Consider the following 60,948-nt stretch of genomic DNA (forward strand, 5'->3'; position numbering starts at 1 on the left):
TAACCAACATAACTGACCTAAATCTAAAGTGAACAATTATGGAAGCAATCAATAAGGTTCAAGTATGCTCCCAAAACTACTTAGCTAACGACTTTCATAATCTTACAGCATGCATTTAGTACAACCATGGCTCCACTTACCTTTTCCAGTTCATTAAAAAACATCCAACTAGAAAGGAAAGTGTAAATACTTATTGTCCTACCTCCCCACAACACTTAGAGGTTTAGAAAGTCATTTTCAATCTAGATAATAAAATACATACATACATACATACATACATACATACATACATACATACATACATATATATATATATATATATATATATATATAACAAAATAATGAAGTAGTCACTAAGAAAAATAATGTTGGGAGTTTTTTTCTACTCAAAAATTGAATTCTTATTAATTGATCCAAGAAAAAAAAAACAATCAAACACTGGTCAATTTCTTTTAAAGAAAAATAAAGAATTATTAACACTCTCCTAAACCACTTTTCCTCATACTTGCACATATTTATATGCATTCCCCTACTCGCCTTCTTTCTCATACATAGCTTCGAACTTTTTCCTATTCCTTTCCAGTTATTGTCACATCATAGTCATCTTTTCCTTCTAATTAATTTCCTTTTCTCATGCTTGTAAAGCCTTTTATGTCTACTCACTTGTTCATACAACTCTCAATTTCAATCATTATTGTCCTCATCATTGTTTGGTTATGTTAGATAGGTGAGAGAGAAGGGTTGGTGGTGGCTTCTTTTTCCTCCAATTAATGTAACGTCAACTCCTATTCTCTGAATTATGGTTCCACTTTCCTCATGATTAGCATGCTTCATCAAAGTGTGGGATGGAGGGAAGGTATGGTGAGTGTCAAAGTGTAACGATGACTTCAATGGTGTTGAGGTTTGGCATACAGTTTAAAGTTCAAAAGTAGTGTGCTAATCATGGGAGTGGTAAGGGAATTGCTCTAAGTGTACTTCTTGAGTAGATAGGAGAAAGGGCAGTGGGTTAGTGCACTTATTCTTTTCATTTTCATGGTATGCCACTTAAAGTGTTCTAATTAGGGGTATGTTGATTACTACTCAAAAAGTGCTATTTTATAGCTTGTAATTAACTCTTTTAAACACTTTTGAGTAGTATTTATTACCTTTTAACTCAATTGGCATGTTAAGGACCCTTGCAATCGCTTCTAATCAAATTCTGTTAGGTTTTGGTGTTTTTGATAGCTTTTTTATCACCAAAGCAATCCAAGAATGAGGGAGATCTTTGTATAGTTCATGGCAAACCAAGTTGAAGCTCAAATTCATGAAGAAACTAAGCTTTGGAGCTTCATAACCCTTTGCCAAATCCAAACGAGGATGCAAGGAAGAAAAGCACAGAAGAAATCAACCATCCAGCAATTTCTCAAGTTGTGGAATCCAACTTGCGAAATTTTCGCAACTTGCAAAGTAGGAAAGGGAAAGGAATCGCTGTAGGACAGAGAGCTGATGAGTTGCAAGACAATTTCGCAACTTGTGAAATGGATAATTTCAACTTGTGAAATTTTCGCAAGTTGCATTTGAATTTGCGAAATCCACCTGTAATTTGAGATATTTGCGCACCGACTCCATTTGATATTTATCTTCAGATATTTGCGTGTAAATCCCTATTTTCTCCTTGTGACCCACCAATGACAAGTTTTCTTGGTTGGGAAGTTAGCAGGAGGGGTGAATAGCCTCTCTATATAATATCTATTGTAATTTTCTTTTAAAAGATCGCTCGGGAGTTTTCTCGGGGACAACACTTTGTATAGTTTTTCATAAAGTAATACACAAAGTTTTGCTCTGTCTTACCTTCTCATTTTCTTTTCAAACATGCTTATGTTTTCTTTTAAAGCTAACCTTAAGAAGAAAAAACACCAATTCAATTTTTGAACTAATATCACTTGTAATTTGAAAACCCATCCATGTGGACGATCCTAGAGCCACTATGTTATGCTAGCTAATGTCACCCTAGTATATGGTGAAATAGTTTTATAAATTTTGTTGATTACTCCCGTCTGAGGACTTAAATCATAGTACACCAGTTGATTGAACACCAATCAACATAGCATACACCAGCTGGGCACGAATCAAATGGCGTCGTTGTCGGGGATGGTGCCAACTTTACAGTGATATAACCTTTTCCAAAACACTTATGATCCTCATCACAAGTTTGGTGATTTTTCTTTTCTTTTACTAACTCTTTTTAATTGTTTATTTTACTTGTTTATATTTTATCCTATCTTTTAATTTAGTTTTTAGTTAATCTTAGTTTTTTTTAGTATTGTTTTCTTTTGTTTCTTTGTTTTTGTTACAGTTGTTACTAGTTGTGTATGCCATATTGGATACGAGACAGTGGAGGAAGACTTGTGAAAATTGAAACACCTCACAAAACAGAGTTGGAATTGTGCTTGAACATCATGGAAGCTACACCTGAAGATCAACATAGTCACCATGGTCAGCAGGACAATCCCAATGCATTTAGATCAATGAGGGACTGCATGCATCCACCTCGTATGAGTGCACCATCATGCATAGTGCCTCCTACAGAGCAACTAGTAATCAGACCGCATATTGTGTCACTTCTACCTACTTTCCATGGGATGGAAAGTGAGAATCCCTATGCGCATATTAAAGAATTTGAAGATGTTTGTAATACATTCCAAGAGGGAGGAGCTTCAATCGACTTGATGAGGCTAAAGCTATTTCCCTTCACCCTGAAGGATAAGGCCAAGATTTGGCTTAATTCTTTAAGGCCGAGGAGTATCCGAACTTGGACTAATTTGCAAGCTAAATTTCTCAAGAAATTTTTCCCTACTCATAGGACCAATGACTTGAAAAGTCAAATTTCAAACTTCTCAGCTAAGGAGAATGAGAAATTCTATGAGTGTTGGGAGAGATACATGGAAGCTATCAATGCTTGTCCTCACCATGGCTTTGATACATGGCTATTGGTGAGCTACTTTTATGACGGTATGTCTTCCTCAATGAAACAACTCCTAGAGACTATGTGTGGAGGAGATTTCATGAGTAAGAATCCGGAGGAAGCCATGGATTTCTTGAATTATGTTGCTGAAGTTTCAAGAGGATGGGATGAACCGAACAAAGAAGAAGTGGGAAAAATGAAGTCTTAACCAAATGCTCTTAATGCTAAGGCTGGGATGTATACCTTGAACGAAGATATTGACATGAGAGCAAAAGTTGCAGCTATGACAAGAAGATTGGAGGAGCTAGAACTGAAAAAGATACGTGAAGTGCAAGCTATTTCTAAAACACCAGTGCAAGTTATGCCATGTTCCATTTGTCAATCTTATGAGCACTTGGTGGAGGAGTGTCCTACAATTCCAATTGTTAGAGAAATGTTTGGAGATCAAGCGAATGTTATTAGACAACTCAAGCCCAATAACAATGCTTCATATGAAAATACCTACAATTCAAGTTGGAGGAACCATCCAAATTTCTCCTGGAAACCAAGAGCACTTCAGTTCACGCAACCAAGCCAAGCATCTCAACAAGCTTCAAATCTTGAGCAAGCAATAGTGAATCTAAGCAAGGTCGTGGGAGATTTTGTTGGAGACCAGAAATCCATCAATGCTCAACTCAGTCAAAGAATTGACAGTGTAGAGAATACATTGAATAAAATGATGGATGGAATGCAAAACGATTTATCTCAGAAGATAGATAATCTCCAATACTCAATCTCAAGGCTCACCAACCTTAACACAGTGCAAGAGAAGGGAAGGTTTCCTTCTCAACCTCACCAAAACCCCAAGGGTATCCATGAAGTGGAGGCTCATGTGGGAGAATCTTCACAGTTGAGGGATGTCAAAGCCATGATCACTCTGAGGAGTGGTAAAGAGGTTGAGCTGCCAACACCCAAGCCACATGATGAAACAGAGAGTGAAAAAGAGACAGAGAAGAGGGAGAAAATCAAAGAAAATAAGAAAGGGAGCAGTGGAAGGAAAGAGGACCATGATTCAATAGTGAAGGAAGATCTAGAGAAGATAGTTATCAATGGAGATGTGATGAAGAAACACATGCCTCCACTTTTTCCTCAAGCTTTGCATGGGAAAAAGAGAATCAGCAATGCATTAAAAATTCTTGAAGTATTGAGACAAGTGAAGGTCAACATCCCATTGCTAGACATGATCAAACAAGTGTCGACTTATGCAAAGTTCCTGAAGGACTTGTGCATTATCAAAAAAGGGTTGAATGTGAATAAGAAAGCCTTCTTGACTGAGCAAGTAAGTGCCATCATACAGTACAAGTCTCCAGTGAAGTACAAAGATCTGGGTTGCCCTGCCATCTCAGTGATGATTGGAGGAACTTAAGTGGAGAAAGCTTTGTTGGATTTGGGAGCAAGTCTGAATTTGCTACCATACTCTGTCTACAAGCAATTGGGACTTGGTGAATTGAAGCCAACATCAATCACTCTATCTCTAGTAGATAGATCAGTGAAGATTCCAAGAGGGATGATTGAAGATGTCTTAGTTCAAGTTGACAATTTCTACTATCCAGTGGATTTTTTTGTTCTTGATACGAACTCAATTGTCAAGGAAACTAATTATGTTCCTATCATACTTGGAAGACCATTCCTAACTACATCAAATGCAATCATCAATTGTAGGAATGGACTCATGCAACTCACGTTTAGCAACATGACATTGGAGCTCAATATCTTCTATATGTGCAAGAAGCCAATCGATCCGGAAGAAGAAGAAGGCCTAGAAGAGGTGTACATCATTGACACTTTAGTGAATGAGCATTGTAATAAAAAAAATACAAGATAAGTTGAATGAAAGTCTTGGGGATCTTGATGAAGGGTTGCCTGAACCCTCAGATTTGCTTGCTACTCTACCACCTTGGAGAAGGATAGAAGAAATTCTACATTTGTTCAAAGAGGAGATGGCACAAGAAGCGGTTAAAGAGGAAGCCCCAAAGCTTAGTGTGAAGCCATTACCCATGGAGTTGAAGTATGCATACCTAGAAGAGAATAAGAAGTGCATTGTTGTTATATCTTCATCTCTTACCACTCCTCAGGAGGAGTGTTTACTTGAAGTTCTCAGGAGATGTAAGAAAGTAATAAGATGGCAAATATCTTACTTGAAAGGTATCAACCCTTTAGTCTGTACACATCATATATACATGGAAAAAAAAGCTAAGTCAGTTCGTCAACCTCAAAGAAGATTAAATCCTCATATGCAAGAGGTGGTGTGAGCTGAGGTTCTTAAGCTACTTCAGGCCGGTATTATCTACCCCATATCAGATAGCCCATGGGTGAGTCCTACTCAAGTAGTGCCAAAGAAATCAAGGATCACAGTGGTGCAAAATGATAAGAGAGAAGAAGTTGCTACACGCCTCACTTCAGGTTGGAAGGTGTGTACTGCTTATAGAAAATTGAATGTTGTGACAAGGAATGATCATTTTCCATTTCCATTTATTGATCAAGTGTTGGAGAGAGTCTCAGGCCATCCTTTCTATTATTTCTTGAACGGCTACTCCAAGTATTTTCAAATAGAAATTGATGTTGAAGACCAGGAGAAAACCACTTTCACATGTCCATTTGGAACATATGCTTACAGAAGAATGCCTTTTGGTTTATGCAATGCACCTACAACATTCCAACGATGTATGTTAAGCATTTTCAGTGATATGGTGGAGCATATTATGGAAGTTTTTATGGATGATATCACCATATATGGAAGCACATTTGAGGAATGCTTAGTCAACTTGGAAGTTGTTTTGAACCAATGCATTGAAAAGAACTTAGTGCTTAACTGGGATAAATGCCATTTTATGGTACAGCAAGGAATTGTCCTTGGCCACATCATCTCCAAGAAAGGCATTGAAGTTGATAAAGCAAAGGTGGAACTTATTGTCAAATTGCCATCCCCAACAACTGTAAAAGGAGTAAGGCAAGTCCTTATCCATGTTGGGTTCTATAGGAGGTTTATTAAAGATTTCTTTAAACTTTCAAAGCCTCTTTCTTAACTATTGGTGAAGGATGCTAAATTTTTATGGGATGAGAGATGTCAAAAGATTTTTGAGCAACTGAAGCAATTCTTGACAACCGCTCTAATAGTGAGGGCTCCTAACTAGCAATTACCTTTTGAAGTGATGTGTGATGCCAGTGACTTTGCTATAGGAGCTATTCTTGGTCAAAGAGATGATGGAAAGCCCTATGTGATCTACTATGCAAGCAAAACATTGAACGAAGCACAAAAAAACTACACAACCACAGAGAAATAATTGTTGGCTGTAGTTTTGCCTTGAACAAATTTCGTGCTTATCTGGTAGGGTCTTTCATTGTGGTTTTCACTGACCACTCGGCTTTGAAGTACTTATTGAAAAAGCAAGATGCAAAAGCAAGGCTGATTAGATGGATTCTTTTACTACAAGAGTTCAATCTCCAAATCAAAGACAATAAATGAGTGGAGAATGTGGTAGCTGACCACCTTTCTAGCTATATAGCATAATTCCCATGGTTTGCCTATTAATGATGATTTTTCGGAGGAGTCACTCATGTTGTTAGAAGATACTCCTTGGTATGCTCATATTGCTAACTATCTAGTTACTGGTGAAGTTCCAAGTGAGTGGAAAGCACAAGATAAGAAGCACTTCTTTACAAAAATCCATGCCTACTATTGGGAAGAACCTTTTCTTTTCAAGTATTATGCAGATCAAATAATAAGGAAGCGTGTCCCTGAACAAGAGCAACAGGGGATCCTCAGTCACTGCTACAAAAGCGCATGTGGAAGCCACTCTGCCTCTCAGAAAACAGCCATGAAGATGTTGCAATCAGGTTTCAGTTAGCCATCACTTTTCAAATATACTCATCCCATGTGCAAGAGCTGTGATAGATACCAAAGGCTTAGGAAGTTAACACGTAGGAACCAAATGCCTATGAACCCCATTTTAATAGTTGATCTTTTCGATGTTTAGGGCATTGACTTCATGGGACCTTTCCCTATGTCTTTTGGTAACTCTTACATTTTGGTGGGGGTAGACTATGTTTTTAAATGGGTTGAGGCAATCCTGTGTAAACACAATGACCACAGAGTTGCTCTCAAGTTTCTCAAAGAGAACATCTTCTCAAGATTTGGGGTGCCCAAGGCCATAATCAGTGATGGAGGTACTCATTTTTGCAACAAGCCTTTTGAAACTCTCTTAGCCAAGTATGAGGTGAAGCACAAGGCAGCTACACCTTACCACCCTCAGACTTCTAGGCAAGTGAGTTAGCAAACAGGGAAATCAAGAATATATTGATGAAAGTGGTGAACACGAGCAGAAGAGATTGGTCTATTAAGCTCCATGACTCACTATGGGCATACAGAACAGCTTATAAGACTATTCTTAGCATGTCTCCTTATCGCCTAGTCTATGTCAAAGCATGTCATCTCCTTGTGGAAGTTGAATACAAGGCTTGGTGGGCAATTAAGAAAGTAAACATGGACCTGAACAGAGCCGGGATGAAGAGGTTCTTAGACCCTAATGAGATGGAGGAATTGAGAAATGATGCCTACATCAATTCCAAAATTTCAAAATAGAGGATGAAAATGTTGCATGATCAGTTAATCTTCAACAAAGAATTTCAAAATGGACAAAGAGTCTTACTCTATGACTCTAGGCTCCATATTTTTCCAGGAAAACTAAAATCAAGGTGAATAGGCCCTTTCATTATTCACCAAGTGCATTCCAATGGAGTAGTGGAACTACTCAACTCCAACAACACAGACACTTTCAAAGTCAATGGCCATCGTCTTAAGCCATTCATGGAGCCTTTCAATCAAGACAAGGAAGAAGTCAATCTCCTTGAGTCATAGCAATATTAACCAAAAAGGGGTAGGTGGACTTAGTCTTTCAGAAGACTAACCAAAGTCCATGTTTTTTGTTTCAATTTTGTTGATTTAAAAGCTTTATTATTTGTTTTAATTTTAATTATAGATTTATTTTATTTTATTTTAATCTAACTTAGACTTTTTGGATGATCAAAATTAGGAGGAACTTCAAAGGAATTGAAGGAATGCCTTAAACAACCAAAGAATGAGAAAAAGCCTAAAAAACATAGCAATATTTCAACTTGCGAAAATTTCACCAATTGTGAAATTCCAACTTGCGAAAATAGGGTCCAACTTGCAAAATCGTCAAAGCTCAAATTCGCAAGTCCACTATTCAACTTGCGAAAGCACCTCTAAGCACACGTGTGCCATTTTGCAAGTTCAATTTCAAGTTTCGCAGCCTGTGAATCAAGTTGCAATAAAGGGCAACTTGCGAACCAATTTGCGAATTTAGGCCAACTTGCGAAAATGCCAACCGACGTTTAAAGTCATATTTAAACCTTTGATTTTTTCCATTTTCATTTCACACAGCCTTTTCAAGTTGCGAAATAACCCTATAAGTTACGAAGCCCCCAAAATTCCAGAGTTGGAAGCCCAGAGGTCTTGCGTCTGAAGAAGAACCACTCTGCGCGCCCAACACCCACCCTGTGGAACACAAGCCTCTCCATTTCAGCCATGGCCAAGACAAGAGGAGCCCACGCCGCGTCTCCATCAACTTGCAATCCAAGGCCAAGAGCTTCACCTGTGCAGGATTCCACATCTGAGGCTCCACATGCCTCTCCCATTCCACCTTATGATGGTAGAGTGCCATCTAGCCCTCCTCGGCGCAGGTATGAGACGAGAAGACCACCCACTACACTTGGGGCAAGCACTTTGGGCCCCAAGAAATCAGTTCGTCGCCCTCCTGCAAAGAAAACCTGAGTTTCAGGCCTAGGAGAGTCATCTGCACCTCCACAGCCTCAGCCGCCTACTACAAAGTCTTAGATTCCTTCTGGGATGACTCCAGAAGTGATTATCAAGCGACCTATGGTTACACAGCCACCTATTGAGGGAAATTTGGATTGCCGATCCAGGCCATTCCACTCTGAGCTATGTTTTGATATAGACACTTTCAGACAGCAGTTGGAGCTTACAGATTCATTCCACCTACTACAGAAATACCATTTGGATCACCTGATGACTCCTAGGGACTTCTTTTATCCCAGAGTAGCACTAGACTTCTATCAGTCTATGACTACATGTCGCATCCAGGATCCTACTGTCATCCACTTCACTATTGATGGACGCCATGGTATCCTTGGAGCTAGAACCATTGCAGAGGCACTGCATATTCCATATGAGCCTGCGAGTCCAGCGGATTTCAGAGAGTGGCCCCAATTTTCTCAGAGGGACATGGTCCGTATATTGTCCAAGGGGACCTCTACACGTTCATTTCTTCTTAGGAATGAGCTTCCACCTGGGATGCTCCTTCTAGATGTGGTGTTGTGCTCCAACATATTTCAACTTCAGCATATGGTGTAGAGAAGATGAGCTATATTGGAGGCTTTATTCCGGATATCAGAGGGTTTCTACTTTGGCCCTCATCATTTGATTATGACCTCTCTTCTCTACTTTGAAGAGAAGGTCCACAGGAAGAATCTCTAGAGAGTAGATGTCATTCCATTACTTTTTCCTAGGCTGCTCTGTCAGATATTAGAGCATTTGGGCTATCCTTCTGAGCCTCAGCTTGAGCGTCGACGCATTTGCTGAGAGTTATTCACTCTCGACAAATGGAATCATTTGACGGCCTATGTTGCACCTCCAGGAGCCTCATATATGCCAGCACCTCCAGAGTTACCACAGAATGAGCAGCCACCACAGGCACAGCAGGCTAAGATACCTATAGAGATCATACTACCTACGCCTACAGCACCTTCTATAGTGCCCACACCTGAGGCTACATCTTCTGCTCCTCCTACCACTCCTGAAGCTCCACCATTGTACCAGCTACATTAACACCTCATCCATCTGAGTCTTCTATCACCATATCCAATTTAGAGTTTAGAGGCCTATGTCATACATTGCAGACATTAAGCACCACTCAAGGTGCTCTCTTCCAACAGATGGTAGTCATACGTCAGGATCAGCTCATTACCACGCAGACCCAGCATACTGCCATCCTTAGGTAGATACAGCAGCATTTGGGTATTTTGCCACTACCTGAGCATGATATGTCTGGCCCATCAGAGCCTACAGCTCCATCTGAGGAGGCTACTCTAGCTGAGCAAGCTATTCCATCTGAGAAGGCTACCACAGCATAGTAGACTATGCCTCATGAGGCTACCACAGTAGAGCCATCATCTCCACATGATCCTCCCACCACTACCTGATCATCTATCTACTCTTTGTATTTACTTATTATAGTAGAACTCTTAATCTCATGTTTTTGATGTTTTATATACTGGGATTGGATGTATTACTTATGCATATTTCATATTGTACTTCCTTAAAGTAATACATATCCATCATTTTTTTAGTATACTTGGCATATTTTATTTCCTCTACTCATTTTTTTTGTTGTTTTTTTTAATCATGTGGTCTCTCCTATACAATTCAGAATCTATTCCACTTAGGAGGTACCACTTCCTCCCTTTATTTTCAATTGCTCTTCAAACATTGAGGACAATGTTCAACATGGTTGGGGGAAGTTGAGGAAGGAAGTATTGTTTATAATGCTAACTTATAAATGGCAATTTAGTTACTTTTTGTTTAACTTTAAAAAAAAAAAAATTGAATACTCTTCATGGTTATCAAGGAAAAATTCTCAAAATGAAATAAGAGAAATTGAATTTTTTATCTTTTTACTTGACCTAGAGTTTGTATTATGCTTATTAAAGTTGATGAATTGTTGAAACTTCTATTGAATTCAACTTTATTTGGTCCACTTTAAGCTTACCACACAATGTGCACACTAGGTTCCAATTATAAGATGAAAAACTATTTCACCCCTTGACTTAGGAAATTTTAGACTTGGTACCTTTGACCTCATTTTAATAGTGTTGGGACACCTTAGAAAAGGCTAATGAGCCTTTGAAAAATGTTTTACTTGCCTTGAAACCCGAGCAAGGTCTAAGGGGTATAAGGTGAAAATCTTTAAAACCTAGTGCCTTAAGCCTTCATTGGTTGGGAGTCACCGACCTCAATGCTCATTACAAGGGTGAATAGGTGAAGTTTAACATACTGTAGGTACTTAGGTATTGAATTCCAATCTTAAAAGTCCAGGGTAAAATCCGAGAAGTTAGTGGTCGAAAGATCCTTAAAACTTGATGCCCTAAACCTTAATTGGTTGGGAGTCATCGATGGACCCCCGTTACATAGACAATTTAGAAAAGAATACCTTTAAGCTTTGTACTCCTACAAGAAAAAAAAAAGTGTGAAATATATGAGGTGCGTTCTTAGCCTATTGGAGGTTGATCAGTTTGCTAAGATTTGAAAAAGAACTAGGTTGGGGGAAGAGATTAGTTCAGCATACTATATTCGGAAACTAATAAGTAACACTTAGATTTTTGTGGAAGAGTAAGGATTGACCCTTTAGGAGTGGAAATTCTTTTAAAGCTTAAATTTGCATAATGCCTTCTCTTTATGAATTGTGATTAGACAAGTTATTTGATAACTCTTGTTGAAGGTTGAGTTTTATATCTTTAATGGTCCATGTGAGAGTTTGATCATCATGCCACTTGAAATTTTTTTAGAGTGATCAGCATGATTTTGTAAATTATAGTACTGTTTATTTTTATTTTTCTCTCATTCACTGCTAAGGGACTAGCAATGTGTCGATTGGAGGGAGTGATTACTACTCAAAAAGTGTTATTTTATAACTTATAATTAACTCTTTTAAACACTTTTGAGTAATAGTTATTACCTTTTAACTCAATTGGCATGTTAAGGACCCTTGTAATCGTTTCTAATCAAATTGTGTTAAGTTTTGGTGTTTTTGATAGCTTTTTGATCACCAAAGCAATCTAAGAATGAGGGAGATCTTTGTATAGTTCATGGCAAACCAAGTTGAAGCTCAAATTCATGAAGAAACTAAGCTTTGGAGCTTCATAACCCTTTGCTAAATCCAAACGAGGATGCAAGGAAGAAAAGCACAGAAGAAATCAACCATCCAGCAATTTTGCAAGTTGTGGAATCCAACTTGCGAAATTTTCGCAACTTGCAAAGTAGGAAGGGGAAAGGAATAGCTACAGGACAAAGAGCTGATGAGTTGCAGGACAATTTCGCAACTTGTGAAATGGATAATTTCAACTTGCGAAATTTTCACAAATTGCATTTGAACTTGCGAAATCCACCTGTAATTTGAGATATTTGTGCACCGACTCCGTTTGATATTTATCTTCAGATATTTTTGTGTAAATCCCTATTTTCTCCATGTAACCCACCAATGACAAGTTTTCTTGGTTGGGAAGTTAGCAGGAGGGGTGAATAGTCTCTCTATATAATAACTATTGTAATTTTCTTTTAAAAGATCGCTTAGGAGTTTTTCTCGGGGACGACACTTTGTATAGTTTTTCAGAAAGTAATACACAGAGCTTTGCTCTGTCTTACCTTCTCATTTTCTTTTCTCGTTATTTTTATTTCTAGCAAATCAAACTCTGAGAATGTTTTCCCAAAGGATGAGTGGCTAGGCTTTTTGTTGCTTGGAGTGAAAGAAGCTAGGTAAGGTTCCAAATACAAAAGTGGAAGTTTCGTTGTTTCAATTTTTAATGAAGAGAAAGTGTGACCCGTTAATGGTTTTTATCTTTTTAGTTAACTTAAAATCCCTTAAAATCACCTGGGCTAACACTTGGTAAGGCAAGTGGTCTCCGTCCATTGAGATTCACTAGTTTATCTCTTGCGAGCCTTTGGGAGGTGATTTAAAGGTAGGATTATCTAGAATAGCCAATACTTGGTAAGCTTTTAGACTCCCAGGAGACATCCATTAGTTATCTCTTGCCAACTTTTGACTGGTAGTCCAAGGTTAAGGATCGCCTTGAATGGCCAATACTAGGTGAGAGGTATGAACCATTACAAGATGATTCGGTGACAGGGATTTACTGTTTGAAACCATTAAGGGGAAGCATCTGTACCACACCGGTTCGGGAAATAACTATATGTTAAATCCCCAATGCGAGGAAAAGATCCAAGTGACCGGAATCTCCCTTTTTGTATGACAAACCTAAGCCTAGTGATCTAAAACTCCAAGAAGCACTTTTCTTTGTAAGTAATTTCAATTACTTTTTTTTTCACTTAAAACCAACCTTTTCAAACATTCTTATGTTTTCTTTTAAAGCTAACCTTGAGAAGAAAAAGCACCAATTCAGTTTTTGAACTAATATCAATTGTAATTTGAAAACTCATCCCTGTGAACGATCCTAGAGCCACTATGCTATGCTACCTAATGCTACCCTAGTATATGGTGAAATAGGTTTATAAATTTTGTTGATTACTCTCGTTTGAGGACTTAAATCATAGTACATCAGTTGATTGAACACCAATCAACAGAGCATACACCAGCTGGGCACGAATCATGTGCCACTTTATTTGAGGGAGAGTTATGTAACTTAAGTGGTGCACTACTTCATTCTCCAATTTAGGTGCTCCACCTTTCCTTTGCCCTTGAATTAGGTGTGACACTTTTCCTTGAGTTTGGGGCAACTTTCTCTTACTTATTAGGTGCACAACTAAGTGACACGCAACCTTTTATGGTCCTCTAAGGTGTGTAACTTCCTTCTTTGATAGGTGTGTAACTTATGCCTTCTAAGTAGGTGCACGACCTTTAGACTTTGGTGTGCAACCTTTGAGTTAATGATGCGAAATCTTTCAATTTCTCCCTTGCCTTTTCTTCAAATCTTCACTTTTTTTACCTAAAATAATTCAAAAACTTATCAAATTCAAAACCCAAGGTTCTAATAGCAAACTTTTGAGAGTTAGTTTTGAATCCTTTATTCATCTAAATAGGCTCATATAACTCCATAAAGAGATCAAGTTTGAGGTTTCATCAACATGTCACATATATATATATAGTTATTTTGTTTGAGTTTTAGAGGGTGAAAGTGAATGATACATTCTTTGAGAAGTATGTAGAAAAAAGAAGACAATAGATTTTTTTTCTTTTTCTTTTTTTAATTTGGTTTGATTTCTTCGTCAATACATATGCCTTGGTTTTTCTTATGGATTGTGCATATGACAACCAACCCAAGATATATTTGCCTAAGGTTTTTTAATGGAAGCATTTGCATATAAAACCATGTAGAGTGGGATTACCACTACCACTAAACCTAAGTTATCCATCCATTCACTTTATTCTTTACCCATTGTGTTTTTCCCACTCATTTATTTGGGCATTCACATTTGTGTTTATTTATTTTATCTACCATGTCAATTATCACGAGAAAAGAGGATTACTTTTTCTTTTTTTTTTTTTTTGGAACATATCCATTAACCAATTAATTAACTGACCAAGTCACATTCAGTTACTTAGTAGAGATTGATTTGTTCTGAGCTTGGTGGGTACGTAATACCTTCCCATTGAATAACTTGACCCGTTTGAGTTTCTACAAGATTTCAACCATAAATGTCTTGGTTCCTTCTAAGTTTTCCCTTAAAAAAATTAAAATAAGAAATAGTAACAAATCAACAAATAAATAAAAACCAATTTTCTAAATAAATAAGTTATTTTTCCCGCATTAAAAAAAATCAATTTCTCAAATAAAATAATAAATAATTTTTTTCAAATAAATTCAAACAAAATCAAAACCCAATGGAAGCTATGTGAGGTAAAATAAATTGTGCTTAAAATTTGTTGTCTTATAAAATTCCCATTCTAAGTACAGTAAGAAAAAACATATATTTTTAAATATATGCTAAATAATTAAAATAATATAAATTAAACTTGATTCCCTCTTCTTCTTACTCAATTTAGGTAAAATTCACAAGAATATTAAAATTAATTTTGGCTTTTTTTTATTATGATTTGTCATTGCAGCTGGAGTGGTCAAAATTAACCTTGTCACCTCCTGAGTCGACCCGCTCGGAGGAGGAGGAATAATAAGGGAAGTTAACCTTGTCACCCCCCAAGTCAACCCGCTTTATGGAGAGGAACAAAAGGTGAAACTGCTTTTGTTTCCCTTGCAGGTAAAAATAAATAAATGAAGACATATTTGGGATCAAAGAGGGACACTCAAAAATAGGGACCATCACAAAAAGAAACAACAGGCCAAATACATACAGTACAGGGACCCATCAGCCAAAATGTTTAATGAGAGATGAGTTTCCTCAACTGCTTGACACAGAGTAATTCGTTCCCTAGTTTGAATACTCCATTGCTACCAATAATATATCTGTGATCCTGTGTTGCTGAGAGGGAGACGTTTGTATGAGTCGTTTCTTCTGCAACTACTGTTTGCTTGTACAATTTCTACCACCTAATGCAAAAATTAACATGAGACACACCAGATAGAAATGACAGAAGTAAAGGAGATTGAATTCAGTCAAATCTAGGAAGCACTTCCACTTCCAAGTTACAACTGCAAAATCCTCTCCACCCTGATGTGATTCAAGTGCTAAGTTGATATGCCTGAGCTTCATCCGTCTGTTCTTTAGATCCTAATCCTGGAAATTGCCCAATATCATGCCCTTCAAGTGGATGAAATTCATTGTGTAAACCAACAGCAAACTCATCTGGCCGGGCTCCACCACTTTGGAAATAGTCAGCAATCTGCATTGAAAACCTCTGTTCAACTTCAAAATGTCTAATGGTAATTAATACATCTTTTAGTTATATTTTCAACCTTTCAATTGACAAAATACAAGCAAAATTGCAGTGTTGGATTGTTAGAACTTTTGACATCAATTAGAGTAGATGTGATACATCGACCAAAAGGGGTTTTGTGCTTATAGTCCTGCATACAATCCAATCTATCTACAAACCTGAATGTGTGCGCACACACACACATATATATATGATCCATTTGTATGCACAAGTGTCATTATATACATTGTACAAACACAAATTACGGACACACAAACACAAAAAAAAAAGGTTGTGCGAACATAAATTGTGTATATGATCAATTTGCATGCACAAGTGTGTACATAATTTTACCAACACAAATCATGGACACAAGAAAAAAAGAAAAAAAAAAAAAAAAAAAGTTTGTACAAACATAAATCATAGATGTACACATACAATAAAAAAGGCAAAAGTCGCTATTCCTCGTTATATCATCTTCAATGATCAAAATCCATTTCACTGTAATCCTTATCATCTTTTAGGATATCATCATTATCATATTCTTCTTATCTCCAACTTCAACATGTCTTTAATATTATCCTCCTCAGTTTAATAACTTTTTTTCCTATTGCCTATAACATTTAAGTTTCTTGGCCTTAAAAGGAATGATATCATCTTTGGGTAGACATAGGTCTTCTTGTAGGCATCATTGAATTCCATATGATCAAATTGGATCATATCTACCCATTTTCTCACCTCTTTAATGGCCTTAGTTCCAAACTGATATTGTACTCCACAAAAACTAATGCATTCACTCTTTATCGCTCTAAAACAGTTTATTTTCTTAGAATCATATAATAAAAAATAAATAAATAAATACTACCATTTTTTTCACATCCCATGGCACTACAAGTAAACGTGTAATGCATACAGCTAATCTTTGGAACTCCTTAAATTCACTTTCATAACTTTCCTACATAATCCTATATAACACAATACAATAATATGTAATCACAAATTTATAAGTTATAGTAAGAAAGCAAAAGGAACTCATGAACTATAAATCTTTAGTTTGTTACATATACTGGTTATTTCTCATCCCTTGTTAGAATAGGCATATACTTGCAGCAAACATGCTCTTTACTTTATGGAACTTCTCATTTGTGCATCTATCTTAACCTTATTTCATTAGCTATCCTTACATTGTATTTTACAATCCCAATTAGACTTTAATATGTGGTTTGAAATTGACATCATAACAAAACATAAAAAATGAAGCAAATTAAATCAAGTTTTAACGTAAGAGTTTAAACTTCAAACAATTAAAAAAAGGCAAGAGAAGCAACAAATACAACAGAACATAGTTTTTCTACTTACATAAAATGAAGAGAATATGTTGTTTATGAAGAGAATATCAATAATGTTCCCAATAAGGTCATATCTTATTCTTTACAAAATTAAAATTCTTTTCAATTTTTTCTTCTACTCTACCCACAAGTTCATGGATGTATCTTATTGGTGACTTTGCATTGTCATCTACAAGCTTTAAAACTTTTTTTCATTTTTTTGGTCATATCAGGTACAATCAAAGGAGGACACATTTCAAGCAAAATCTAATTATTTGCTAAAACTTTGTATCACCCAACACAATTTCTTAGATTGCCATGCATCACTCTTCTTGGCATATAAACTCTCACCCACACTTCAAATGCAAATGTAGCCAAAGTTCAATCCTTTGGCTCAAAATACCTACCAAGTAAGTCAGGTGTTTGTATTTCGTGTTACTCTGGATCATGTCAATTCCTGGTTTTGCTTTGTTTTTTTTTTTTTTTATTATTATTATTATTATTATATATATATAAAATTAAGCACCAAAGAATGACAATAAATATACATGGTAAGTTTTTGCGCTTTCACTATTATGTTCTTATGCACTGATAAGTCACCTACATCACTAAGCATCAAATCTATGCAATGAGCAGCATAAACAAAGGTAAGGTAGTCAGTAAGATTATAAAGAGGGGGCATGGATTCTCAGAGTGGAATAGACTTGGAGGGAAGGGTCTATGCATGCATTTGGAAGGGGTGGAGGCCTCTCATCAAAGTGAAAATCTAAAGGGTTTTACAAAGGATTGGATGCAGGGAGGGAGATGCTACAAGTTGCAGCTTCATATGAATAGGGCTAGAAGATTTCTTATGTGCTCAATGCTTTCAGTGGAAACAAAAATGTTCACCTTGGTATTTCCAGAAGGAAAGGGACTATCAGGGGGTGGCGTGTGTTAGCTAAGAAGCTGAGAAGCTGTGTAGTGGTGCCTCCTCTTGAATCCACAGAGTTGTAGCAAGCTGGCAAATCTTCTTCATAGGGCAGTGAGGCTATGGGCCTTAATGAGGGAGTCTCCTTAGCAAATGTGGTAAGCAAGAAATGAAAGGGAAAAGGAAAATCACTGTGGGGGTTTGGACTCCTTCAACAAAATGCAGTTCCTCAGTTGTTTTTTAGTAGGATAGTGGGTAGATTTCTAATATGAGGCCCCATTATTACCTTATTTAAAGGCTTGGGCTAGGTATCATTGGAGGTTGAAAGGGAACATCCATTTAATCTTTGATAGGAGGTTCTATTATCATCTTATTTGAGTTTGAGTTTGCGACCGAAGCAAAGAGGGTTCTACAAGAAAGTTTACAATAAGTAGAAGAGGTTTATGCTAGACAGGTGGGCTCCAAAGACTGGCTGTTTTAGAGAAGGAGCATACAATAAGGAAGCCTGGGTGAGAATATTGAGACTCCCATTGTTCTTTTGGTATAGGCGTTTCTTCAAGCAACTAGGCAATGCATGGGGCGTTTTTTGGGGGTGGATGACAATGGGAGGAACTTGCAATGGGCAAGAGTATTGATCAAAACAGTGTCAGGGAGTCTATAATTAGTGGTAGGGCAGCTTTGATATGGCATTCAACTATGGTGGGAGCCTCCACCATGGGTGTTGCAGGTGATAACAAGCGAGGCTGGAGGTTAGGGAAGGTATGGAAGGGGTTTCATGCACAGATAGGATCCTTGGATCTGCAGCTAAATTCACAACCAGCTAACATGTTGACTCAATATGGTGAAATGGTTGTTCATGGTAAGGCAAAGGCAACCTTTTCTGAAGGTGAGATGCAGACATGGGCCCAAGTGCTGAAGGGGAATGTTTTGGTAAAGGGAGCATTTTGAGGATAGATAAATTCTAACTACAATTTTAGTAGCCAATGAAGTGGTAGATGTGAAGGGACGCTCAAGAGAAGGTTTTAAGGAGAAATGGAGATCATGGATTGATGGGTTCGTATCAACAACTAATTTTGTTATGTTAATAAATGGGCATACTAGTGGATGGGTGGGTTAAGACATCTCGGGGCTTAAGACAAGGTGATCCACTCTCTCCCTTTCTTTTCACCATAGTGGCTAATGTTTTTAGTAGCACTGAGGCATCCTAAAGGGCTTTTTGGTGGACAGATCTAGAATGAGAGTAACTCATTTACATTTTGCAAATGACACCATTTTTTTCTCATGAGCTAAGCCACATGACTAGTAAAACCTTAAACTAACTTTGATGATGTTTGAACGCATCTATGGGCTTAAGGTAAATGTAGAAAAAAGCACTTTGTTGTGTATCAATGTGAATCAAGACCAAGTTTTGGCTTTAGCTTCCCTCTTAAATTCTAAGCCCTTTGATTAGCCCATGTCCTATTTGGGTCTACCTTAAAGAGGAAACAGAAGATCTATTTCCTTTTAGGATTCAATCTCAGAAAGGATTTCCAAATGCTTAGATGGTTGGAAGGTAACCTATTTATCTTTAGTGGCAAAATAACTCTCATGCAGTCATGTGTGTCATTCATTCCCACTTATTTCCTATCAATTTCAAAATTCCAATCGAAGTGCCTTCTAGGGTTGAGTGTTTGTTGTAGAGAAATTTTCTTTGGTTAAGAGTTAGGGAACAAAAGAGAGATCACCTTGTTGATTGGGACTTGGTGTATAAGCCTAAACGGAAAGGGGGCATGATTGTAGGTAGGATATCTCTAAAGGAATAGCATTTTAAGGAATTGGTTATGAAGGTTTGTTGTGCCAACGGAAGCTTTAATGCAAACAATATTAATTCAAGAACACAAAGATAAAATAATCAACACAAAGGTGCACAAGGTTTTAACGTGGTTCAGCCAACTAAGCCTACATCCATGAATGAGAGAGAATATTTCCACTATACCATAGAAAATATTACAGAGGATAGAACCAGATACAACTATTGGGTTCCAAAGCATCCCATGTTTCCCCACTCCTTCTATCCATACTACCACGAGCCCTCTCGCTCCACCAGGTATCCCCATTCTTCCTCACATCTCTATCCACCTCGTATAGTCTCTACAAACTCATCTCCATCTCATTACTTTTTTCTCTCATAACCTAAAATATTTATAGAGATATTCCTAATAACTTTTCTTATTCTATAACGAAATCTAATATTACATGGATATATCAACTTAGGAAATATTTTATACAATATTCTTTACAAAAAGGAATCTTTACTAATTAGGAATTTGGGACACTTCCCAACAAGGTTTCCAAGGGAGAATACACCTTATGAGAATACACCTTATGGCACAAGATCATTATGAGTAATATAGTCATGTTTTAAAGGATAGGATGCCAAATTATTGTCATATGGCCATAATGTTGCCCCTAGAGGGTATTGTTCAAATTTCTCCAATTTTATTATTTCACTCACTTCTATGTAGGTGATGATAGAAAGATCCAGTTTTAGGAAAACAGTTGGTGAGCTGATTTACCATTTTGTCTTCAATAGCCAAATCTCTTTGAGATGGCGAGACCCAGTTTGTCCCCTCCTCCCCCTCTCCAACTCAAATTGTTGAAGGCTCCATTTAACCATTTTTTCACAATTTTTTTTTCCTTTCAAATGTGATATTTATTTGTTTATTTTAGGAAATGAGAAGGATAGGGAGTGCCTAATACTTTGAAAAAAAAAAAAATATACAATATAACTATTTCTACTGTAAAACTACCAGAAGTTTGACAAAGGTGGCTCATGTGAAGTTGAATACTTACAACAAGATGAAACACAGATTTTGAAAATTGAGAAAATCTAGGTGCATTTGAGCCCAAATATAGGGGACATAAAGGCACCACATACGATTTCTATCTGTTTCTCCATGTGAAAAATAAATAAATAAATGAAACACAATATGGTGGAATGCATGATGCAGAAAAATAGGAAATTGATTCACAATAAAGTTCAACAGTTGACGAGAACACTTACATGGTTAGCAAGAGCCATGCCACTTAAGGATGCTGCTTCCAAACTTGAACCCATTAACCAATCACCACATATGCCAGCCCTTCCATGAGGGTCAAAAATGCAGGGGATACCTGGAGTGTTTGTGGGAAGAGCTGCACCCCTGCATATTCCAGAAAATGTGAAATAAGTCCCACTCATTTGAATACATAACCTGATTTTGAAGCGTATAATTTGACTTAGTATCCACTTTTATCTTTTTCTCTACAGGCATCTGTCAATCCTTGATCTCATAGGGTTGAAAGGACAACTCCACCACGGTTGCAACAGGTCCCACTTCTGTGTTTTTAACATCATGGAATATGTGAAACTTTCTTCAAAATAAATAGGCTACTTATACATGTTTATTTCATTTCATGTTGAAAAAGTTCAGTTCAATGATTACAGTATAGCAATAGTAATCATAACCAATTACACTTCTTTTTCCCAAGTTAATGACTCACATGTTATCCAACAGAAACCCTCCTTCCCTCCTTGTTTCCCTTGAAACAAATGGAGCCTAATTTGCAGCTGCTTTCCCAACTGAAATCTGTTTTAGTATTTTAGTAAATTCCTAGTACATATGTATATGTATTACATACATACAATACATACATATATAAATAAATAAATATATAATTTGTTGAGTTGCTGACCAAGACATGTCATTGAGCAAGAAAACCAACAAAACAGGAACACAGTCCTGAGTTGACTGCCCAACAAAGAGACTCTAGCAAACATCTGGGATCAAGGAGGGAATAAAAATCACCATACTCATCCATCACAAACTCTCAAATCCTTCAAAGAAGAAAACATCTATGTTGCATCAGCTATACACCAACATTGATACCCCACAAAGCTTTAGAGATCCAATCAAACAATAGGTGGCCATCAAAGCATCTCCCCCAAAGATAACCTGACTTCAACCTTCTGATAAAATCTAATTTGCCTTGTTTGGGAAGCTGGAAACTAGATGTATTCGTGAATGTAGCAGAGGGAAAACCTTGTTTTCTAATTGTCCAGTTTGAGGAAAACCACATCAAAAAGGCCCAATGGCAGGTTCATGCCAACCGACACTAACACTAGCTTCCAAACTTTTTCATCATATATTCACTATTAATTCCAAGTCTACAAGTCACTCCCAACCATCAATAACTCCTTAGTCATGAATGTACCATGGCCTAATTACATACAAGAGAATGCATTTTTGCAGTAATGTCATTAAATGTGATTCTTACCATAGCTGCACTCGGGTGTAAAAGGGTCTATTAAGTGATCCTGCTGAATGTCCTAGTGCAGTCTCAACACCCGCAAGCATGGCTTCTTTCACCTTCTCTGCTGTAACAGTAGGAATATTTTCCTGATAGTACAAGTGAGCTAGTTATAGATACCTAATAAAAACCCAGGCAACATAAGCCTGTGCAACTGTAATTGCAAGCTATGGTAAATCCATCAGAACACAAGATTATTTTATTTACCACAAAAAAAAAACAAAAAAAACAAAAAAACAAAACAAAACAAAAATTTAAGCTGGTCCCACCAACAAGGCAGACACATATACCTACCCTATTCAACAACTTCAGCCTCACAATTTGGTCCAGCTACTTTGCCAGTCCACTCTTATCAAGAGCCAGGCTGATTTGACAGAACTTTCAATGTGAGTTTTCTTTACCTAAGACAAACCACCTACTTCATATGGGTTGTGGACTTTGGGTATGGCCAAGCCCCAAGCCTCTCTGTGTGAATGTTGTGTCGAAAGAGAGATCAAATATTAGTTAATAACCAACCTGAGGAACCTTGTTCCGCTTTCCAAAAGCTGCTGTGCTGAAGAAGGTCCAACAGTGAGGGCCACTGCTCAGTGAATGCAATAGTTTCTTTGTGTTGTTGGCCATCCATGAGATAGAATCAACCCCTTTTACAAAAGCTCCTTCAAAAGGAATAGGAAGTGGATCCTCAAACGCTGCAAGAAGGGCCCATATAGAACTCAGTTCCAGCTTCTGCAAACAGGACGAAGCAACAATTGAAAACTTATCCATGGGCAGTAACAGAAAAAGGTGCATCCATATGCTAGATTGCATTGAAGAACCAGACAAAAATATTCTGCATATACCTTCATTTGCCTTGCAACAAGTGGTAAACCGGATGAAGCAAGTAAGCGATTAGCACATTTTCCTGGTGATGAAACAGAAACAGAATGACTAAACACAAGAAGAGAATTCTAAATATAAATAAATAAATAGCATACACAAGGGCACACAAGCCCACACACGCATATAAAGATACATATATAGATAGATATAGATAAACTCCCCATTGCCTATCAAAAAAAAAAACAACAAACCCTCCCTAACCTTCACACACACATAGGAATATTAATAATGATGTACCAAACAGTGAAGATCAATAAATACGAGGCAAATGAGGTGACATTAAATTTTATTATTAGATTATTAAACCAACTCTTAGGAAATAAATTGCTAGATAGGCTCAAGTGTGCAAAAAACATGAAATATGAATGACTATACAACAGAATTTCTTTGGAATCAACAGGATTAAGTATCAGAGTTAATACATAATAGAACTTTTACGAAGTAGAGAACAGATAGCATTACTTCAACCGTACAAAATGTGTGGTTTTCAATAAATAATTACATGCAAGCACACAGCAAAAGGTCACTACTCTAGAATGAGCACCCCGTAGATACACACACAGCCCAGAAAAGAGACTGTAATGCCGGAACCTAAAACATTTAGCTACATGACAGCTTTGTGAAATTGTGAAATCTACAGCAGCAGGTCAATCTTGTAGCACAAAATTTGACTCCCTTTTTTTTCAGTCCAAACACATTGATATGATTTATGATGCACTTATTTATCCTTAAAAATCAAAAAGATGTTATACCATTTACAGAAGTCCTTAGATCAGCCATGGATATCAAATTCCAGTGAACCAGTAGCACATATAATTTTATGGCCACAACATCTATGTTCTTTTCACAAAAGTAATCCCCATTAATGCACACCCAGATCTATTAAACTGGTTTCATGAAACTAGATGTGAAAATATGCTATTTAATTATTTGAATGCTCATTAAAATGAGATTTTGTTAAGTATTGTCAGTGAACCTTGCCTTAGTTGGTATAGGCTTGGGTTGGGTTGACGGTATCTGGTCCAGATCCGATTCTCCTTCTGACCATGACCATTTTAAGCATTCCTCTTGTTAAGAGTAAAACAGTCATGTGGGAGAAAACTAAGGGCTTATTTGGAAACTGTTCTTTAGAACAAAAAAAAAAAAAAAAAAAATTGTTTTCTAACTTAAAAAAAAAAACATTTGTCAAACTTTTAACTGAAAATTAAAAAAGAAGAAAAAAAAAATTAACAAATTTGAGGTGTTTTCATATGTTTTTTTGTAGAAAATTCTGAGATACAATTAAAAATGTGAAGAATATTTTTTTAAACTTTTGGATTGTATATAAGTGAACAGTACTTTCATGGAGAATAAGCTACGAAAACTGTTTTACATTATTAATTTCCAAACAAAATTCCTGAAAACAATTGAGAACTGTTTTTGAAAACATTGCCAAACAGGACCTAAATTTCCTGTTATGCAAGTATTTCAATGGGTTATAGATAAACCTACACTAGCAATTAAGCAGATTAGAATAAGATCCAACATTAGCCATATGCCATCACTAAAAATTCAGTAAGTTAAAATAACCACAATGACAAGGAGATATAAAATTAGGAAGATTCCTGTTCCAAGTCAAAATCCAATTCTAATACTTCTAAGTGAGCATTCCCCAAAATGGATGATCTCAATTCCATTAATTCCTTTTATGAAGTTTCAAAAGATGACAAAGAATTTCACTTAACACATAGAATTAAGCAAAATGAGTTGCAGGCATAACATGCAAAATCAGAATCTTAACACAACATGCAAATCTATAGAGGCAGATAGTCACCATTATGCGCAATAACAATTGCATCATACTGCCCATGAGGTTTTCCATTCTCACTCAAGTGCCACATCCCATTAAATGGATCAAGTTTGCTTATCCAGCAAGGTCTTACCACATTCACCATAGTAGTCTGCACCAAATTTACAAGTTACATTTAGCTATGACATTGAGATATCCACCAAAAAAAAACCATTAATCTAAAAAAAACATGTTCTTTACTTCAATCGCAATAACAACATAGTTTGACATTAATACATTGAATTCCTAATAAATGTCTTTAAATTTTCTTCAAGATATAAGGCTTTATGATGTAGGACAACCCTAGGATGGTTGCCTACATTCAAGGGTGGGTGAGCAAGGGTTTTATTTTTAGGGTGTAAAAAGAGGAACAAGGAATAAATTTTATGATAGAGAAAAATATAATATAAGAAATAGAGAGAAAGAAAAAACAACAAAGAAAAGATCAAAAACCTTAAGAGTCTCACTAAGGCTTTCTAAGAATCTCACCTAGAAGAAAATCAATGGAGTCTCACCATTGAGGGTTGCAACCTTGCAATGAAAGAAAACATAATATTATTAATATCAATCATCTCTTTGATTTACATTGATTAGCCTATTTATAAACTTTCTCTAAGAAATCCAAAGTCTATTAGGACTCTAATAACCTATTATAATTCTAATTATAACATCTAAAGTCTACTAGGACTCTAATAACCTATCATGACTCAAATTCTAATTATATTATAGCTTAACTAGCTAATCCTAATTAGACTCCAACAAATATCAATCCTAATTCAATTCTACTTAATATAAATCCTACTTAAAGTTTACTTAGGTCTTCCCTTTCCTCCTTGAATAAACTTTAAAAGGTTTTCCCCTATCAATTCTCCTCGGCTTGAAAGAACTCAGCTCCGACAAATTAGATGCTTGATACAATTCATAGAGATCGAGGTTAAGCTTCTGAAAATCCGTTGTCGTAATCCATGTATTTTCAGAGTGTGGTTTGCCTCGCCATTTCACCAAAAAATTTTTGTATCCACCTTGTTGAGTAGACACAAGTCGATCATCAAGAACATGCTCAATCTCAGGATGTGGACTAAGAGTAGGTGGTAATTGAAGATCCAACCCTTCACTTACATCGTTGTGATGGCCATGGTAGATACACAAATCTTCCACATTAAATATTGGACTAAAATGCAAGTCTGAAGGGAGCTCTAACAAATAAGCATTCTCACCCAACCGCTTTAGTACCCGAAATGGACCCGCTTTCTTAGCTTGAAGCTTTTGATATGTGCTCAGATGAAATCTTTATGAATGTAGACGAACCATCACTAGATCACCTTCTTAAAATTGAATATATCTTCGATGTGCATCTGCTGCCTCTTTATCGTTCTCATTGCTGATTTTGATTTTTTCTCGCACCCTTGTATATCTCGTATATGACATGCAAATGCATCACCATCTTGGTTGGTGCGGACAGAAGTGGGTAATGGTATAAGATCGATAGGTTGCTTAATTTTAGCCCATATGCCACTTCAAAAGGCGAGTACCTAGTACTGCGATTAGTAGAGCTGTTGAAAGCAAACTCGACTTGTGGTAAGACATTGTCCCAATTTCTCAATTGATCTCTCACAATGCATCTTAAAAGATTACCAAGACTGCGATTGATAACTTATGTTCGTCCATCAGTTTGAGGATGAAAAGAACTTGAAAATTTTAATTGAGTACCTAGCTTGGCCCACAAGGTTTTTCAAAAATAGCTCATAAACTTGACATCGCGATCAGAAACAATGGATTGTGGTAATCCATGCAATTGAACTACTTTAAAGAACAAGGCACCGACATAAGAAACATCCAAAACCTTCTTACATGGGATAAAATGTGCCCTTTTTTGAAAATTTGTCAACCACAACAAATATAGAATCAAAGTCTCATTGTGTCCTTGGTAATCCAAGTACAAAATCCTTGTTCAAGTCTTCCCAAGGTTTGGATGGAATTGGTAATGGTGTATATAACCCTGTAATTTGCTTTGAACCTTTTCCTACTTGACATGCTCGACATTGTTTGATAACCTTCCAAACATCCTTCTTTAAACTAGGCCAAAAGAAGCAATCTTCCACCAAAGCAATTGTCTTATCTCAACAAAATGTCCACCCATTCCACTTCCACGAAGTTCCCATATGACATGATCACGTAGGGAAGTCCTAGGTAAGCATAAACGATTTTTATAAAACAAGTACCCTTCTAAAATCTGGAAATCAACATGTGTTGTTTTTGAACCACTCAAAAGAAAGGAATAAACATCCCCAAAATCAGCATCATTGTCATAGCAATGCTTTAATTCTTCAAATCCAATTGTAGTGGGTAACATGTTTACTAAGAGAAGGGCCTTCCTACGGACATTAGCTAGTTTATTTTCAATTCTTGCACAATGTTTTAAATTGAAGGTAAACGGCTGAAAAAAAACTACTCCATTTTGCATGTCGAGAGTTAAGCTTCTTTTGAGAATTAAGATATCGTAAGGCTTTATGATCCGAATACAAAACAAATTCCTTGTAACTGAGATAATGTTGTCAATGCCTAATTGCTTGCACCACCGCATAGAATTTAAGATCATGTGTGGAATATTTTTTCTTTGCCCCATTGAGCTTCTCACTAAAAAAAGTCACAGGATGTCCCTCTTGGCTAAGAACTGCTCTAATTCCCACATGGGAAGCATCATAGGCCACCTCAAATACTTTCTCAAAGTCCGATAGACGTAGGATAGGAGGGTTCACCATCTTGGATTTGATTTCTTCAAATGCCTTGTTGGTCGCCTTGGTCCAAATAAATAAACCAGGTTTCATGCATTCAGTAATCGGGGCCATAATAAAGCTGAAATTTCGAATAAATCGTCGATCAAATGTAGCCATTCCATGGAAGCTTCGCACCTCATGGATATTTGTTGGTACTAGCCAATCAACAATAGCTTTGATCTTCTCCGGATCTATTTCAACACCCTTAGAAGACACAACAAAGCTTAGAAATACAACACGAGGGCTCATGAAAGTAAATTTTTTCAAATTAATGTAAAATTTTTCAGCCCTCAAAATGCGCATTACTTGCTTTATGTGTTCCTCATGATCTTCAAAAGATCGACTATAGATAAGAATATCATCAAAATAGACAACAACAAACCGTCCAATAAAAGGTTTCAATACCTGCATCATAACCCGCATGAAGGTACTTGGAGCATTGGTTAGTCCAAATGGCATGACTAACCTCTTATACAATCCATCCTTAGCTTTGAAGGATGTCTTCCATTCATCCCCTGGTCTAATACATATTTGATGATATACACTTCTTAGATCAATCTTCGAGAAGATTACTGATCCAACCATCATATCTAGCATATCAAGTCTTGGAATTGGAAATCGATACTTGATTGTGATTTTGTTGATTGCACGACTATCCACACACATCCGCCATGATCCATCCTTCTTTGGTGTTAGTAGGACAAGAACTCCACAAGGACTTAGGCTTTTACGAATAAAGCCTTTAGTAAGTAATTCATCAACTTTCCTTTTCAATTCAGCATGTTTTGTTGGATTCATTATGTAGGCTAGTAAATTTGGTAATGATGCACCGAGAATCAAATCAATGGCATGTTGTATGTCACGCATAGGAGGAAGTTGATTAGGTAACTCTGCAGGCCACAAGTCAGAAAAGTCATCAAGGATTTTACATATGTTTGTTGGACATTCCTTATCTTGCTCTTTAAATTCTTCCACTTCCCGAGCCATTAAAGCAAAAATAACTTTAGTTTTCATGCTCTCCTTTTCAAATTGACACATAGCAAGTACCTTTTTTGGTTGTACCTCCTCAAACTTCTTAAATGGAGGGACTTCTTTCATTGGACGAAGGATCTTCTTACGTCCGTTGTGTATGAGAGCATATGTATTTTCATAGTCGTCATGTCGAACTCTTCAATCAAAAAGCCAAGGTCTTCCAAGTAAAATATGACTTACTTTTATGGGTAAGACTTCATACCATACAGACTCTTCAAAGTCCTTACCAGAAAGGAATGTTACAAGCAGCGAAAACTTACCAAGATAGAAGTGTCATTAACCCATGCTACTTTGAATGGATTTGGATGTCTAGGAAGGTGTAAAGAGGATGAATGTCGGAGGAAGGGCCTGGTTTGGGATTGAGTCCAAGTCCTTCGAGATTTTGGTGGAACTATCCAAAGGAAAGTTGTCTTGGGTAATTATAGAGAGGGGTTGAAATTTTTCTATCTGGATTGGATTCGGAGAAAGAGGTTTGTCCTTACTCTTAGAAGGAGTAGAAGACTTTTACCAGAAAGAGAGTTTGAAGGAGTTCAAAAACTCTTGGGTAGAAGAAGGAAGGAGTTATAAGCTCCAGTTGCACAGCAATGAGGCAGGTAGATACCTATTGTGTTCAATATTCTTTGTAGAGGCAAAACGGTTTGTGTTAATTTTTCCGGAGGGAAAGGGATTACCAGGGAATGGTATGTTCTTGCTCAAAAGTTGAAGGCCTGCGGAGTAGAACGTCGAGAAAGTAGGATCGAGGCATTCAAGATGAAAGTTGGGCAGAGTCAAGGGCCCGTGGAGGCTTTTCGCTTACCTGAACAGGGGAGTGAAAGGGAAGAGGTGTGGTTGCAATTTGAGGGAGTTAATTCGTTTAACCAATTGCAGTATCTTAATCATTGGTTGGTAGGAAAATAGGGAAAAGTCGTGGAGAAGGGTCTATCGATATCCTCTTTGGAGGATTGGGCTAGGTATCATTGGAGGTTGAAAGGGAATATGTCGTTATTTCATTTGGAAAAGCCATGGATTTTGTTTGAATTCGAGTTGGCAAAGGAGGTTGAGAGAGTGTTACAAGAAGGCTTGAGTGTCTTCAAGCAGAGACCACTTAAGTTGGAAAGATGGAGTCCAACATTAGGTTGTCTCAGTGAGAGAGCTCAAATAAATTCCTTCTAGGTGAGGATTGTAGGGCTCCCGCTTTGTCTGTGGCACAAGGATTTCTTTAAGCGAGTAGGTGATGCATGCGGGGGTTATGTGGGAGTGGACGAGGAGACTGCGAGGGGCAAAAACTTACAATGGGCATGAGTTTTAATCAAAACAAATGGAAAAAAAAAGGTACCAAGGAGGTTACAGGTTGTGGTGGGAGAACTTTGTTTTTCAGTGAACCTATGGTGGGAGATACCTCCTTGGGTAGCTCCGGTGGCTCCCCATACTAAGAGGCAAGAAGAGAGGGAGAAGAAGAGTAGTAATACACGCGAGGCAAGTAGCGTGGGGCTCACGAGGTCAAACATAGTAGAAAAGGTGTCGTTTCATGGTAGGAGAAAGACTGTGGATGAGGCAACACCTTCAGTACCTTTTGTGGGAAGACTGCAACAGGATGCGTAGAAGCAGGAGTTTGCAGGTACTATGTGGGAGAGTTAGTCGTTTGCAGCTAGAGCAGCTTTACAGAGGCCTATGGAAGTGAAAGCAAGCTCATCTTGGTTTAAGGAGCCCATAAGTGAGGTTATTGGGCCTATTGTTAAGGAGGTTCAATCCATTGATGGGAGGAAAAGTCAGTCTATTGATAATAGGGCCATGAGTTGGTTTAAAGAGCCCATAAGTGAGGCTGTTGGGCCTTTTGTTGAGGGGGTTCGACCCATTGATGGGAGGGCAGGCCAGCCTACCGATAACAGAGTCTGGGCGTTTAAAAGGGCCCAAGATTTCCCTAGTAGTTTGGCCCATGAAAGCCTTTTAGGCCCAATTCAACCAAATGCAAAGGAGATAGAAGGGTGCAAGGCCCAACCATCTTCTCTAGTTAAGAGCGAGGATCCTTTTTGCCCTGAGTGGGGGGTGTCTCCTATTCACAAGCTTGGTGAGAGGCAATTGAGAAAGGTTTTCTCACCTGTGGATGAGGTTTTGTTGTCGGAGGTGGTGCGTTTTCAAGATAGAATGTCTATCTCTTTTTCTGAAGCGGAGGGGACTCTATCTTCTACTCCTTTCTATGGGGCTATCAAGGAGGCTTGTCAGGAGGTAGGGTTGATTTGTTAGGGTGATATGTCGGCGATGGATAGGGAAGATCCGTCGATAGTAGAAAATGTGAGAAATGGCCCCCTTTCCATGATCTTGAAGGATGGGTCAAGGGTGAATCTTCAGTCAAATTGCGTGGCAGTGGAATCAAGTCTATTGGTTGGGTAGGACGATGAGGCTTACCTTATGAGGGAGGGAAGTGCCTTTAGCAGATTAATGGCTTTTAGCAAAGTTTTGAGGCTTCTAGTGGATGGTTATGAAGAGGAAATTTTAAGCCTCTTGGAAAAATTAGAACTAAGAATAAAATGAAAGACAGTAAGGCAAGGGACCAAAAAGGCTTAGGTGAGGAGTTCAAAGTTGGAGAGGGAGCGTCGGAAATTGGAATGCTCAATTAGTTACAAGACCGATTCCAAGTGTGGGAGAGGAAAGGGGATAATTTTTGGGGATTTAGTCAAGGTGAGTCAATGAAGTTTCGAATTATTTTGTGGAATGTTAGAAGGATTAATGAGGAGAATAAACGTAGCGTGATTAAATCTTTGATTCGCTTGTACTTGGCCGATTTGGTATGTCTTCAAGAAACGAAGGTTCAACAGATAACAACTAGAATGGTGAGGAGCCTAGGTGTGGGCAGATGTTTAGACTAGGGAGCAGTGAATGCTAGAGGTCAAGCAAGAGGTACTGTGGTGTTTTGGGATAAGCGGGTGTTGGAGCTTCTTGTGTGGATGTTTTCAGGTGTTTATGGACCTGTTCTCGCTGAGAATAGGGAAGATTTTTGGGCTAAGTTGGATGCTATTAGAGGTCTTTGTAGGGATCCTTGGTGTATTAGGGGAGATTTTAATGTGGTATGGTTTCCAACAGAAAGGAGGGGTTGTTTGAGAATGTTAGTTAGAATGAGACGTTTTTCAGAGGTTATAGATGAGCTAGGCATTAAAGACCTTACTCTTTCCGGAGGCGAGTATACTTGGTATGGTGGCTTAAACAACAGTTCAGCTTCTAGGTTGGATCATTCCCTAGTATCTAATGATTGAGAAGACCAGTTCAGTGGATTGGTTCAAAAAATCTTGCCAAACCCAACCTCTAATCATGCTCCAATATTGTTGGACACGGGAGGGATTAGAAATGGAAAAATTCCATTCAGATTTGAAAATATGTGGTTAAAGGAGGAAAGATTCAAGGATCTCATAAGGTGTTGGTGGGAGGGATATAGCGTCCAGGGGTCTCATAGTCATATTTTGGCAAGTAAGCTCAAAAGTCTGAAGTAGGATCTCAAAGTGTGGAACAAAGAGGTTTTTGGGAATGTGTCCACCAAAAAAACTTGAGGCTTTGGAGCAGTTAGGTCAGTGGGATGCAAAGGAAAGAGATAGAGCCCTCCCAGCGGAGGAGTTTGAGGAGAAAAAGAGAGCGGTAGATGAGTTTAAAAAACGGGTAGAGTTGGAGGAGATTTTCTGGAGGCAAAAATCAAGAAAGCTATGGCTAAAGAAGGGGATAAAAATACTAAATCTTTCCATAAAATGGCAAACGCTTATAGAAGGAGGAATTTTCTGAAGAAGTTAAGGGTAAATGGTGTTTTTCTAGAAAGGGAGAATAGTATTAAAGAGGGGGTGGCAGGAGCTTTTCAATTGTTGCTTTTTGAGACAAGGGAGTGGAGGCCAAGTATGGAGGGGTTGACATTTAATTCTCTGTCGCCTACAGATTCAGCAGCCTTGGAGGTTCCTTTTTCTAAAGAGGAGGTTTTTTCTGCCTTATCTAGCTTAGGTGGAGATAAAGCCCCGGGTCCGGAAGGTTTTACTTTGGCATTTTGGCAAAAGTGCTGGGATGTTGTAAAAGACGAGGTCTTGGGTTTTTTTGGTGACTTTTATGAGTCGAGTTGCTTTAAGAGAAGTTTAAATGCTACTTTTGTGGTTTTGGTGCCTAAGCAAGGGGGAGCCAAAGAGTTAGTTAAAGGACTTTAGGCCTATCAGCTTGGTTGGGGGTTTGTACAAGTTGTTAGCCAAAGTTCTAGTTAATAGACTCAAGAGGGTAGTGGACTCTTTGATCTCGGATTTTCAGCATGCTTTTGCGGGGGGGAGACAAATCTTAGATGCAGTTTTGATAGCTAATGAGGTCATAGATTCTAGACTCAAAGCTAGCTTGAGAGGCTTGCTTTGCAAACTGGATATAGAAAAGTCGTATGACCATGTTAACTGGAACCCTGTTATAGCGATGATGGATAAAATGGGTTTCGGCTCCAAGTGGTTGGGTTGGATTAGATGGTGCATTTCTATGATCTGTTTCTCTATTTTGGTCAACAGCTCTCCTTCTGGTTTCTTCAGTAGTTCTAGAGGGTTGAAACAAGGAGATCCTTTGTCTCCTTATTTGTTTATTTTGGTGATGGAGATCCTTTACTGTTTGATCTCAAGGGCAAAGGATGATGGTTTATTGAGGGTTTCTGAGTTAAAGAGAGGAATGTTGCGGGAGTAGTGGTATCTCATTTGTTCTTTGCAAATGATACTCTCATTTTTTGTGATGCAAGTAAGGAGAACCTGGAGTATTTGAGCCATGGGTTTTTATGTGGTTCGAGGCATGCTCGAGTCTTAAGATTAATTTGGAGAAAAGTGAATATATTCCTGTTGGGGAGGTTTCAAATTTGGAGGAGCTTGCTAAAGTTTTACGGTGTAAGGTGGTTTCTCTTCCATCCACTTACTTAGGCCTCCCTTTGAGTGCTCCTTACAAGTCTAGTAGGGTATGAGAAGGTGTGGAGGAACGGTTCCAAAAAAAGGTTTGCTTTGTGGAAGAGACAATATTTGTCAAAAGGTGGAACACAAACGTTAATTAAGAGCACTTTATCTAGTTTGCCCATATACATTATGTCCCTTTTTGTTATCCCTAAAAGAGTGGCGGTCAGATTGGAAAAAATTTAAAGACATTTCTTACGAGGAGGAGGGGAGTTGGAGAAAAAGCCTCATTTGCTTGATTGGTCAATTGTGTGTTTGGAGAAGCATAATGAGAGATTGGGTTTTAAAAACCTTTATCTCTTCAATAAGGCTCTCTTGAGTAAATGGTCTTGGAGATTTGTGAAGGAAAGGAACCCTCTTTGGAAACGGGTAATTGTTGGTAAGTAAGGGATGCAAGAGGGGGAGAGGTGCACTAAGAAGGTGAGAGGGAGGTATGGTGTAGGAGTATGGAAGTCAATTAGAAATGGGTGGAAGGTCTTCAAAGATAAAAGAAGGTTTCAAGTTGGCTCAGGGAATTGGGTAAAATTCTAGAAAGATAGACGGTGTGAGGAAATGTCTTTGAGGGATGAGTTCCCGGGTCTTTATGTTATAGCTTCCTTTAAGGATGTTTGGGTGGTAGATGTTTGGGATGAGGGTAGTTAGGGACCAAGGTTTATTAAACAATTCAATGATTGGGAGTTAGAGGAGGTTAATGCCTTAATCGGGAGGTTGCATAGCTACTCCTTCGGTTAAGGTACTTTTGATACCATGGTTTGGTTGAAGATTAAGGATGGTGATTTTTCAATTCAATCCTTTCCCATACGGCACAGTGTGGAATTCTTGGGCCCCTGTTAGAGCTAGCTTTTTTTCTTGGGAGGCAACTTAGCCTAAGATTGACACAGGATCAACTTAAACGAAGGGGTTGGAAGATGCCAAATAGGTGCTATATGTGCAAGGCTAAAGAGGAAACGGGAGATCATTTACTTTTGCATTATCCGGAAGCAAGTACATTGTGGCAGCTGGTTTGTGCTCTTTTTCACATTCAGTGGGTGATGCATTCTTCGGTGAAGGGGGTGCTTCTAAGTTAGAATGGTGTCCCGATTGGCAAGAAAAGGAAAAAGGCTTGGAAAGTTGCTCCTCTTTGCATTTTTTGGTCCATTTGGAGAGAACAAAATAGGAGAGCTTTTGAGGATAAAGAATGCTTAGATTAATCTTTTAAAAGTTCTTTTTTGTACCTATTTTGTGATTGGGTTAGAGTGTACATGGGGGATAACATTACTTCTTTGATAGAATTTGTGGATTGGTTAAGTTCCCCGTAGAAAGCAGTTGTGTTATCGCCCCTATTGGTTTTTGTACATGTATACGTTGTGTATACCTTTTCTTTAATACAACACACGTTTTACTTATCAAAAAAATAAAAAATAAAAAGGTTTAGCTTCTCAACAAGTTCTTGCGAAGTTATGTTCAAATTGCTACCTCCATCAATGATCATGATGCATAATCTCCCTTGGCAAGAAATACGTGTCTGGAAAATGCTAGCACGTCACCAATCTTCTTCTCCTTTTACCTTTGGGACAGCTAATAAAGGTCGTACTACAAGACCATGTCCTTCTGTCATAACATCATAGTAGTTATATTCTTCACTAAGTTCATCTTCATTGTAGGTCTCTTCTTCATTTGGGTAACTCTCCAATTCAAATTCTGGTTCTTCAACATAAAAGTGTAAACCTTTGGTTGGGCACACAACAGCATAATGACCATGCCCACCACACTTAAAGCATAAAGGAGTCACGTACTTTTCTATCTCCAATACTCATTGAAGTTTTACCCTTATTACCATCTTTATGAGCCAAATTCGAAGTTTGTTGAGTGTTGCCCCCACCATTCACATGATTAGAAGTTCTGAAGCTTGATGTGCTTAAAGGTTTGTTTGTTGTCCTATTGGAGAAAGTGCTCCCAATTTGTGAACTTGGACGCCTGGAAACCCGAAATTTGAGGTCTTCTTCTATTTAAAGGCTAGTTGATAAACATCATCTACGGTATAAGTGTGTGCAGCTATCATCTCAAGTTGAATCTCCATTCGAAGTCCAACTTTGTAACGGGCTGCAAGTTGAGCATCACTTTCCCGCACTTGATTTTGAATGCTCAATTCATGGAATTCTTATGTATATTCTTCAGCAGACTTGGTACCTTGTTTAAGGGAAAACAATTCTGTATACATAAGTTGTTCATAATCAGTTGGGAGAAAGTGCTCCTTCATCTCGCCCTATGTGTCAATAGGTGGCTGGCCAGTTCTATGAACTTGATTCTCAATATTATGCCACCATAGACGTGTTGCTCCTTTCAACTTTGCCTTTACAAAATGAACTTTTCTATTTTCGGGCATTGCATACCAATCAAAGTAATCTTCCATTGACATAATCCAATCAAGAAAAGCTGTTGGATTTAGTTTTCCATAAAATTCAGCAACTTCAAGACGTACCTTTTTTGTCACATCATCATCTAGCTCAAAAAGTTTGGCCCTTCTTTGATTCCCCATCATAAAATTGTCTTGTTCTTCGCATGATTGACTTGGCGTTGTCTAAATTGATGACTTGCAATCTCATCTTCAATTGGTTGTTTTTCTTGACTCTTTTCTAATAACTTCATGATCTCATCAAGTTTGCTATTTAGTATATTATAGCATCTTGATGGGATTGTTGTGTAGCTGAAATTTCCACCAAGCGTATTGTAGTAGCATCTTGATTGCTAGAAGTTTTTTTAGAACTCATGCTTGCATAAGTTGCTTCGCTCCTTAATTCAATATACCTTCAAGCCAAGAACTTTCGCTCTGATACCATATTGATGTAGGACAACCCTAGGATGGTTGCCTACATTCAAGGGTAGATGGGCTAGGGTTTTTTTTTAGGGTGTAAGAAAAGGAACAAGGAATAAATTTTATGATAGGGAAAAATATAAGATCAGAAATAAAGAGAAATAAAAAACAAAAAAAATATCGAAAACCTTAGTTTCACTAAGGCCTTTTAGGAGTCTTACCTAGAAGAAAATCAATGGAATCTCACCATTAAGGGTTGCAACCTTGCAATGAAATAAAACATAATATTATTAATATCAATCATCCCTTTGATTTATATTGATTAGCCTATTTATAGACTTCTCTAATAAATCCAAAGTCTACTATGACTCTAATAACCTATTATAATTCTAATTATAATTATAACATCCAAAGTCTACTATGACTCTAATAACCTATCATGACTCAAACTCTAATTATATTTTTTTTTTATATAGGAAACGACAAAGGCATATATTAATATAAAGGAAAGTACAAGAGAAGGATGAGGAATCCTCCCACCCAAGAAAAACAAAACTACAATGAAACAAATGCGAGAAAATACAAAGTAGGTACAGACAATTGCTATAAGTTAAGCCAACCCAATGGAGTTGCACGCCGCTAACCAATCAAGGTGTATCACATTAAGGGGAATCCCCTTAAAAACCTTAGAACAAGAAACCCAAAGAGAAGCAAGGAAATGAATCATGTCCCAAAGGTTCTCTGAATTCCTTGTTTTATCCTCAAAAATCCTTGCATTTCTTTCCTGCCACACCACCCATAATAAAGCAATGCACGCAACTTGCCATAATGCAATCCCTCTCTTAGAAGATCCAAAACCATTAACATTGGTAGATAGCATGTCAAATATGCTCCTAGGAGGGACCCAATCTATCTTTGTTAACTGAAACAATCTGTACCACAACCCCATCGTCAGAGGGCAATGAAGGAAAAGATGATCTACTGTTTCTCCCTGCTTCATGCACAACATGCAAATGTCGGGACTAAGTGCTTTGTAGGGTCTTCTCAACTGTAACATGTCGTTAGTATTTACCTTCTTGTGAACCACTAACCAGACAAAGGACTTGATTTTGAAAGGGACTTAAGAATTCCAGACTAACTTGGTAGGGAAAACTGAAGGCAAACCAGAAATTTGGGATAAGGCAAGAAAGAAAGATTTGACTGTGAAAAGTCCTGAAGAAGATAAAGACCAAGATCTCTTATCTGGAACCGAAGGTGATAAATGTATATGATCAAGAGACCGCATGAGACTTTCTAAATCTTCTATCTCGGAATCGGAAAGGTTACGACGGAAGTTAAAGTTCCAAGAGAAGGGGCGAGTGGATCCGAGAATTGAAGAAATAGGAATGTTTTTATCCATGACTACTCTAAGTAGTCTTGGAAAACGGACCCCTAGAGGTTGATCCCCCCACCACAAGTCTTCCCAAAACCGAATTCTTTCCCCATCTCCTACCATGAACCGAGTAAACTTGGAAAAATCTTGGAAAACTTGTGCAATAGCCTTCCAAGGACAACGATGTGACCATCTAACAACAGTGTTGGCGTCCCAACCATTAGAGTGTGATCCATAAATGCTTAAAATGACCTGATGCCACAACGTTGAACCCTCCCTGGATACCTCCATAACCATTTCCCTAAGAGAGCGGAATTCCGTAAGGAAATCCTTCCGAGGCCCAAACCCCCTTTCATCTTCGGATTACACACTACATCCCAACTAACTAGATGATCTCTTTTGCCTTCCCCAACCCCAGACCATAAAAAATCTCTTTGCAACCTCTCAATTCTTACTGCCACGGAGGCGGGAATCTTAAACAAGGAAAGGAAGTAACAAGGCATATGAGTGAGACAAGATTGAATGAGAGTTATCCTGCCTCCAAAAGATAAATACGCCTTTTGCCACCCATCTAATCTGCTCGAGATCCTCTCAATCACAGGATCCCAGAAGCTACCAGACTTGGGATTCCCACCCAGAGGAAGACCCAGGTAGAGTATGGGCCACCCAGAAGCCTTGCAATCAAGCACCTCGGCCAACCTATGAAGATGATCCTGACTGAGGTTAATGTCATAAATATTACTTTTGTCAAGGTTAACCTTCAGCCCAGAAATATGCCCAAACACTAGCAAAACGCTCTTGAGAGTTAGCAAGTCCTCTTCTCGAGTACTAGAGAAGAAAATGGTGTCATCTGCAAATTGTATTATATTATAACTCTAATTATATTATAACTCAACTAGCTAATCCTAATTAGATTCCAACAAATACCAATTCTAATTAATATAAATTCTACTTAAAGTTTACTTAGGTCTACCCTTTCCTCCTTGAATAAACTTTAAAAGGCTTTCCCCCATCACTTTACCTCAAGTAATCTATTTACTTACCAAGGCCACGCATGCCACCAAAGCAATAAGTTTTTACATTTAATCTACCTATAAGTCCCATTTCATCCATAATCTGCCCCATGTACACATCAACAGAATCATGATTTGAAAGGCCTTAGTAAAACTATGTTACAATGATAATAACATGACTAAAACCAAATGACAACAACTTGCAAAACCCTTGATTTTTAATCTTTTACCAACTTAAGCAAGTTAATTGGATTGATTTAAAATTGCTCAAATCCCAAGCAAAAACTACAAAATGATAAAGAAAAAGATAAAAACACCTAATATATACGAAACCCCTTTAAACTAGTGGGGAAAAAACAAATTCCATGAGGCTGTAGAAATCTTCAACAAATAACAAAATGAGATAGTTTTATCAAACAAAGACACCACCAACCCAATGCAGGATACCTCTCACTTTCACACTTTGGACCTCCACCTGCCTTGACTCCAGTCAACAATGATGCCAACCTCATTCAATCTTTAGCAATATAAACCTTGGAATCCACCAAATATACACACCTTTGGAATCCTTGAAGCTCCTTCAAGGACTTTGCTCTTCACCCAAAGAAGAGACATGAACCAATCATGATGACAACATGCAAGTGTGAGATTGAGTGATTTTTCTGTTCAAAAACCCAATGGATCCACCTAAAACTTTAGGCTCAGTTTGTTTAGACTATTTTGTGCTTTCCTTTTTCAAATAAAACAGAAACCAAGTTTGATAACATGTTTGGATACATCAAATCCATTTTCATTTTCAAAAAACTTGAGTTCAAAAAGGCAAAATATGAGAACACCAAATTGGTGTCTTCAAAATTTCTTAAGAAAGTGAAAATCATTTTCTAAAAGGTTGAAAACACAATGGGGAACAAAAATACTTAAAACACCTCATGAGACCCACAACACAAGGAATACGAATATTACATATCTTCTTAAAACGCTTTCTCAACCAAATGCATTTTCATGAAATGAAAACTGTTTTCAGAAAATGAAAACTAGAAAAAAAAAATTCCAAACCAAATACGACCTTAAGTTTTGAGAATTGAAAAACTCAAAAACAGAAAGTTCTCACTTTAATGATAAATAAGTCCTTTTGGAACATATTGGGGTGAAGGAATATTTATAGACTTGAGAACGTTGTTTGAGTCGACTTAGAAACTTTTCCCAAATTTCAACTTGCCAAAAGATTTTGTCAGCAGAAAGAGCATTTTGAATTTCTATTCTGTTCATTTAGAATGGTTCCACAAGTTTACAAAACTTTTTACCTTCTATTTCCATCAAAATAATAAGTTTAAGGTTTTACAATCTTACAAATCCAGAGCCTGACTAAGGTGAATCAATCAATCATTCCAAACATAAAACAGGGTAAACAATGATTGAGCTGGAGTGAGTGGCCAAAGGGCCTGATTGATAGGCCAACAGTTTTTTCGAAATAAATGGGCTGCCAAAGCAAGCGCAATCAGTCTGCCTCAAACTGTTTACCAAGAACCCCTTTTATACTTTAAAAACTATTTTTCAAATTCACATTTTCAAATCAATCACTTCTACAGAACTTTAAATGCAACAAAAAACAATTTTATACATTTTAAATGAGATGAAAAATCTCAATCTCATTCCTACATCCATAATCTCAATGAAGAGAACACTTGACACAACTTGAACAGTTTGAAGCCTCATTCTCCATAGCTTCAATGTCCTAGATTGGATGTGAAGAACTCAGATTCACATGACTTGACCTTATGCTTTTGGATAGGACTTGCCAATATAAAAAATTTGAAAAAATCCCTAACAACTTGTTTAATATAATTCTTTTTTTATTTGTTTGAACTATATGTCTGTATGAATATATATATGCATACCGTAGTTTACAGTACCAGGAAAATAAGAAAGCCAAAGTGAAGGTTAATCACCTGAGACAGTATTGAATCTGCAAGAGGGCGCATTCCATTGACACCTATATATCTTGGAGGGAGAGAAGGAAGAGGAACAAACTGACCACCTACTTCAAGCTCTCCAATCATACCCTGCCACTGTTGAACCAAACCTTTCTCCAACCATCCATCAACCAACTGAGCAAACCGAGGATCACCCACAGTGAAAAACTGAGCCGCATGATCAAAGATCAATGACTGAGGATCAATCATTCTAGTTCCCATCCTTCCTCCCAGCCCATGAACCCCCTAAAGCAGCAAAATATTGTGAGAAACCTGGTAATAAACCCTTCTCACGGTGCTTAAGAGATGAATTAAAGGTTTGCAAAAAAAGAAAAAAAAAAAGGGAATCAAGTGGACTCCTATAATCAAGAAAGAAAATGAAATTAGTAAATAGGATTACCCATATCAAGATCGCATTGGAATGTTTTTAATAAAAATTTCATCAACCCAACACCCCATCAGTACCATTTGTCAAAGATTTAACCTTTTGAAATTCAGTGACACATACGGTTCTCAGCCTAGGAAATCGTTCAATCCAACTCATAAGACAGGCATTAAGACGCATGAAAAAACAATCACAAATTTGAGATTCAGGAATAACTTGGCACCAGAACAATTTGGAATATGGGAGTTAGTCCCGCAATATTGGGAAAAACTCAGAGAAATCCTGAAGTCAATTTAAAAATTAGAAAAGGAATTCATATTTAGCAGGAAGGAAGAATAAGAATCTATCCTAATTCTAGAATGAGCTCACATCCAAGAATTTCAAAATAATTCAATAGGTATTTAAAATATGTAAGATCTTAGGACATGTTTGGTTCTATTCTCTGAAACAGTTTCCAATAGCAAATTTTGAAAAAGAAGAACAGCTATCTTTTAAGTTTTCAGTTCGAAAACACGTTTGGTAAAACAAAATAACATTTTTCAAAAAAATAGAAGAGTCCAAATTTGTTTGACTAAGGACAGCTAAAAATGATATAAAAAAATAATAGCAAGAAACCATCTGGCAAGGAATTTAAGGCTCAAGGCATGTTCTTCATGGGAGCTTCAATTGATCGAGTATTAGGTTGTTTATTGTGTGATATTTTTTTTTTGACACTTATTTTGAATTTTGCATCAGTTTGTATGCAAATAATTGGAGAAAATAAATTAATTCAACATTTAGTGATCATAGAAAAAGAATTTTAAAAGTCAAGCAATCAAGGGATAGTTCCTCACTCTTTTTAGTTTATCTTGACTTTCCACTCTTATTATCTATCCTAGGCTCACATTTTGTTCCCTCACTGTGCTAATGTAGATTTCAATCATCAAAGAGTCATCTTGAACATTGCTTCAAATAGAAGTATGATTGTTCAAGGCGTATAATAAGACTATACCTCTTCCACAGTTGAAGTAGGCAGCTCTGGCTGATCTGGAGAGAGATCAGGCCTTGGGCCCAGACGAATTCTCAATGGCATTATGGTCAAATCATTCGCCTACAGTGAAAGGGGAGGTTTATTGAACAGTTTCAAGATCTGGGGATGTTTGAAAGAAGCCTAAAAGCAACATTCTTGGTTTTGGTTCCTAAGAAAGGTCATATAAAGGATTTCAACCCAATCAGCTCAGTGAGGCCCTCTATAGGCTTCTAGATAAAACTTGGGTGAATAAATCAAAGAATGTAATAGGGAAAGTGATCCTTGATCCCAAAATGATTTTGTAGAGCATAAACAAATTATGGAAGCAGCATATCTAATTGCAAAGAGGCTATTGATTCCAATAATAGAGCTCATGAGAGGGGGTGGCTTGTAAGCTTGATATTGAAAGGCCTGTCAACAAGGTTGTTCTCGCTAGTCTTAGCAAACATGGGTTTCAGGCAAAAACAGTTAAGCTGGATAAGATTTAGCATTAGCGTAGCCAGATTCTCAATGTTAGTTATAGAACCCCGTTACCTCCTATTCACAGATGATGCCTCTGTAATCTGTTAACTCAACATTGAGACTTTAGATGGGTCCTTTGATTTGATACAGTATCTAGTTTGAATATAAATCTATTGAAGAGTGAAATCATCCTAGTCATCAAGATCCTGAACGTCAAGAGTTAAAGAATCTGTTGTGAGTTAAGTGTATTTCCTACAACGTACTAGAGCCACCTCTAGAGGCCCCATGCAAACCCTATATTGTGTGCAACATGGTAGAGGAGGGGTAGATGTAGTTTTCATCTAAGGGAGTAAATGGAAAGCACTTTATCCATTTTATTGATTTGTTTCATGTCTTTGTTCAAAATTCCTAAGGAAGTCAATAACAAGATGGAGAAGCATCAACACAATATAAGGGGGGACAATTTTTCAAGGAAGAATGCTCAATGGGTGAAGTGAGACACTGTACATGGAGAGAAGAAGAATGAGGGCCTTGGAATTAGAAGATTGGTGGCACTAAACAAAGCCTTCCTTGGAAAATTGTTGTGGAGGTATGCAAGGGAATATGATTTGGCTTTAGAATTGGGTGATTACAAGCAAGTTTGGGGAGATTGATGGTGGTATGAGTTCCAAAGGGATAGGAGAAGCTAGTGGACCTCTAAGACCATCAGACGTGGTTGGAGTGAGATTTAGCCCAAGGTGAGTATCCCGGTTGGGAATAAGCCATTACACTAAATTTTGGTGTGATGGTTGGTATAACAAGTAACCACTAAAATATTATTGTTTAACTTGAACTTTGAATTTTCTAAGCTGACTTCTACCGAGTCAAAAGTCAAAATTTTGAATTTTTGACTAATGACCAATTTGATGGTGATTTAAGCCAACACTTTTTTTTTCTTTATCTAGAAGGAGTGATTTGAAAATGTTCTTTAAGAAGTGGTTGGATGTGATAATACCTTTTTTCAACCATGTCACTCTTTCTTACCTCTAGGAGGGCTAAAGACATGATAAGATTATTGGATGAAGTCATCTCAAAAGTGATAGCAAACTTGAAGGAGTCAACTTGTGTTTACAAATGAGAAGCAGTCTTTACTTTGCTCTGAGTCACGGTGCCAAAGCTTCTTCCAAAGGTGGGTGCTTTGATAGGATTAGATTGGACGCATTTAATACTTTGCTTGTTAGATAAGCATTTTTTGGAGTCATGTAGAGTAATCTTTCATTTGGTGAAGAAAGAGATCAGAGGTAAAGATTATCCCACTAGGTGTACTAAAAATTTGTGTATACATATTTCTCTTGAAAAACATTTTCTATCAAATTTAAATTTTATTGATCTAAAAATAATGTAGGTACAATCTCTATTTTGTTCTTTAATTCTTCCTTTTATAGTTGTCAATTAAGGGTTTGAAGAGGCTTGATCTTAAATAAAGCGTTAATTGAAGATTTGCTATTATGGACTTGAACTTAATTTGAGTCTTAACCTGATTTAGTTTTAAGTCTTGACTTGACTTAGATCTCGACCTAAGTTGGGCCTTAGTGCAACTTGGGTCTTGGCATGATTTCGATCTTGGCTTAACTTTGGCCTTGGCTTGACTTGAATTGGGCATTGGCTTCATTCAAAAACATTGATTAAGAGTTTGAACAACTTGATCTCAAATTGCAGAAGTCTTTTGCAAATTTCGATCCTAAAGCTTAAAACTTAAGGGATCAAAGATTTAACAATAGAAAGATGTTTTAAAAAAATCGAACATTCTTTAAAAAACCTTCGAAGATTTTTAAAGTCGTGTACTTTGGTGCGCTTTCTTTTTGGCACTTTTAATACATCACTTGTTTACCTATCAAAAAAAAAAAAAAAGATTTGTTAAAGTCTCCTTTTAAGGAAGCTTTAGATCTCCCTTGAAGAGCTCCTTTCCAAGTGTTGCCTTTAAAATTGCCTTTTAAATTGTCTTAAAAGCTTTAGAACGAGCCCTATTTATAGGGATTGCAAGCACTGTATTTGAATAGTTTTCTAATCCCTTAAAAATCCTTAATTAAAGATGATATTTAGGAAGATATGGAAGATCATATTTGGCTAGTCTTAACCATGGAAGAAAATGTCAAGATTTATCGGCGATATTTTGCCAATAAATCGTGTGTCGTGGGCCTTGATATGATAACAACTACAAATATGTCAAGTGAGAGAAATTTTGTATTTTATCCACATTTATTGACAATTTTTCGGCACAATCCCGATATTCAACCAATATTTTAGATATATTTACAATCTTTTCAAGCCATGTCACATGATTTTCATAAATCCTCAAAATTGTAATTATTCGTGGCAACTCAAATAAGAGAAATGGGCTTGAGCCTCATCTCAGCCCACTTATGCATGTAATAGCACCTAGGCACCAATAATATTAAATATGGCATTGGTTTCTTCCCAACTACCAATGTGGAATTTCCTTTATAAAGCTGTTAAATATGAAATACACCTAAAACCAAGCAATATTAGAATTGAACCTGTGAAAACTTCTGCCACCCTACCACATGCACTTTGTAGTCATTAATTCTCATAAAATTATGTGTGTGTGTGTGTGTGTGTGTGTGTGTGTGTGTGTGTGTATTATAAATTAATTAAAATAAATTTATTATAAAATAATTTAATTTTACTTATTATGTATTTTATATAATAATAATTAAATACAATAAAAATATAAATTTATAAATAATTTTATCAATATTTTTAAACAAAAAATACTTATATATATCATCATTTCTTTTATATACTTTAATATATTCAAACTAAATATATTATCATTTTAGTTTTCATGTGTTATTAAATTCTTATAGATATCATTTTTTTAGTTAGAACAATTTCAATATATCTATTATTGTTTTTTATATTATTTTTAGAGTTTTTTCAATGTTTTTTTTTATCAATTTTTGTCCATGTCAAAATTCTCATCGATATTTCCTGAGAAATCTCAATACATCCGTAAAATCCAACTATCGATATATCTGTTAAAACTTATATTTTCATCGTTGGTCTTAACATTGTATTATTCTTTAATTAAATATAATATTCAAGGAGATTTCAAAGACCACATTTGAAATAGTCTTTAATTTATCTCTTTAAAAGAATTGATAATTATTTTTTCAATTATCTAATTAATCATTTGTGCTTATTTTAATTGTCAGAATATCATTTTCTTAATTTAAATGGAAAATAACTGGTCTTCTTCTTACATAAGGCCCATGCAAACATTACATTTTTTTATTGGTAGGATACTTATACCATGTGATGACTTTTAATTGGTCACAATTTAAATTAATTATGAGTTTTTTTTCTTTGGGTGGGGGTGTCCATAATTAGCTTAAATTGATTGATAAATCATAGAAGGTTAAATTTTTTCCTTCTACAATTATTACCCTTCCTTGTTCACTATTGCTTATAATAAAATGGCAAAAGTTAGGAGCTCTACTTGGGAATGGAGGAGCAAGGTCATTAGAGTCCTTTCCAAACCCTAAAGGCTATTTTAGGATTAGGAAATGGACATGATGAGTAGGCTCCTTGAGCACAGTCACTCAACACCCTTTTTATACAATAGAGAGGACAGCTTAGTTAGAAAAGTCGAGAAGAATGCGGGTTTTTTATCAAGTCTTTTTTCTCGTCATTGACTTCAAATTTCTATGAAGTTCCTTGATAAACAGGTTTGGATGTTAGAGGCTCCTCTATGGGTCCTCTTTTTCACTTAGGAAGCTTCTTAGGAGAAAATCTTAACGATCAATCAACTAATTATGAAAAGGGGCTGATCTTCAATAGATGTTGTATGTGCAAGGTTAAGGAGTTAGCAAATCATATCTTAGTCACTATGCCAAAGTCAGTATGCTTTAAGACCTACTGCTCATTTTTGTTCGAGTTGTTGTGAGTGTTTTCAAAGACCATTAGAGAGGTACTCATAGGTTAGAATCATAAAGTAGTGAGAAGAAACTAAAGAATCCTTTGTATCTGTTTTGGTATTTATGGAGCGAGCACAATGGTAGGATTTTTGGAGAAAATGAGAGTTGAAATTATGCGTTCAAAGCATTTTTCATAAGTTCTTTTGTGATTTGGGTAAGATCCCTTGAGGGTTTGATCTTGCTTTTTTGGATTTTATAGATGGTTTGGATCAATTCTTAGGGGTACAGTTTTTTTATTGTTTCCTTCAGTGGTTTATTTTTTTTTTTTTGGGCCTTTGGCCTTTGGCACTCTTTATGTACTTACAGTGCACTTGGGTACACCCCTTTTTATTAGGTGCTTTTAATATCATTTTCTTTCTCTTTGCCTATTAAAAAAAAAAATCATTAGGTTTTCAATCATACCAAAGAACCTTAATTTTCTAAAGCTTCTAGCTTCCAGGTGTTCCAGAGAATCTTCCTTCTCCAAAACTCTTAAGTTTCCAATTATTTCAATTTATCTAAGACACTCCTCCTAATGCAAAAGAAGAAAGATTTGGGTTTTAAGGGATTTTATATCTTCTATGTTATAAATTAAGGATAACTGATTAAAAGGGATAAAATTCCCTCAATATTGTAAAACTAACCCCCCACTTTTAATAGCCTCAAAAATGACCCAACCCGGAAAAAAATACCCATCAGCTACTTCAGCCCCTTTTTCCCTCTCATTCTACTTTTTATTTCCCTCCCTTCGCCTTTTTTTATTTTTCTTCTATCACAAATACCCATCTCTCTTCCCCATCAAGCCAAGCCCTTACTTGAGACTTGAGACCACTACCAAATTCTTTTCGGGCCATTTGGAACACAGCATGGGGTTCATCACTTTTCTTTTGATTTCCATTCTGGTACGATGCACTTCTTCTTTTCTTTGTTAAACCTTTTTCCCTTTTTTATTTCATTAGATTCCTTTTCTTTGTCAAGAAATCACAGATTTTCTCCTTTTTTGGTTTCCAAATCGAAGAAAGAATGCGACACCCAAAGTTGATTTTCCTTTTCTTTCCTTAGTTTTCTAGGCAACCAAACAAAGCATTGATGTCGCAGTAGCAGAAGAAAGGGTCAAATTGTCATTCAATGTGCTAAGAAACAAGGAGATCTTGGGTGTTTCCTCTTGTGTCAGTATGAGAGACTTTCCATCTTGTTTTGGTGAAAATGGGGTTCAAGTAGCTGATTTTACTTCTTTAGGTGTCTCTAGGAGTACTACTCAAAATTTGGTCACATGCATTTGTTCAGCTAAATTAGGAGCCAAACCTTACTTTATCATAATAACATGGAGCAAAAGCTTGGTAGGTTAGTGCCTTAGTATTGAAATCAATGATTGGATGAATTAGCGTCTCTGTAAATTTGATATAAAGCCATGGTTGTTCACCAAAAGAAAAGTGTCTAAGAGTTCTGAGATTAATTCCATTCAAGTAGACACATTGGGACCTCTCTTTGGCAAAATTCGAATCTGAGCTTGAGCCATTGGAGGGCTTCTACTTAGCAGTGGTGTTTAATGGAGAGATGGTTCTACTTCTAGGGGATACGAGGAAAGAAGCATTCAAAAAGACTAATGTCACCCTTGGTTTTTACAATGTCATCTTCATTACTAAGAAGGAACACATTTTTGGAAAGAAGTTGTATGGCACTAAGGCTCAATTTCGAGACAATGACCAAAATCATAATCTATCAATTGAGTGCAACACAATCGGTGCAAACAACCCCTTCCTTGCCATCCATATAGATAGTAAGATGGTAATGCAGGTGAAGCACCTTCGATGGAAGTTTCGAGGAAATTAGACCATCTTGATTGATAGGCTCCTGGTAGAAGTTTTTTGGAATGTCCATAATTGGTTGTTTGGTCTAACTGTTGGAAATGCAATTTTCATATTCCAAACTTGCTCATCAACTGAGAAGTTGTTTGACTTGTTATCATTTTTAATTTTTTGTAATAATGAATCTCATGATCGTAGTTATTTATTCATGTATGTTAACTGTATTCTATGTAGCAAATGCTCAAGCAAGATGGATTAAGCATGACAAGAAATGGAACCAATTTAAATTACCAGAGAATGACATTTTTATTAATTATGCTAATCCAGTTGGACATTGTGATATATGTAGTTAGACACTTTGACATATGTGGTTGGACATTTTGAAATATGTAGTTAGACATTTTGATATATGTCAATATAAATTTAAATGTAGTTTCATGATAGCAGGTTTCTAATTGAATCACAAGATTATTCTAAAGTTATCAATAATATTATTATGGACTTTATAAGCAACAAATTATTTGTGGACATACTTGAAAGAAGTTGTGTCTATTCTAAACTTATCAAACTTAATATGGATTTAATAGATATCAAGTTGATTTTATATAAAATCATTGGAAGTTATGTCCACAATTGACAATTTAAACTTAACTTAATTGTCGTCAAGTTGTTTTGTGTACAAACTTGAAGATAATTAAGTCCACAATCTTCACAAAATACCTGAACGTAACTACTATCAAGTTAACTATGAACAAACTTAAAAGATGTTAAGTCCAAGTCTATTCCACGATTATCATATTTAATCTTAACTTAATCGGTATCGAGTTTATTTTGTATAGATGCATTGGCATCGAGTTTATTTGACCGTTTCCTTCTTTCAACTTTGTTTTTCATGGTTGTAAATGATATTAAAAAATTAAAACAAATTCAAACTTATTTAAATATTTATTACATCTCATTAAAGGTTTGAAAATATTTAATACATAAAAAATGAAAAAAAAAAAAAAGAATAAATATACACTATTTACCCAACTATAACTTTAAGCACTTTAAATTGAAAAAAATTGAAGAGAATTTGTGTGTAAAATATGAAAAAACATGTTGAAAAAGAGATAAATCAGACTTACCAAAGAAAATGGGTTGAAAGAATAGTTGAAGGGAAAATGTGTTGAAAAAAGTACACTCTTTAACTATAGAGAATGTGCTGAAAAAAAATAAAAAAGATAAAGGGGGGAAAGTAATAGTTGGAGGAAAAATGGGCTGAGGGTATTTTTGTTTGAAACGGTTCACTTTTGAGGCTATTAAAAGTGGGGGGGTTTCTTTTGCAATTATAGGGGACTTTTATCCCTTTTAAACGGTTATCCCTATAAATGATGGTGAATTCATTTAAAAGCCTCGATGTTTTCAATTAATTCAAAAAATGGTTCAAAGAAAATACCGAGAATGGCATATTATTGTTCTCTGAAGGTTTTAAACATACTTTCTAATAACAATTTTTTTAACTTTCTCTAGGTCTTAAGAACAGGAAAATATTCTATCCATGAATGACTTAAGTAAGCAAGGACATTGATTTTTAAAGTACAATAACTTGAGAGTGTCACTAGGGTGACACCACATTACATGTATGTTTATATGTTACAAATACTTTCAATAAACACAAGTGCAATACACAAGTTCAGAAGTCGTGAACTAACACTCTTCCCCCACCCACCCCACACTAGTGGAGAAGGGGTTCCACCATAAAGTGGCACATGGTGGTTTTTCTAGGTTGATTATGTCAAACCCACTAGGTTCAAATCTCCTTGGATTTGAAAATAGAAAGGTTTAGAATTTCATCGTCCAAGAATATTTGTCAGATTTTGAGTGATGTGCCTCAGATTTAATGGGTATTTGTTTATGTGTTATAGCATTCCTTATTCTTGTTATGAGTCTTATTGAGAAAGTCTTTTTTTCTCTAGCACAAGTTCCTAAATTTAAGTAGAGTAAAATTTGACAACTAGGTTCTATGTAAAGTCTTTTTGTCTGTATGAGTCAAGCTTATAGATGTTAGTAAATTCTTTCCAAATCTAAGTCTTATAAAGAGTTCAGGAATTTTCTCTTAGGTAGCACATTCTTATTTAAAAAGTTTTAGCTTAGGGTTGGGAGGGTTTAGTAAATATATGCCTATAACCAAGCAAAAGGTAAGTTTCCATCCATTTAGTTTTACTGTATTTTACTTTCTGCATTATTGTTTTATTTTGTACACATGAACAGCTTTTCAATAACCTTAATCTTAACCCAAAAATCCCATCTTTTCCCACCATTCTAGTAATAAAACCCATTTTTTCCTTGCTGTCCAGGATTTTTGGCAAAGTTTTCTTACTCATTTCAACCCATAAATCGCCTAAAATCATAGCACTCTGGCCCTTAAACCATCCATAAACCTTATTCATCTTTCCCTCCATAAACCCCAAGAACTGAAGCCCGACCACTACCTATTTTCTAAGCCACTCCTAAGGAAAAAATAATTAATTAATTGAACGACACACCCTATAAATTGCATTACTCGTTTCGTATAATTTATGAGTACACCCTCTCAACAAATAAGCTTTGCAAGACACACTGCCCACACAACCATTTCGAAACGTCAACAGCCGAATGGTACATCAATGGAAGAAATTCAGGAGACAAAAGATGAACTGACCAACCGTGTCGAACACCGTGGACCGAACCCCTCTTTTCTCCAAATACAGAGCACAGCTGAGACCCGCCATTCCTCCGCCGATGATAGCGACAGCGGGGTCATCGGGTAGCGGAGCGGTGAACATGACCTGCTCTTGGTTGAAGGATTTCTTGAGAATCGACTTCCGAGAAGCGCCGTAAGATGCTTTTCTTGGCTTTCTGGAAGTGGGTTTTTGGCCTTGCATGGAGCTTGCTTTCTTGGGATTGGGTTTCGATAGGGAGCCTGAAACTAGGGTAAGAGTCAGGGTCTTGGGGAGTGTGGTGGAGAAGGTGGCCATGGCTCTGTAATTTGGTGGCAAAAGCGCTCTTTAAGTCTTAACGCATTGCAGCTCTTCCCTTTTATCTTAAACAAAACAGCTGGAACCATCAGAACGACAGAACCGTTTAAAAATAGATACTCTTATGAAAAAATAAAATTCTTATATCCTTAAAAAATTCAAAATTTAAAAATCTTACAAGAGTGAAAAAAATTTATTCTATTATTTTAAATTTTTTTTAAATACGTTTTTTAAAATACATTAAATATGTAATCAAATTTTATAAGAATTTCTATGTGATTTTTTTATTTTTAAAAATAAAAAGTAAAAAAATATATCCTAACAAAATTAGTAAAGAAAATAAGAACATTTTCATTATATGAAGGATTAATTTTTATTTTTTACGATAAACCGAGGTAAGTAGCTCAAATTTCCAATTTTTGAATGGATATTAATGTGCAACTACAATTCAAACTTGAAATTTCAAACTAAAATTGTTTTTAAACAAGATATTGAAAGTAATTTATTTGGTAATTATTTTGATACAGTTTTGAAAAATGATTTTTAAAAATAATTTTATAATGTTTTATAGAACAAAATTCTATGTAAAAACTTAAAATATTTGTAACTTGTTTTTAATATTTTCAAATATGTTTCAAAAATGATTTTAATGTCCAATATTTTATTTTTAATAATTCTTTATGTTTAATTACAAAAAATAACTTAAAGATATTTTCTAATAACACCATATTTTATGTTCTTCAAAAAACAATTTTTGATTTTTGATTATCGAAGTGCTTTTCTAGTTTTTTTGTTATGAAAAATAAAAAATTATTTTCAAAACCAATTCCCCAACAGACCCTATGTTTTCCATTAAATATGGAAGCCTTAATTGCTTCACGTGGGCCCCAATAATAAAGAAAAATTTGGGAGTGTTAAAAAATAAAAATTGATGGGTCATTCCCAAACATTCTTTCCAAGGACATTTAAAATAAAAAAGAACTGCAGAGGCAGCAAGAGTTGTTCAAAGAAATAGGATATAATCTACATCTAACAACAACATACCTGATCCAATCCATAAAACTAGTGCAAAAGCATATATTATATATAGCCCATGGGGAGAAACATTAGAAAAACAACTCCTTTATATATAAATATATGACTTGTACCAATATGACTTACACAAAATATACAATTCACATCAACACAAACCACTTAAACAAAAGTCACTGCAGGTGGAAAAGATAATACACCTCTTAGTTCTCAGGACGTCCACATGATAACAATTAGGGAAACTAGACAACTTTCCCCACTTAAAAACCATCAACTGTTCATGAGTGAACAGTGATGTCTGTGTTTGTCTGCTCAATGATCTTTGGAGGAGTGGATTTCGTTGTCTCCTTGGCCTGTTTTGGTTGCTCTTTCACTTTGCAAGCACTGTTACCAGCTCGGCCAGCGATCTGATCCTTGTTCTTGGTGGTGGTTGTTGTGCTGGAATCATATTTGTAACTGCCAAGGCTGTGGCGGCTTGCCCGACTGCAAACTCTTCCCTTTTCTTCCTGAGATGAGATAGTTGCATCGCTGCAACTCTTTCTCCGGCCCAGTTTTGGTGATACAGGGCGAGTCAATGGTACCTGGGCATCCAATCAAACAAAGCGCATAAATATTTTGTGGTCCAACAAAAGCTGCAGGTACAACAGGAAGCTACATAGCAGGACTAGCAGACACCAAAATGGGTAATTTTAAACAGTAAGCATAAATATTCCAGCAGAGGTCCTACCCCATCTTGCATGGGTGCTTGAACATAAAACACAATATATAAGGAGGCAGCCCAAATTGGAATATTGCTCCTAATTCCCACCTCCAGGTTTACACCATCTCTTCCTCACTGTCACACTGTTGTTTACAACCCCAAAAATGCATACTAAAAAGAATTCAAATTCATGTCAGTGCAGAGATAAGTTCATTGCTTAATGATTTAATTTATTTGGTCACTTACATTTCTAGTATTTTCCCCTATCTACAGATGCTTTGTCACTGGATGCAAACTGCAGGATCCTTTGCCAGTTCAAAACTTATCTTAAATCTATGCACTTCTTACTGGACTCATATAGAACTAAGAAAAGAAGGTCCGACATTTTACCTTCTTCAGTTCAACCTTGGGTGGGGGACCCTCATTGTAGAAACTAGGAACCGGATTTGCTTTGAACACCATATTTTTTCTAAGTTGCCTGATAGCTGCTTCTTGCTCTTCCTAGAAATTTACAATGGAGAAAAGAAACAAGGGTGAGGAGGTTGCATTAAAAAAATCGTATACAGATTTGCAAAAGAAGTGCAGGGAAAACATATGACATAAGTTAAAAGACATGCAAATGGGGATAAAGACCATGTAAAACACTTCTCAGAGAAAACAAAATGTTGTACCTTGTGCCTTGCTTCACACTGGCTTCTCTCTAGTACCAAAGCTTGGTGTTTTTCCTCTAACTTCGAATAAAACTAGAAGATTGAAAAATAAAAATAAAAAATGATAAAAAAAAAAATAAAAAAAAAACTAGTTGCTAATTAAGGTGTATTGCAAATGCTATTTGATACAGAAACAATACCTCCTTCCGTTTCTCTGCACGTTCAGTGCATCTAAATGTGGGAGCTGTTCCAACTGTTGTTCGGGATTTAATTGTTCGTACAGATGCTGCAGCGCTAAGCATGGCTAAGGATAATTCTACTTTGAGACTGATAAAAACCAAATTTACAACATAGCATATAAAGCACTCTGTCCAATTAGAACCTGCTTAAAGTCTAACAAAGGATACGAGGATGCAACAGACCAATTATCCTCTTCGTCCAGATGCTTTCTATTGTCATGTTGCAAAAGCTTCCTCACTGACAGAGGTGAGTTTGGCTGGAAGAGATTTTAAAAAGAAAAACTCAGGACCAGCAGTCTCCAAATCTACGATCATATCAAAAAATATATTTTCTAACAAATGAAAAAAATCTTTCTGGTTCCCACGCACTCAAAAAGTTATAACTGCTCACTCTGCTACAATGGATCTCCTTCAAATTTCCAATACACAGGCAATTCTCATGCAATCAAAATGAAGTAATTCGTTATTTTCAATGAGCACACCTTAAAGGCATAATCATGCATTCAAGGAAACAACTAGCCAGCAGGGTTAGCAATGACCTGGGTTGAATCAACCATATAAAGATATATGTAGGAATGGCCATCGGTCAGCAGGATCAAAATCAGGACATATAGATATTAATACAAAATCAATCAATTTACAAGTTTGAATCCATCCGACCATCCAATCATCCAAGTTAAAAAAAAGGAGGGGGGGGGGGGGGGGAGAAATTTCAAACAACAAAAAATGACATCAGTAGTGAAGTAAGAAGTTTGTCACTATTTCTACATGCAGCATGCTTTGTTTGCCTACAGCTTCTAAACGATAAAGGAAGAACCAACAGAAGGATTCGATGGTTCACTTTTACAAACTTCTATTCCACATAGGAAATAGAAAACCCCCAAAATCTTTAATAGCTCATTCACCACTCAACTCCTATTTTCAAACCAAACTCCAGATATTTGTAATGGTTTCAGTTTTCTCAACCTTAAAGCAACCCCAAAATGGATCAGGTTGGATCCTGATCAAGTCAATGGATCGAGTTTGGGTCAGGTGCAAAGGTGGGCACAAAATCGCCACCCCTATCCACAGATTAGAGTACAAAATAGATGACAAAAACACATAATATTGCTAGGTACTTAACTACCTGTGATTTCTTACTACTGTTGGGAGACTGTAAATTGTTAACATTAGATGACCCATTCACACCAACAGCAGCAGTTTCAACCCCAATAGGACGACTCACGCATGAAGCACGCTCACGCTTGTCAGTTGCCAGAGCAAATGGCTGGGGAACAGTACAGTTTCTCGAATTTCCAATAGGATCAGATTTCGTTGTAGGAGAGCATGCCTTTTTATTTTCACTTGACTTCTGAGATCCAGGTTTCATAGTTTTCTCTTCAAGCCGACCACCGTTAAAATTTGTGCTTCTTACACCTAGTACATCTTGCTTCTCATTACACTTTTCAACAACTGAGCTTTCTTCAGTGCATTCCTTGACATCATAGTCCTTTGCTTCAATGCTTCCTTCTGAAATTGCATCAACTGTACCGTGGGAAACACCATTTGAATTCACTATAATGGTGTGTGGCTTCTTGTCCATTTGTGTATCAGTAAGCTCCCTTCCCATCAAGCTACATTGAAAATCAAAGGCTAAGAGTTAAGAAACAAGACAGACTGACAAATAAGGAAATGACTTTATTTTCTTTTAATGTTCAAATGCTTCCTAATTCTTATAACTTTTCAGCATATTATCTCATATTTTCAAAAGCAAAGCAAGGCCGAAAATTTAATTAACAAAAGATGTAAAAGTCAAACAATTTTACAAACATGCTAAAGACCACCAGACGATTAGCATTTGCTATCTTTATATTATGACAATAGCTTTATGATTCTACTCCATGCCTCACATTGTTAATCTCCCTTTGGACAAATCAAAAAGAAAATGTTTAATCAAATGAACCGATTCACACAAACAGCCTTGTTAAGAGACTCAATGGCATTAATAGCGATTTTTCACAAAATGAACGGCATTTATGTTACAAGTCATTTTACAAGGACATCTGGTGAAGCAATTCAATGATACGATATTCCTCTATCAAGAAAGTTCCTTCCTTCTACAGATAAATTAACTTTGTTTGCATCCTAGTAGAAAAAAGTTAATTATGAGCACTTTCCAAGCCCCCAGTTTTTAACAAAAGATATAAAACCAAAAAAACAAAATAAATAAAAAATTGACAAAATTTGACAATGTGAAACAAATAAAATAACACCACCCAGATCTAAACAGTTCAAGCTTAGGGAGAGGGAATGGACAAGGAAAGACCTTCATCCAGAACCATGTCTAACTTTGAGAGACTATAACCCAAAAAAAGCTAATTTCTTTTCCTTTTTTAGATATAGATGTTTTTCCACATCAATCAGCTAAACAACCCCACAAATCAGTCTAGGGGGCCTAAAATTTAGAAAAGCCGCATCATGTGTCATGCTTCCTACATCTCTTACAAAATGCATGCTAGAACCCTATCACAACTGGAATCTGCAATGAGATGTAGGATTCTATGATCTTTACACAGAATCCATGTTGGCTAGAAATAATACAGGGCTCTTTTATCTTCGGACAAAATCCATATTGCCTGGTGTTCTTTCCCCAATGCAAATGACAACTTGACATCACAATATGGCCAGAATTAGAGTACAAGTTTGTGATCTTACTCCATAACTTTATGTTGCCATAGTATGGACTTCTCAATCATAATCCACATGCACATAATCCTGAGCTTCCCCCTGCCCCACCTTCTGTCCACTTAGTCCTTGTAGCCTTCCTGGCTTGTCAATAGCACTTTTTGCAACAAAATGCAGAACAGAATTGAAAGGTAAGCAAGGTATTCCACAAACTTTGGTTGCTCTTAGTTGGCCCAAATAGGAGAAAAGCAATTATTCCTATGATTCTTATTCCTATAAGTGACTATCGAAGCCGGCAGGGATTAGATGGTAGTCAGGACTTCCCATTCCCCTGGTAGTCTATGTTAATGTCAGGATCAATGAAAAAATATATGGTTTTCCTATTTCTCCACTTTATCATCAACTATACAGAAAATCCTGACTTCCCCAACAACAAACATGAAATTCAGAAGGAACATTTTTTTAATAGGAAATAAGAAATATTTTATCTTCCTTCCCCACACTTTCTTAGCAACCAAACAGCAAATGTATACTTCCTCAGCAACCAAATCAACACAAACTTGAAATGAAAAAGACTTTCATTATCTCTTCATTTTCGCCACTTTCTTGGCAATCAAACATAAAATCACCATTTACCCAGCAATTACACATAAAATCACCACTTTCTCAGCCACCAAAACAACAATAAGAATGAGCTCTGTGCTGCCAAAGATACACTAGTTTGCAGTAATTTGCAATCAGCCAAACCCAAACTAATACCTCCAGCAATAAACCCTAACCTCTCACTAAAAATAAACTCTTAATCCAATAAGAGAAAGAAAAGAAAAGAAAAGAAAATGATGAAAAACGACAAAACAACATTCCCAGAACAAAATATTTTATAACCAAGTACCATACTAAATGATATGAATCGACAAATTTAATACCCAAAAATATTAGGTGGGATCCAAAGCCCATCCTTACTGTCATCCGTAGACTCTAGTCATTTCTAAATTGTCTTAAACTCAAATCTCCCAAGATTTTCTTCTCAACCCATCAACAAAGAAAAACAACTCCATAGATTCAAACAAAAAAAAGGCCAGTGCAAAGAAGCAGAAGAGCATGAATTCAGACCATGCCATAACACAACAGATCTCCCGTTATTCACATAGCAAGGGTGAAAAATAAAAATAAAAATAAAATAAGACAAAATAGAAACCAAATATCATGAATTGCTAAAAAAAAAAACCTTCCATTTACGAGCCGATGTTCACAGATATAAAGAAAATTAAACAATACTTCAGAACACCCAAGAGAGGGAGATTTCAGAGAGAGAAAATGAAGTAAGAACCAAAAAATTTTGAGTACACAAAAACGCACAAATCCCACAAAAGTCTAAGATTGAAAAAACCCCCAAACACATCCCTCACCCAGCACTCACATACCCAAAACCCAACACTGCCACAGAAAAAAAAAAACAAAAACAAAAAAAAAAACAAACAAACAAATAAACACCCACCGAGCAAAACCAAAATCCAAAACCAAAATTGAGAAGAACCAAAAGATACGGCAACCAAATCATGAAACAATTCACACAAAACCCGAACCACATTGCAATAATTCACAAAAAGAACAGAACCAACACAGCCAAGATTCAAAGATTTCTTACATTTCTGCTCCGATCCGTAGGGATTTGGCCCTGCCTCTCTCTACTTTCTCCTCGTCCAAACACCCCTCCCACAACGTTTATGAGATTTTCCACCCCCTACACCGACTCCCCATCGTGCCTGCGTGTCGCCGTAATATATAGACATACTTTTTTATTTCTTCCTTGTTTTTTGTCTCCGTTTTTTGTTTTTAGTCTCTTTTAACGGCGTTAGGTAACGGTGAAATTCAAAAACAGAAAAAAAGAGGAAAAAAAAAACTAATTACCAGGGGGCGGTGGGAGACGTGGCATCTGTTCGAATCTCGTTGGAGGGTTTTTGATTTCCCTTTTCCTCTGCTTTTGACTGTGGAAAATTTGTGGGTGAATTGTTCAAATGGGACCATTTTCTTAAATGACCATATTGCCCCTCTTCCTTCCTACCACTCACTATATTTAGTGAACATGAAAAAAAAAAAAAAAAAACTATAAATAGAGGTAGTTGGATAAATTGAAATAGAAAAAAGACGGTAATAGACATATCATATCTCATCCATACTCTTTAATATAGTATTATTTGGAATCTTTTAATTTTTGAATAAAAACAAGTCATGCCCTAATAATTCATGGGTATTTAATACATTGACAAAAAAAATGATATCATGAAACATGACAAGGTTCATTGATATGTTTCCATGAAAAAGTGGGTATTAATAATAGAATCTTATTTATTACATCATTATAACTTTATAGAAAATATTTTCAAAACATACATGTATCAAATCGAACTATCGTATATTCAAAAAATACACCGACATGTCTTATCATAGTATCGAAACATACTTTTTCTATATCTATCGAAAAAAAATACTACAAATTAGGTGATGATGACAATGAGATGAGTTTTCCCTCCTCATCCCGCCCCTATTATATATAAAATTAAGTTTTAAAATTAAATTAAATCAAATAAACAGGGCGGGATGGGACAGGTATGGGAATTGCTATGTAAGTTTCATTATTTTCTATTTTAATTTTTTATTTATATCACTTACGAGTCTTGTTACTTTCTACCCTATTCCATTTATTTAAATATGGGTCCCACATATTTAATCTTTATTCAAGATTCCAAAATTTACTACTATTGATACAAATCAGGTAATGGTCATATTTTTAACTTAAGTTTCATTACTTTCTATATGAATTTTATTGTTTATATCAAGCACAGATTTTATTATTATTTACTGTATCTCATTTATTTATATCTTGGTTTCATTTATTTATAACCAATCCCACATATTTAAACTTTATTTAAGAACCCAAATTTCACTAGTAATTATTTTTTACCGTATCTCATTTATTTATATCTGGGTTTCATTTATTTATAATCGATCCTAGATATTTAGACTTTATTCAAGAACCCAAATTTCACTAGCGGATGAATCAAAATCGGATAGATATTCAATCTCATTTTGAGTAGAAACAAAAATTGACCAATTATTATAACATGTTATAAACCCATCTCATTTAAGAAAGCTTCCAATGCTCAAAATTAAGATGTGGTAGCACTAAATAAATATTACAAGAATGATAAAGCATTGTGTGACATTTATTTAAGGTGGGGTTGTGAAGAGTGAAGTTACATTTGGGAAACCATTTTTTTTTCCTAGTGTGAAGTGAACAGGAAAGAAAAGGTGTGAGGCCCCTTGACATGTTGCCAATGGTGAGTGCAGGCAAATAATCTTTCCCAAATAAAAGATGGGATTTCTTTTTTGTTTGCACTTAATTGCAAATTTGTACCCTTCTTTTTTGCCCCCTGTTCCCCATTTCCTTGACAACCCCCACTTTTTCAAAAACCCCCTCCTTTTATTTTTGAAAGTGATGGATTCTCTTGGTAGTTTGATTACTAAGGCACAATTTTAGACACCATCAACCCAAAATTTACCCTCATTTCCTACTTTATAAAATCAAAATCTATTATGAAAAAATAAATATATTTTTAAAATATATTTAAAGTTAATAAATTATTTTTATGTATTAGGTTAATTTCAACATTTTTATATAAATATGAAACCATTTAAAAAATCATATTTTAATTATATTTTTTATAATTTTTATTAAAAATCAAATATATATATTTTTTTTATTAAAAATCAAATATAAAAAAATATTTTTATTCAAGTCAAAATAGGTGTAAATCTTTCTAAGATTTGAATAAAAGTTCAAATTTTAGATAAAAGTTAAACCTTTTATTTTTATTTTTGGATAAAACATATTAAATTAAAACTTTGAAAAAAAAATAAAAACAATCCAAATTTAAAAAAGAAAAAAGGTTCTTTAAAAAATTATTTTCTACTATTTTTTTCCTTTTTTTCTTGGGCGTGGGAGCCCTTGAGATTTTCTTTCAAAGATTTAACAGCTTGGTCAAACTTATTGACCAAGTCCCACGAACTTTTCAAAGAATTACAGTGGGATGTCTGTGAAATTCCAAGGAGACATTCTTCTTTTGATTTATCTGCCACTATGCTGAAAATAATACAAAAAGACTTCTATGTATCAGTTTGAAAACAACCACACTTTCCTACCAAAGCTGCCCTTATGGATAGGGTGGTGCCCTCTAAACTTAAGGCTTGTCTTAAAAAAAGCTGTAC

General features: G+C 36.2%; 2 protein-coding genes across 4 annotated transcripts; both read right to left on the reverse strand.

The window, feature by feature from the left end:
* Window positions 1–15,049: 15,049 nt before the first annotated feature.
* Window positions 15,050–51,448, reverse strand: LOC117931441 (renalase). 3 transcript variants are annotated; one of them, XM_034852440.1, is made up of 8 exons: window positions 51,083–51,447; window positions 40,752–41,021; window positions 24,884–25,010; window positions 23,031–23,092; window positions 22,708–22,917; window positions 22,159–22,280; window positions 20,906–21,044; window positions 15,050–15,594 (listed from the first exon to the last, which is right to left on the reverse strand). In XM_034852440.1, the coding sequence occupies exons 1-8, from the start codon at window positions 51,392–51,394 to the stop codon at window positions 15,433–15,435; spliced, it is 1,404 nt and encodes a 467-aa protein (XP_034708331.1). In that variant the 5' UTR covers window positions 51,395–51,447; the 3' UTR covers window positions 15,050–15,432. The 3 variants fall into 3 exon arrangements, with proteins under 3 accessions (XP_034708331.1, XP_034708332.1, XP_034708333.1); XM_034852441.1 differs by having other exon boundaries at window positions 51,079–51,280; XM_034852442.1 differs by lacking the exon at window positions 40,752–41,021 and having other exon boundaries at window positions 51,083–51,448.
* Window positions 51,449–52,496: 1,048 nt separating this feature from the next.
* On the reverse strand, window positions 52,497–58,438 carry LOC117930817 (protein WVD2-like 2). The gene is made up of 7 exons (XM_034851563.1): window positions 58,328–58,438; window positions 55,142–55,628; window positions 54,184–54,272; window positions 53,977–54,070; window positions 53,798–53,869; window positions 53,517–53,627; window positions 52,497–53,007 (listed from the first exon to the last, which is right to left on the reverse strand). Exons 2-7 carry the CDS (start codon window positions 55,622–55,624, stop codon window positions 52,705–52,707), a joined length of 1,152 nt encoding a protein of 383 aa, XP_034707454.1. The 5' UTR covers window positions 55,625–55,628; window positions 58,328–58,438; the 3' UTR covers window positions 52,497–52,704.
* Between the last annotated feature and the right edge of the window lie 2,510 nt (window positions 58,439–60,948).

The sequence above is a fragment of the Vitis riparia genome, chromosome 14 (assembly GCF_004353265.1).
Source record: "Vitis riparia cultivar Riparia Gloire de Montpellier isolate 1030 chromosome 14, EGFV_Vit.rip_1.0, whole genome shotgun sequence".
NCBI lineage: Eukaryota > Viridiplantae > Streptophyta > Magnoliopsida > Vitales > Vitaceae > Vitis > Vitis riparia.

What these genes read in the sequence shown, in the direction of transcription:
- LOC117930817 (XM_034851563.1), bottom strand. Translation starts at nt 55,624, where the DNA reads ATGGGAAGGGAGCTTACTGATACACAAATGGACAAGAAGCCACACACC. An exon ending in AATTGGTCTGTTGCATCCTC is followed by an intron (nt 54,071 to 54,183) that starts GTATCCTTTGTT and finishes AGCCATGCTTAG; the next exon opens with CGCTGCAGCATCTGTACGAA. An exon ending in GTGCAGAGAAACGGAAGGAG is followed by an intron (nt 53,870 to 53,976) that starts GTATTGTTTCTG and finishes TCAATCTTCTAG; the next exon opens with TTTTATTCGAAGTTAGAGGA.
- LOC117931441 (XM_034852440.1), bottom strand. Translation starts at nt 51,394, where the DNA reads ATGGCCACCTTCTCCACCACACTCCCCAAGACCCTGACTCTTACCCTA. An exon ending in GGTCCACGGTGTTCGACACG is followed by an intron (nt 41,022 to 51,082) that starts GTTGGTCAGTTC and finishes TTGCTGCTTTAG; the next exon opens with GGGGTTCATGGGCTGGGAGG. An exon ending in GCATGGCTCTTGCTAACCAT is followed by an intron (nt 15,595 to 20,905) that starts GTAAGTGTTCTC and finishes TTTTCAATGCAG; the next exon opens with ATTGCTGACTATTTCCAAAG.